The sequence below is a fragment of the Anopheles funestus genome, chromosome 2RL (genome assembly GCF_943734845.2).
Source record: "Anopheles funestus chromosome 2RL, idAnoFuneDA-416_04, whole genome shotgun sequence".
Lineage (NCBI taxonomy): Eukaryota > Metazoa > Arthropoda > Insecta > Diptera > Culicidae > Anopheles > Anopheles funestus.
The window spans coordinates 59,306,192-59,367,437 of NC_064598.1; the positions used below are offsets into that span (position 1 = coordinate 59,306,192).

Here is a 61,246-nt window from a genome sequence, read left to right on the forward strand (position 1 = left end):
ATGGACGATTTCAAGCGCAAATGTAAAGAATGCTTTTAGTTTTAATTATATATTATTTGAATCCTCCTCTACACTGCATTGCCCTCCCAGCGCGGACGCATATTACGCCATCTTTCTCATGCGCGGATCAATTTTCTATTAGCTTTTGGCTTTTGTTCCATACAATTTAGATCGACCTTTCTATCGCTAGGCATACACATACATAGCGGGGCTGTATTTGCCGTGCCGTGCGCCATACTAGTGCCTACAGAATACACTTCATCATTGAAACATGCTTCATCATTCCGTCAACCAAGTTACCCTCTCTATCCACTATCAGCGAGCGGGAAGCGGATCACTTCGTCGTAAGCCATGGGGCAACGGCGGGGATGTGAACATCATTGCTGGCAAGATGTGAAAAAAAGACTTGACTAGTATCAAATCAGAAAGGCTTCAATTTCTTGTGCGTTTTTCATAAACGCTTTTTCCTGCCTCCCGATCGAAAGAATACCAGAGCTAGAATGATTGAGACTGAAAACACCGAACGATTGGTCGGACCGTCTATAAATAGTTGAAAATTGGTATTAATTTTTGAAAATGGACCTTAAAAGCTTTTACTGCCGAAGAGAATTTTCTTCCACGACCCTTCGTTGTGCCGCCCTTGCACGTGACGTAGGCGATTCCTTCTTCGCCAGGCCATAGAAAGACCAAGACGACCATTATCTTTGTCGCTCGGTGCGCACTGCGTTCTGGGCAGTGCTGGTAGAATAATATTTTCTTATTTGATACCAAACATCAAAGCTATCATTTGCCCTTTTTCATAGGACCTTTGCCGCCAAACGTGCTTATTGCCGTTTGACTAGAAACATCACTCTCTAAGGAACATTTCTCTCTGGTTGTCTAATAAGGGTTTAATAAGCCAATGAATTGGCCAAAAGTTACAGAATCACCAGCCACTACAATGCTATACACTGGTTACATACAACACGTATAATTATTTCCCTCAAATATCTAAACATCTAAAAACAAAAATCCTCCTTCCTTCTTGCTTGCATAAGCGTAGAACTTCAAGAAAGGCAATTTTCTAGCGGCATTTCTTTCGTCGTTCTTTTCTCCTATTTCACTGCCTTTGGGACGATCAAAGTTACCGAAAAATGGTAGATATCTGCGCCTGTACAGTATTGAAGTACGCTGGTAGCATCAATGGAACTGTTTCTGCCTAATTGTCCGAGCATGTAAGCTGCGTGACCTTTCAACGCGCCGAGACGAATCATCGACCGACCTCCTAATGCATTAGAACTAATGAAATTAAATCGAAGCCAATCAAACGGTTCAGTTTGCTTGATTGGCATTTGGTTAATATTTTCAACTCGAGCGAAAGATATGGCAAGCAAGCGTAGGAGAAAGACGGGAATCCCAATGGAAAAGATCGAATGAAAAGCTTAACTGCTTCACTATTGTAATAGATCGTACATGGATCGTGAAAGATGTAGAGCCACATTTCCATTTCTTATGGAACGTTTCAAACAATTCAAACAAGACATCAGCTCATCGATTAGCTAAAAAGATATCAAGAATAGTCTTTCCTATTCTTTCACGTTTATCTACCACTCTCCTACCAACTAGGCTGTAGCGGCATATTTCTTTTATACATACACTAATTTACTATCCAGATCTTTGGAAAGAAGCCTTCGTACCACATCAAACATCGCTTAGCCCATAGTCTTGCATATCATCATATTTAAAACATTCTATGTACTGCAGACTACACAGTACCAGCCACATCACATCGTAATTCAATAAAGAAATATCACATCCACTCTCTGAGATGCTGTCTCTTTACGGTCGTCATCTTAATGATCAGAATATGTTGAATAATCGACAACGGGTAAGGAAGGCAAAATAGTTTTATCATCAAAACACATTAGGCAATGCTTTTAGAAATACTCCACAGCAAGTAAGTAATAAATATCTTCAAAACAGTGTGTAATTTACATACATTTTAAACAAAACTGTCCATTGGGTTTTTTTCTTGGGTATTCGATGTGTGTCCTATCCTTAATAATGTTCAAATGCTGCAGCTAGCAATTTTCAACAGACCCTGTAAATTCCTGTCGCAACCGTTGACACTAATATGAATGAATGTTTCTTCTGATTCAATTACTGTTTTGCTAACGTTTAGCCCGATGGTACCGATTACTCCGCACATTAGCGATCCCTAGCTTTAGCGAGAATCGGAACGATTTTTGTGCAATGTCTCTTACAATTTTTCTTCACGCCATAAAGTTTTCAATTACAGTTTTTACTTTAGGTCATAAGCTCGGTAAGATTACTTAAAACAATTTTCATTCAAAGGAAGTTGATATGTCTCAAAGAAAAATTATAATCACAACACACTTTATGCAATAGGCCACGCTCAAAATTTCGTAATATTTGAAAATATTTTAAATATTTCGTCATTGCTTGGTACATTACATTGTAATCGATTTTCCTTCCGGCTCACGGATAAAGAACATGTAGTAAACAGGATTATAATTTAATCATTCTCATTATCGAATTAGATGAACGGCAGCGAAAAATGCAACTAGAAGCTTGCTGAGGGAATGCAAACAAAAAATACAACAACAAAAATACGCCATATACACCCTCTCTACGGTAAACAAAGTAATCAAACGATAGTGACATGCTGCGACATACAGGAGGTGCCTGCAATACAAGTCTAAGCGACATTCGTGTCCCTTCTCTGTTCAAATAAGGACGCACTTACCCAGACCTGACTTCAGATGGGCGTCCACTGGCTAAGACATGAAGGGGAAAAGTAACACAAAGCAGATTAGATGAATTTCATTATCGAGATTTTCGGGAGTAGTTATGGAACACATAAGGGAGTGTCGCTGCTCGTGACGGTGCAAATCCACATCCACTTGCCAAAGTCTGATCTGCTAAACGAAGGCTAACGCGTAGAGGTTTGTCACCTCCCAACACCAAGCTTACCATATGCGCTGTATGCAGGGGGAATTTTGCTAGTAAATGTTAACAGAACTGCATATCGGGGGTGCCATTTCATTTTTTCTTTTTCTTACTTGCCTGCAGAAAGCATAAGAATTCACAGCTTATGCGGAAGCTGCTGCTAAGCAGCCGGAAAAGGAGATTTTTTCTACATTTCTGTAGATTTGGGTACTTTGGTTGTTCACTTTTTATATTCGACCACCCTCGGATAATGTTTTCTTACGGGACAATAATTCATGCTCACTACCACATTTCTCATCCACTGAATTTGCCATTGGAACTCTAAAAAGAATAGCAAAAAAATGAACACCAAAAATAGGAAATGCAACAATAAACGTCACGGACGGTCGCACACCACTCGGAAACAATTAACCGAATTATCACACCCATCCGATAGCAACACGTGCCGCTAGAGAGGGTCACGAAACGACTGAACGCCGAAACGACATTGAATTTTCACTGGAGTATGCTGATGGATTAAGGCTAATATGCGTACATAAGATGTAATTTTAATTTTTCACACTTTGCTGAACTGCTACAACTTCAAATGATGACCATTGGTCAACTGTGGCTAATTGGTTTGATCCATTTGACAATAAGATTGTTCTCGTTGATAACATTACTCATTCTGCAGGACCTGTGTCCAGCAATGAGCTAATCGCAATGCTATGAAAACTCTAGTCTAATTAAAAAATGTCATCTCACACACTGTGGAACTAATGAACGAATATTTCAAAGTGAATATTATATTTATATGTGACACCAACAAACATTAGCAACTGGGATTTTCTTTCAAATTACTTGCAGAACATAGTATCTCCCCATTATTGTAAGTACAAAAGCAATCAGTTTATTGTTCAGTTGTGTTCCATAATTTTTTCGCTTATTTTTCAAAAATTCACCATTCCCTCAACAGGTAAATAAAGCAAGAAAGATTCAATAAACAAGTTTTAGAAAAGCGACACAAAATAATAAAAAAGAATATCTAAAAATCAACTGAGACTCTCTCTATCCATCTTTCATCTGATGTCCTGGATAGCATTTTGACTGAATCTATTACTATCTATGCTACTTGGTTTCGTTAGTGGAGTGTACGTTCTGTTTAGTTTGTGTTCAATTACAAGCTAAAGATTAATCACAGAGTAGTAATGTAGTCTAAACGGTACTGCGGACTAACGATGTTACTATATTACTTATTGTGCGATACGTCTAGGGTTGCGGTGGTTGACCTGACGTTTGTTTGTTTTTACACCATTTCTGCAATCACATGAAGGTCTTCAGCTAGAACAAATGAGAATGTCTTCCAAACAATCCAGATGCTTATTGTGATTTGTCACTTGAGACGATTAGGTTACGTTCAAGGCGTTGTTTAATTGGGACTTTTTGCTGTCATTTCTGCTTGTTTGAACCTGCATACTACTAAAATACTTGATACTGATCGGTGATGCTGATTGATACGGCAACCATGCTGCCGAACTCAAAAATATGCCGCCGTCCCTGTTAGCTCTGATGACTGATGGTTCATATATTTGAACGCATGTTATAACGTAATTGATGTTTGTTACATAGCACTTCTTTTTGCCTTTAAAAACACTGGCTATCAACGTATTTCGCTTCAACACGACTGCAATATTAGTGTGCGGTCCGTTACATTCTTATACCTGTATGGACCTACTATCAAGGTATTCTCTGGAATCTTTGTTAATAAAAAAAATTCTCTCCTACACTTTTCACTCACTTGCATACTTCCGCGCATCGGTTTTTAACCACACTATACCAGAAGTGATATAATGCGATTCTTCTTCGCCATATCAGATCTTCTAAATTCTTCCAGCAGCTGCAACAGACATTGAGATGGGGGTCAACCAAAATCCAACAGAATGAACAATAAAACATGGAAAAGACATAAAAAGAATAAAAAATAAATTAATGTATGATTTTAATGCATCAAACAGCAACAACTGATTGATGATGCATCATTAGCAATCGCCGAGCATCGCTAAATAAAAGTTACAACCGCATTATAGGTTCGTTTAAGCAACGCAAAGCGTTTCAAGTGACTATAACACAAATTTTGACAATTAAAACGAATGAAAAATCTGATAAAACAAAGAGCTTGCAAACACTCATGATTTTATGATGGCGGCTTTGGACATTTTATTTGGAGTTCATTTTTATGTGCTACACGAATCGCACATCAAAACATTGACTACATTTGCATTGGAACTTACCTCAACATTGAAATCTTTGCCGACCACGACTCTGGCACTTGGGTTCTCATGAATTATAGTGACCAACGTCGGATATGTTATTACGTCAAATTGCTTGGGTAGCTTGGCGAAATTTTTAATGACGCACATATACTGATCAGATGTTAATAAATCCTGCAACATTGGAAATTAAAATTAAATAAAACGCATTTTAATTCGTGGATTTAAACAATTGTCCAGAACAATGAACAATATAGATATATTAGATTATAGTTTTATAATTATTTCCAGAAATAAGTATCTTATAAATACATTTACTTTTCTGTTTTTTTTTTAAATAAAAGGTGTTAAAAATAACTATTTATAATAACTATCATGTTTCAAAAAGTAATGTCCTTTGGTGATCTTTTTTAAAAACGTAAGCATCGGCAACAATTTTAAAATAATTGAAAGCTCATTCTCCGATAGAATCTACCAGTGGCCGTAAGCGGCGAACTGAGCAAATTACAGTGTCTGTAGTAATTTCAGTAAAAAAAAACCAAAATATTTTCATCGTCTCTTCAGGTTGGTATAACTTATCAGCCGTCAGGAATCAGTAAGATGACGCTGCGAAAAAAAACACTGACGGACAACATGCTTTACTGCCACATATTATAGCACCATGTAATAACAACCAAAGAAAGTGGAGATCTCAAGCCAAAGAGACTGTTCCTGATCACACGTGATGGATTTGTCCAGAAAACTAAAAGTAAACTCGAACATCGAGTTCTACGTTCATAATTACACTTGGCGTAGCCTCCGCAGTGTTGCGGTGTCAACAAAATACTGTAATGTAACAAAGAGCCCCAAACAATTTTTGGGTCCATTCAACAATATTTGGACAACATTTATTTATTTAAATATGTAAAATAAAACAATAAAATAATAAACAGTAACGTTTGCAAGTTATCTTGTCATACTAGTCTGAATCACTGTACGTTTAGAATTGCTGATCATACCAACATTCATTCAAAGTTAATTGTGACCAGATCAACTGATCGACAAAACCATCACAAACTCATGAGCTTCAAACAAGTTACAGCGGTCCGCTAACTACAATTTAACAGAACGTAGAAATGCAAAGCTAACCACCCGTTAACCCAACCCGTTCGGAAGAGCAAAAAAGTGAACGGCAGATAATAATACGTTTTGTTACGATGTTATACGAACAATCTTCACCGAATAACGTTCATCCGAGCTTTACTGATGAAGTTTGAGAACAGAGAAGCCGCTTAGCAGCCTGCAATGGCGTCCATTCGGTGCGAACGTCAGAATGTGGAATGCTATGAAACGAACCAAAGGAGATATTCGCGGTGGCTATCATGGAGCCCTTGGTGCGGTGGGATGCAAGCTAGTCTGAATGTGAAGATGTGCGGTCTTTCAGCGAAAGAGTACGATGAAACAAAGCGATAGGGGGAAAATATGACTTCTCAGCTATTCCCCGTTTTGAGGATGCCCATGACCACGCTTAAGAAGACAAGAGCAAAGGAATACGCGAAAGGGCCAATGGCAGAGCTCGATGGATAGCGGAAAACATAAACTATACATACATATAGATATGTAAGAGTTAGATTAGACAGAAGAGAATGCACAAGACTGCGCGAAGGAGGAATCCACAAGTCATAAAAGTAATTTAGATCAAGAAAATTATTGCGGCACCTAAAAGGCTAATGGAAAGGCAATGGCTGAAAGGTGAATGCCGCCGCCCAAGACAAGAGATGGCCCTGGCTGCTTGGTGGCAACGGTGGATTATTCTTCCCCTGCCATAGAATCTTCACTTCTCACAAGCATTGTCTTACATTTTCGGCTACGAAAAATAAAACATCAAAGCAGCTAAAACTACACTCAAAGCATCATATAAGTCTCTCCAATATCAGAGGCAGAACGGATGGGTTGATATCCAAAATGGCGCCATGAGCACAACCAGCCAGCTTGCACCTTTCGAAGCCCGCTGAGTAAAGTGGTCATAGCTTCGTACAAAAATCAATAATACTACATTCTTACCTGATTGATTTTATTGTTGGCACAGAAGAAACCTAGCGTTGCTATTAAGTCGATTATCACAGTCTGTGTTTCACTTTTTACGTCCGCCTTTGGGACACAGTACTGCAATAGTATACTGATGACGTCGAGGAACTTTAGTGAGAGATTTTGCTCTAATAATACTGCCTGCAATAGAGTTTAGCGATAAAAAATCGATGTTAGTCGCACAATATCACTTTTATGTTGTAAATTTTGGTAAATGCCATTATTCATTCAAAACTATATCGCCAAGATACCACACCTTCCATCCGGTTATCCTTTCGTCAAGGTTTAACAGGTAAAAAGTTACTTTGGTTGTATCCTACAAGTTTCTTAAAATTCTTTTACCTCAGGTTGCAAAGACATAACCAATCATCATATGCACAGCGCTGAGTTCAAGTGTTGAAACAGGCTAATAGCGGGGTGATGAAGTTGCTTGTTGTTGTTGGATAAACAAGCAAAAAAGGGATAATATGTATTTACGGATCATACCAAAATCGAAGAACAGCTTTAAACACTTGGTTCAAGTGCCATCAAACGAACTGCTGAGACACATTTCAATCAAATGTTTCTCAGCACTTTCAACAGCAAATATTTTAATTCTTAGAAAAGTAGACTAATTAAATAATTAAAAAAATATTTTTTTCAACATTTTGTGAAGGACACTCTCAATAAATCGCCTAAATCATGTTGAACTATGTCAGAACATCGTCTTTACGTCAATCGTTTTAATATATAATCCACCAATAAATTTATTGTCATTTGTGGTTTTGAAAATATCTGCGATTTATTATTGTTGATTGGAATACCACCAATTGTTTTTTTAATGTTACTCAAATGGATACCGCCACCTCAGAGTCACGTGCTTATAGATCAAATACCTGGAAAAAAATCATTCATTCAAAACAAACACATAACCCTGAATGGGACGCCTTATAAACACTACTGTACGTACCGAAGCAATGAAAGTAAGCGGAAACAGTAAAATCACACCATAAAACTAAACCCAACCGAAACGAAATGAACCGCTGGTCTACGTTTACGAGCTACGATTACTTACCTGAAACGCTTCAACGTTCAGGTTGGCAAAGGTCACCAGAAGATTAAAAGTAGCCGCCGCCAAGGAAGTCGTTCTGGGAGGAATGCTTTCACCTGCAAATTAAGAGAAGCCCAAAAGAGGGCAAGCGATTCAATACGATGTGAACATGCCTCTTCTATACGGTACGGAGTTTCAACAAGTCCGACGATCCTCATGGGAAGAAGCTGTATCTGATTGCTGGTTATAATTTCCTAGGTGCTCTTGCCCAAATAAGATAAAAGAAGGTCCACCTGCAACGCGCGCAATACCGTTTCCGAACACGGCTACATGGTCAGTTCGTGACGTTTAGTTTAATCTACTAATTAAGCGGATCCATTTCCGGTACCAACTAGAACCGCAACGACCAAGCCTCCAAGAAAATGATTAACAAACACTTGATAGATATTCAACAAATCTTATCCCAGGTTGTTCTCTAGTAGAATCGGAAAGTTGATTGCACAAATCTGCCTAGGCTAGGCGGTAAAACCTCAACGCAGAGTTCAAACAAAACCATCCAAATTGTCTGCAGGTATCCGATCTCACGTTCATGACTTCTGTTTTTACTACTGCTTATTTCGTTTTTTTTTTCATTTAGCTTACCAATGGGAACAACAGCAGCATAGAGCAGAGATATTGTGCCAAACAGTTCCGTTGTCTGTGCGGTCAGCATAAATCTGGTGATGTCAGCACCTGTGAATATGTACAATTTTTCATTATAAAGCCATCGTTGTAGTATTGTGTAGCAATAGCATTAGCTTCAAAACGCACCTGCTGGACATATTTCAACCAACTTTGTCAGTAATCCCAACGAGGCCAACAGCGAAAGTACAAGACTAGTTTCATTTTCGATTGATTCATGCACCTTATCGATTCGTCTTACCAAGCTCTCAACTAACCCAATGCTTACGATATAGCTGGAAAAAGGAAGGGAATTAACAGCAAATAAATTAGTTATTTTAATACCATAATTTTACATTCTACATGATCGATATGCCTAAAAAATCCACATGGTTAAAACTATTCGACAACTCCTTAAAGCAGAACCATTGAGTACTCTTCCTTCATGCACATTGTCGTGCAGTATTAAGGTACTACTGTTGATTAAAATGGAACTGGATTAATTTTATCCTGAGGCATTCACTCCCAGTGTCTTGCCCCCTAGGTATGTCAACATTCAGTGCCGTGACAAAACAGTAATCCATCATAACAGTCATGCACCCCTTGTTACCCTTTAAAGCATTTTTTATTTAAATTAAACAACACACCATACCCTTTCTCGATAAGCTTTAAAAATGAGATAGTTTTCCCTTTCCTTTTTACACATTTGGTAATATGTATTATCGAGTTTGTATCGGAAAATGAAACATCAAAACAAATCTATTCCATTTTCTTTCCGCATACACTATTAGGTGCTGATATTCCTGCTAACGATGTAGAGTAGCCGCCAACGAGGATTTAATCGGGATCTGCTTTAACGTTCCATATTGTTTTTAGTACCATCCGAGGAAAGCCGCACCAACATATCGCAAGTGCAAAAGTGCCTATCCGGACAAGGGGTTAGAGAAAAACCTTAGTCGCACACAAGTTGACAGTTGACACTTGACAACGCCGGGCTAATACGCAGAAAAGTGCAAACATAGATCCTGCGGAAAAATAGCACCATGTACCAACATTGCACCGAGGGGTTGCCGTTTGTAGCTGTCTCCTATATCCCTTACCATCTCAGACGGTACCGTTAACCACTCATGGACCCTTTTTATCCCGTGCTACTAGTGTGTTTCCCGAAGGCCAGGCGTGGGTAGCTGTCAGCTGCAATCAAGTGTAACAAGAGGATTGCAAACAGCATAATCAGAGTTGTGAAGAATTAACATATGACATAGGTAAACAAAAACAGCTTTATTTGCGCACTCGCTTAGTCCCACCATTCTGCGCGTTTGGTAGAAATTTTTTTATAAAAAAGGGCATTATTTACTGCCATCCTTTCAATTACAACACTAAAAATAGTACAATTTCTATTTTTTAATGTGTAAAGTTTTCACATTAAAGAAAAAAGTGGTTAGAAAGAGAAATACGATACACTAAAAATATAAACACATAGAAACAGTTAATAAAATCTAATAATTAGCACACGTTTTAGACACTTGTTATCTTTTCTGCCTAATGTACAATATTAGAAAGCACAACATCCATTCCGCTAGATGAATCGCTTCAACAAGAATGGCAATTAATTTGATTCTACTGTATAAACACTCATACAACGTTACGTAGAGATACCACCATCAGAACCTGTTGATTGTGGTGCAGAAAAGGGTTGCCAATGCAAACATTTCCACACAGTTTTCCAAAAACTCTTGCTTGACTAAATAAATCTCTACCCTTTTCCATTCATTTCCAGGGCTGACCAACGGTAAACATTAATCTTCTAATACACAGCAAAGACGACGCGATTTTTGTACACACGGTCAGTTTTCCGCTACGGTTGCCCACTGTTTGTTTTGGTTGGGATTTAAAACAACCCCATAATTTGTATGCAAAAGACGACCCACGGCATTAGTGAAAGGATCATGGTTTCTTTCTCAGTTGCCGGTGATGCTGCATTTTCCATTCAATCTGCGGAATATTAAAAAAGGGCATAATTTATGCTATTAATTATTCAGAATAGGAATGCAACTTCAAACAATAGTCATTGCTAAATTTCGCAAAGCAACTATGTTTGTTTACTTTTGATAACATGAAACGTTAAAGCTTCATTTTGTTATTAACAATATATTGTGAAAAAAGGCCAACGAAACAGAAACAATTTACAACGAACCAAAAAATAAATCTAACTTTTATTGTTCTAAACTGAACAATATTTTGACTTCACGTGTTGTGTTGTTGTTTCGCAAGGGCATTTTTTTCAACTGGATTGATTTTAATCCCATCCAGTCGAACCAATATCTTTTTCCACTGTGATGCATTAAGATTATTTCCATTATCAACATGCCAAATGTTACGCCAGCATACCAAATCTAAAATAGGCCAGTTTGTCTCAGCTTGAACGTTCCATTTCAATTAACATCCACTTCCATAATCCGCTTAGTAATTTGAATACAAACTTTAATCTACTCTGTTGGTTACTTCGGAAAACCTTTCGATCAACGATATAAACATGTGGCTAGTCTGTGTTTTCTGTTATCATAGCATAGTTTCACCGAATCAAAATGTTTTCTTTCCATTTTGAATCATTTTTTTTTTCATTTCAACCACATGCGGCGTTATGAAAATGGATTGAGCGATTGGATATAATTAATATGTATATTAATTCAATCAGCCCATGCCTTTCAATTATATGTCTAAATTTAGAATTTATTTTCAATTTTTTTATACAATCAATTTTGTTATACATTTTGTTTAGCCTTCATTTCAATTACCACCTAGCCGGGTATGTATGTACTATTATATCTTAATAACATTTAGTATAATAAAGCTATCGGGTTAAAAGTATATAAATGGATAAAAACATGTTTTCTATTATATAACCAAAAACCAGATTTTTTTTAAAATATACCTTTCAAAACCCGTAAAACGCATGACATACACTGGTAGGTTATAGAAGTAGGAATGTAAAAATGTTTTATAGAATAAAACTGTGATTCGAAATTAAAAAACAACAGGTAAATGTTTAGTATGAAACTGTTTTTCAATTAAATTGAAGTCAAAACATCTTGTAGAATTGAATAAAAACGCCTTTTAACGTGGAAATGGGCAAAATTCAATAAAAACTGCACTACCTACCCGGGTAAGTGGTTATAGAAGTAAGGGTGTATTTTGGTTATTGAAACAAAGGTTAATTATATTGTTTTCAATAGTTACACTTGTAATTTTTTTATTCATTTCAATTTTCTCGCTAAAATTATAGTGAATCTTGCAAAGTAATGTTTAATTAAGTTATATTGTTAAAAAACAAAAGAAAAAATTTTGTTTGTGTCTTAATATTATTAAAAATTTATCGAAGATCATAGTTATTGGAAAATGTAACTATACTATTATAATACAACTTGTTTAAAAATAACTTAAAATGCTTACATGGATAAGAACATAAAGTGCAGGGACCACATACACCAACACAAAGAGACAGACAATACAGTGGTACAGTTTAGACAATACAGTAAGGCTGACCGAAAATAGCAAATGTTTAAACAAAGGAATATTAGCTACATAAGGGAGAAAAGAAACAAAAATCGCTTCCATACAGCGAAGAATAGAAAAAGAAATACATCAATATTGATTCACAATTACACCATGTGCTATTTTACCGCCGAGTGATTTTCAAGTGGCAATCTATTGTCCCATTCGAATAGGGTGCAATAACTTTGCGTAGATACTAGACCATAAATAGAACGAATTTCCACAACATAAACCAACAAGACCAGTAAATGCTATGCTTTTATGTTATTTTTTTTTTCAATTTTTATATACAGTGTATTAAGATTTACATGTTTACTGTACAATACTTTTTCGAAATGTTTCATATTTTTAAAGGTATTCAAAGAACTCCTTACGTAATAAAAATGTGTTTTATTTTATATAAACATCTACTTCACTTTCAATTTTAGACAACAAAAAATGTATAAAAGAATTATAATCATGTATAATGTATTTATAAAAATTCCACAAAAAAAACATATAAATAAACAATTTTCTTAGTTTTCAATTTAATTGTTTAATTCAAATGTGAGAAGCAACACCATTTATTAGTGATTTTTAATGATAAATTTTTTTCCATGCTCGTTTCACAAAGACTGCGTTAACAGTGGTTTATGTGTTAATAAGTTTTTCCTTAAACGCCTTAACAACTCATTTCTTGCATAAACAAATCCTAACTCAATGAATGAGACTTCACAACAAAAAAATTGGCTGTTTGTCTTTACGCGATTGATCTAACTCTTAACGTGAACAAGATTATTCTACTACTACTCCTCTGCAAACAATCATGCTGAGGCCTAGGTATGCACGAAAGTTTGCTTCCAAATTGGCTACTAGAAAACATTCGCAAATAGAATTGTGTTCGTGGGATGAAAATTGTGAAATTTCAATTAGCGGGCCAGATAAAGCCAAATATTTGAACTGATGTTCAGTTTTTCGTTCCGGCAGTGCTACGGCCTTAGCCCACGTGCTCGTACTTGCACAGTGCCGTAACCGTAACCGTAACGAGCAACAATCTATCTATCGCTTCACAGGCACTGCACTACCACCGTTTGTCGTCCCTTTCCCAGGAGAACGAATCCAGCCAAAGCAGCGTCAGCGACAGCAGCCGAGAAGGATGCTCGGTAAACAGAGCGTAGACGTAAGAACTCATCACATCTCGCAAGGTTTACCCCGATAGATTTTGCTGGTGCCATGCTAGAATGCTAATGATGTTCACGTGGCCTAGTGGTGCCCTGTGACCGAAACGATATCGACTGATTCGTACACATTGGGTTGCGTTGCGTTAACTAAAAACAAACATACATAGCATCTATTCCACAAAATTGTACTACCGGTTCAAAGTGAGTGCATATTTAATGTAGATGTAACATCCTTTATCTACTCCATAGAGATATATTCCCTAGTATCTGACTCCTATCAGGCGCTGTGCCGATCGCCATTCTTCCACTACATATGTTTTACATTCTGACTGGAAGTAATCAATAAAACGTAACGTATCAAAAAAGCAATCAATAAATATAATAACAACGTAAACCCACAGCAAACTATCAATTATTTCATTACCACTATTGATAAATACACTGGAATTGGCGACGATCATCAGTTATTTTTTACCGACCTTAAAAGAGTCGTCAAGCCGTACTAATTCCAAGATTACACTGACACAGCACGACAACACTACAGTGAACAACTGGACTCGAAACCTTACCGACCGTTCATAAATTCAACTACCCAGTGTGTGGTCTATTGGCCGAAAGGTGTCAAATTTCAATAAAGCCATCAACATGATCATCATCAGCTCTGCTTGGCACATCTCTGCCCAAATCTTGATTGTATATCGTTAACCCGCACGAGCCTCTATCCCTAGGCACGCCACAGCGAACAAGGCATAACAACATCACCATCTACCGACGATAGCTCAACGCTGTGCCGTAGCGAACGGCAAAGGTGATTATCGTTTCCTAATGGGAGAATAAAAGATTGCCAGATTCCCCAGGGGGTCCTCGCCATCGGTAAAGCAGCATCTCTCCCTCGTTTGAAAGCCGAAGTATCGCGGAAGCATGATGGAAGCGAATGAAATATTCGTTCCGATGGAGCTCTGGCTATTCCGTTCAACTTGGCAGCATTGAAAAAAAGGATCCCGAAACGACTGAAGGCAAGCTGCATGTGGCTAAAGTAGTGGCAAGTGGTAGCACTAGCCACAACCACTGCCAGCCGCAGCAAAAGGCTAACATAATGCGGTTCTGCTGTGAACACAAACCCAGCGGGTGGCTCTTCCATTGATTGGCCATGCGGCACACAGAGATGCAGGAAAGCATCGTAGAGATAAACAAAAGAAGTGCAAAAAAATGCACACGTATAAAAGAACTGCACCCACTAATATCGATAATAACAACAATATAAACACAACCATGCAATGTTGCGCTCTTTATTTATACGTTATAAATTGATTCCGCCCGATTGGCTGAAAATAAAGACTTAATCTCGTAAATAGAACCACTGGAGACGACCGGACAAAACCTTCCATGTAGTGTAGGGAATAATGGCGCTGCGTTTTCCATCCGGCAGGACATTTCTTTTGCGCTTTTGAAATGGGCGTTAATAAAATCAAATCCCCGAGCACGGCGGGGTGCATCTCCGCTCCGGTTGTGCCCCATGCTGTCCGTCATGGTAGTTCACCAAAACATGAACATTGCGGCGATACGATGATCTTATCCCAACGAGGTCCCTATGCTACATTCAATACAATTCAAAAGGGCGTGAGTTTCAGGAACCATTGCCGTGAAACACCATCGATGCACTTCAATTTGCGACCCCAGGGAATCACTTTTAGCGATCTACTAATGTTTCCTGATGTTAGGCTTTGTGTGGAATCAATCGCCATATGAATTGGACAGGGTTTTTGTTGTTTTACCATAAATTGTTAAACAATCGAAATATGAAAAGATGATTAAGCTTTATGTGAGATTGATATAAAATAGAATTTAATAAAGCAACGATAGCAAACTATAAAACAAACCATCCAATATTTACTGAAAATGTATTCTCCTTAATTTCAACTTTATTTTATTTTAATGGTAATAAAAGATAACATTTAAATAAAAAAGACTCCACAAACCTGAGCTGGCTGCTACAATACCTTCTACACATATTCTTGAAAGTAGTGTTTGAATGTAAAGTGCATCGAAATAACTTTAAACTAAAAAATAAACATTTTTCGACTAGTTCCAATAGTCTGTATGTGGTCCAATAGTCTGTACCATAATCAGTACTGCAAGGCTTCTACTGGACTAAACCATTAGAATGATACCAAAGACACTGTATACCTATTGAAGCAAACCCAGATTAATAAATACTATTGAACTATGAAAAAGAAGAAAATGAAGAAGCTTTTTAGCAGATCTGACCGCTTAATAAGACATCATATTTAAATTGAACTGATTTTAAAAGGGGTCATGTTGTGAAATTAGAAAAAGGCAAATAATTACGGGTTTCGCTTTCACGCCCATCAAACGCCTCATGAAATGAGATGCATCAGTCGTAATAATGCATTAAACTGCTCAAAATGTAACTATGAACCCTATCTATTCTCTAGCACATCATGGCTAGCACCAAATTTCTACCCTTTTCAACCATACACTAACGATTCATGCTTGTGAAATTGTCCTCAAAATAACGACATGACCCACACTAACCAATGCTAACATCTGATCTCGCTTCAGGAGAATAGTTTGAAACATATGCAAAATTGTACAGTCGATATCCGTTGGTAACGCGACATATGCAAACAATAGATAGGATGAGCAACAACACATCAAACGCATTCGCGTTTGGCATGAAAAAAAAAGCTTCAACTCCGGAAGCTGTTCATAGCTCACGAAAAAAAACATGAAAATGAACAGAATAGCCAACCCCTTTCTATCCCTTTTAACAACTTCATCTGGCTCATTGCTAAACTGCATTCATTATTCAGAGGGGGTTTGATAAACCTCTGCTTTGCTTAGGGTCTTATTGCAACGTGCGGTATAAAAATGACTACAGAACCAGACAGCACCAGCACTTTGAAAGAGAAGAGGAATATGATGGCGGTCGACATTTTTTAAAAGACAATTTAACTACGAAATAATTAACATGTTGCAATGGCAAGTGGAGTAAGTTGGAAGAAAATGAAATAGGGAGATTATTTATAACTCTTCATAACAAACTACATGCAGTACTTTTTAAATATTGACATAAGTTTTTTTAAACCTTGCTTTTCCTAAGAACATATCTAATATTCGAGAGGAAAATTGGTTGTTTGCTCCCAAATATTTGGAACTTAAAACTGTATAGCAAGATATTCAATATGTCTTATTAAAATTATCTCCTAATTTGTCAGATTGATTTTAATTGCTTAATTTGTCTGGCTTTAATTTAAATTTCTTTGCTGAAATTTTGAAATTCCTAATACTTGTATAACCCTTTGAATTACTTAACATTTCAAGGAATTTTATTGTTTGTTATTTTATAAACAATTTACAAGAAATGCTTTTTTCAGAATTCATACTATGTAAAAAAAAGTAAAATGCATGCAACAAATAAGATAGAATTCTTCATCCTATAAAAATTAATATGATTTAAATTAAACGTACCGGACAAAATAACGGTTTGAGCAATTCTAGTGTTTAAGATCCTTAAGCTATTTGTCTCTTAATAAGTTTGTTAGAAACTTTAAAACAATATAAATCAAATTTAAGTTTAAGTACAACTCAGAAGCTCAAAAACGGTCATTATCACGACTTTTCAATCAGAACAACTATTTTATATGTATATTGTGTTGGCAGGATTTTAAAAAAAGCAACAAAAAATGTAAGTTGACATTTTTGACACAAGATTCACGAGTCTTCAGAATGCTGCAAAAAATTCGAATTCACGTTATCCACTGGCTTTTCTTTACAAACATCGTAAACCGTAAACTCGGAAACTTAAAAATATGTTTAAAGACATTGTTGAGGTTGAATTTAAGACCTGTAACATTCATAGATTTGTAATTTAGTATATTTCAATAGATGATGAATGAGCCTCTGATAGCGATTATAAATCAATCGGTTCGAAGAGGTCTGCCAATAAATGTTGGATCCCATTTTGCAAAAAAATGCTTGGAAAAAAAGCGTTTTAACATTGAACATCCACGTATGACAAGGAGTTCACGCTTTAGGCCGAATCTGCGTTATTTGTTAAATTATTTGATAATTTGAAATGCCTATATGTATATCTACCGCAATCATCTATCTTAAGTCAATATGTCTACGTCAGTGATGAATATAAGTATTCATAATAGAAAAACAGTAAAAGTTTCAACTTTTTCAACAACAATATTTGCAGAAAATTCTACTAAACACAAACATAAACTTCATATTATGAGCTAAAATATCGTATTGATTACATTTTAATTAGATGAGCAAAATCTTTTATTTTAGCAGCTATCTAGCGATCGATACCAACGGGGAGAATTTCAAATTAGGTAAAATAAATACGTTATAAACAATTCACATCAAATATTCAATTAGTGTATATTGACATATGCATAGTTGATAAGCCTTCCATCCCGAACAATACTCGCGTTTGTCAATAAAAATGTTACCATTGATCGGGCTAAAGCTGGAAGGATAAAGTCTTATAATGTCTTATCGTTCGTACGAGATATTTTTATCACATCCATTGGAAGTATGTTATTTTAACGAACCCTTCGATATAACTTTACATCCTACGAAAAGTAATTTAAAACATTAAAAAAATTGGAATAACACAAGAATGCGCATCATCATTTATGAGTTGCTCAAAACATACAATCAATATTTTACAAATCATCCCAATTTTGTCTCATTGTTGAGCTGCATTAAACATGTAGTTTTAACCAAGCTGTCGATGAGATGTCCATTAGCTTACGTATGCACAACCACCATTTCGTTCGCCAGTTCTAGCGGCGAAAAGTGTTTTATGCATTTTATCATAAAGAAAAGAAGAGAAACGAAAGCAGAATTCACCATATTCTCATCCATTATCAATACACGGCGCCCGATTCGAGGGTTTGTGTATGTTAACACATGTTTTCAACGCTTCACGCTTTAATGGCCGTGGTATGGAGAGCACATACACCTTCATTTTTATCTCCCTACGCTCGTTCCGACAAACATCATTTCACAAGCAGCATAAATTGAACGTGATGAAAGGGCAGTTTCCTTTGCCCACCGACCTTCGCGATCGACGATCGCATAAAACTGTCAGCTGGTTCCGTAAAGTAACCGTAACTGATTGAGCAAATTGATTTGAAAAGCGCTGATGCACTTCCATCAGTCATTAAATTGAAGCTGGCTCTTTTTTATTGATCACTAGTAAAACTGGAACCAGCCAAACAACATAAAATATTCAAAATTATTAAATTACTATATAGAATTGCGTACCAAATCGACATGTAACCATTAAAACATATTAATTTTTCACAATCCGATGTTTTCAGTATTGCAGAACGAAAACCTCCCAATCAAAATATTGTATAGGCAGCCCCCTTTAATTCATCTGATAACTGATAGTGGTGGATTTTGAAATTTGTCATGTAAGTTAATTTATATCCCAAAATTAACCATTCATGGAGAAAGCTAATGGGAAGAACAGTGAATAATTTTATATAATATAATAAATGTATATAATAATAGTATATAATATAATAAAAATGTTTAATATATTTTTAAAAATCACTTGAATGTAATGGTAAACATGCCAAATGAACGAAACCGACTCTATAATCATCAAATGCAAACGATATTGCACCAGGATTCAAAAAGGTGAAAATTTGAGACACGCATCTACTTCTTCGGGTAACGACCTATTCGGGTATGCCTGCCATAACTGGCTTTCTAGACTTATTTTTACATGCATAGTGGGATAGGGGTGCCTCGGTGAGTTCGCCACTCAAAAGAAGAGACAAATCCTTACTACAGACTGCCAACTCACATTATATAAGATCCACAGTGTTTTACACCGAATACAGAAGTAGGAGTACGTTAAACCACACCTCTCAATTGGACTATATCTATTTCGTTATTAAATTTTATATTTTTTTTAATATTATGTAAATTATTGCTCTATAATGTAAACCAATATGTCTGTAGAAACATTTAGTTCCAATCCATGTAGCATGTTTCATCGTACAACAAGAATACTAATCAATTCCTATCGTAAATACCTTCATAACATGCAGTATGTACAGCGATATCGATTAAACGAACGGTTTTAAGTATAAGCTATGCTCAATAGTAAAACGGTTTTTAGTATGTAACAACTATACTCGTCTTACCTCAAAAGATCTGGCAGCCGTTCCGCAACCTTTCGATGTGTCGCCTGCTTCGAAGAAGGACTTGTTGGCAAAAGAGCAACTGTACAAGCCAGTATAAGCTCTGTTGAAAGTTCCACCGGAAACAAACTGTTTTTTTCTTCTGGCGTCTATTGTACAAAAGTAAAAATTAATGGAATATCATCCTATGTTATTTGTTTTGATTTTGATGCATTTCACAGGTATAAAATTAGTTGTATTTGAATACTTTGACTTTAGTTTAGTTAAACAAAATTTGATGACAATCCCAAATTGGAAAAGTATTGTAAAATAGCTTAACACTTGATTTAATAACGGTTAAACATGTTTCACTTCATTGTGAAAACATTTGTAACATTTGTTTTGTCGTGAATTTTTTTTATTAATAAAATCTCCAGTTTTACATTTTGTCTATTCCGTAAAACTTTTGGAATGCGCTTTACGGCATATAAATTAGCTAAAATGTTTGCTTTAAGCTAACATAACATTTTTTAATTTATTTTTAATTAATTCAATAGACTATCTAAAGATGGTTAGACCTTATACAAATTAGCTAAAAATATCAATATTGCTCAACAGATATACTAACACTTAGCGTACATTTAACGTACATGGAAAATGTATTGGATACCTAGGTTTGTTAACAAAACAGAATAATTTCCTTTAAATATAGATAAAACAATTCACAATACAAAACTAATTAAAACATTATATTTCATAAAAGAAAATATTGGTGTAAGCTACTTACCTTAAGAGAAATTAACAAAGCATTCAATAGCACCAAAACGGAACTTCCTAAGACAGCATGCCGCGCGATTTGTGGACATAATGTGCAAGCGTTCCGGTAAAGCTGCACCGATAGAACTACAGCCCTGTTAAGAAACGATAAACGAGCTCATTATGTATTAAATATGGTGTTGCATGAATGGAAGAATGACAAGAATGGACTGGTAAGGATGGAAAAATCAGACAAATGAAAGATACTTACTTCTTTGACACATCCGTACCCGGATTTAGACCGTTTTCAATTACGGTTGCAATCGTGCTTAAACCATCCAACAGCCACAGTGATTGAAAATCAGCCACCTCCGCTTTAGCTATCAACCTTAACAGTTGGCCGATCGGTCGTTCAACACCCAACATACCGCTTCCTCCTTTCGCGATAGTACTTAACAACCGAGGCACCTGGCTCTGTTTGCGTATCGACGGAGCCAAAGGATTAAGCTCGGTGAGATATTCTTCTGCCGCAGTTGCCAACTTTTGGCGCAACTTTTTCACTCGCTTCTTGTTCACTTTAGGCACCAAATTTGATCCACTACCCTGCGAACTTTCCTTTTCACTTACGCTAGAGTTTTCCTCATCATGCTCTTCATTTCTCAGCTCATCCGCACTGCGACTAGGAATGGTCGCCAATTCGACGGCCCGTTGGCGAATTTGCTCGATGTTTTCCTCATGTCGGCGAGCAGACTCCTGTTGCTTCTGAATAATCTTACGTTGCAATTCTTCCGCTGTGGCCAGCTTCTGTTGCTGCAGGGCTAATAATCGCTCTTCCCGGTCACGTGCCTTCTCACGAGCCAATGCTTGTCGCTGGCGTTCCTTCTGTTCCTGCATTTTGCCAACCCGTTTCTCCCGCTCACGACGGTTTTCACTCATTTGCTGCAGTTTCTTTTGGCGTTCCTGCTCGATTTCCTGCCGACGTCGCTCGACCGCCGCTTCTTTCGCCGCCTTCTCTTCTGCACGTTTCTGGCGCTCCGTTTCGAGATCCTGTAGGCGCACTTCCTGCTCTTTGCAGGATTCCAAGAAATCGAGTCGCTTATTTTGTGCCTCTAGATTTTTGATGAACGCAATCTCCCTTAGCTTTTCTTCCTCATCGTGTGCTTTTTTAATTTTGTCCTTTATATACTGGGAACGATTCTCAGCCGCTCGCTGCAATCTTTCTTCCATCCGAAGCCGTTTCTTCTCTATCAAACACTGTTTGGCAGCTTTCACATCCTCTACGCGCGCTAGTAGATGCTGAATTTTCAGCGCCTTTTCCTTCTGCAATGCTTGCCGTTTCTCTAAGGCTCGTGCCTGTTTGGCTTGATATTTTTTTAACGTTTCATGCAATGATCGCCTTCGGGAGGGACTGGACAGTTTGGCGTGAAGCTGCTGTGCACGACCGGGATGACGGGCTACGATCGCTTTCAGTGTGTCGAGAGTACGAGCTCTATCAACCCAATTCATATCGGCCAGCACGTGTTCATAACGTGCTTCCAAAGTGATCTCTTCCTCATTCTCGCCATCCATTCCCGTGCAATCGTTCTGCCGCTCTGTTCCACTTTCAACGGTGGCATCGGTGTCCTCGAAGTCTATGATCGCTTCACAATCCGTCTCATCGGTTTCGGTGTCGAAGTCAATTTCTAAAATGGCATCAACACAATATTATCGATTATCCTACATAGTATTGATTCATTCACATTAAGCAACCAAAAAACTCACCCGTATTTTCCAGTTCTCGTATTTGAGCTTCCAAACTTTCCTGTTCCTCCAACAGCTTACGCTGATCTTCATCGCTTTCGATATCATCGCGTTCTTGCTCTTCCTGGTCGTCACTGGTACATTGACTGGTAATGTCGGCGTAATGCGGGATTGTCTTTTTTCCGCTGTACATCAACTCTGCCGATTCGCCAAAACAGCTAGCGTATAAACTATCGATCGCTGTAGTACTGATGTTCGTCTGAATATTCATATCAACCATGTTTAGATGACCAAGGTTATCTCCTTCCTGCATAGTGTGGATGGTGCAGTGTGTATTATCACTCACAGACCTAACATCATTCGACGATACAGCAGGTGGTTGTTGTAGATCCGGATGTTTGGACTTCATTTTTTCACTACGTAAAAATTCCTTGTGTAATGTTTTTAGCTTTAAACCCGTTAAATCGGACTTTTGTCTTGAAACGAATGCGCGACTGGTCGCAACCATCAGCTGTTGAGTTTTTGATCCCGCGTCCGTAATTAAAGGTTTAACCAGCTGCGTTGTGGATGAGTGTGATTTAACAATTTTCGAACACGCGGGCGAAAGTGTCTGTGGCCCATTACATTTCGATACTGCGCCTCTAGTTTGTAGGGTTGCTGTTTTCGGTGACTTTTCTATCGCACGCTTTGATGCGCGTTGCGTATGATTGATTTCACTTTTGTGCTCGTTCACTTTTACGTTTTGTTTCGGGGTCTGTGCACCATTTTTCTCTACTTCTGTGATGTCATTATTGGTGTTTTCATCCAACAATGCCAATGTGGGCAAGCTTGCATAACCGGTGGGTTGGTTGAATCGTGTCGCCCAAAGCAAGCTAGACCGACGTTTCGTTTTCACCGTATACCAACCATCGTTATTCGTCGTATCGACCGTCGAGGGTAGTGATTTTGGTTCGGAACGACGTTCAGCAGCCTTCGTAGGGACGGATAACTTAGGCTTCAATGTACTACCACTTTCAACAGAGTTCCGCGAACCTAACCGATCTGTGGATGCTTTCAACGTTGAGCTAGAACTGTAGATGGCTTCCTTGGATCGGTTTGCATCGAACGAAAGTTTCGTAGTCGATCGTCGCTGTAAATCGTCGCGAGCCTTGTTTATAGAAGGAAAAGACCGATTTGTTCGACTGTTGCAAGTAACTTCTATCATTGTTTTTGAGCGAACCGATAATCTTGAAGCAACGGCTGCCATACTGTTACCCAATTGGGTTCTCGGTGCAGAACCAGACTTCAAAGCGTATGTTTGCTTGATACCATTTCTATTCCTAGCTAGTGAAGCGTGCGACGACATACTGGACACTGTTGCGCTTTTGACGGGTAAATTTGCACCAATTTTTACACTAGATTGGGACAAACTGCTCGCCGTGGCCGATTTGCGGACCAAACTCGTTTGCACCGGTGGACGAACCACGTTGCCGCGAATTCCACCTATCTTCGGTACCGTAGAAGGTTTTGACTGCAATCCTGCACGCTGTGAACCAGGTTTGGAAGCTGTCATGTTTACAACGGAAACATTCTTTGTTAAGCTTCTAGGCGCAATCGGTTCTCCCTTCGGTTCGCTTGGAAGGCTTAGCTTCTTTTCGTCAACAATAACATCGCTGCTTATACCTTCTTCTAACGGTTGAATAGTGGCTCCTTCAATTTCACCCGTAACAGTAGTTCCGTTACAATGCTGCTTATCATATTTCTCCAAATATTCTGCCAGCGTAAGATTTTCATCTTCCAAATTAGTTTGGGTGTACTGGTCGAGTTTTAGCACATAGGATGATTCAGCAACTCCATTGTCATCCGCTGCGGTGACAGCAGGTTCTTCGGAAGGTGTTGCCGAAGCATCTTTCGTATCGTAGCGGGACAATTTGGTTGAGCTTCCTTTTTTACTGAGGCTCTCTGTAGACGAATGTGGTTTCTTGGGCGAACTTATCCGACCGGATTCTTCCGCCACAGGACAGGGACTATTTTTGCCAGAAAAGCTTGGACTAGATTTACCTGACATCCCCGGGCTCGAGAGCTGCTTGCGAACTCCTGTTTTGGGAGAAAACGGGATGGTAGTAATTATTTTTAAAATCTTGCACCCTATAAATGGTACAGCATGGATACTTACGCGGCACTGGATTGCTTTTCCGCACTTCCCATGCTAATGAGTGGGGTCGCTGTGGTAAAGGAGTAGCCTCATAATCCCAGGACACCTTAAACCATTCGGCAAGGGCTTTGAAGTCACGAATATAGTTTTCCAAAACCAATATTGCTTCCTTGCATGATGATAGATTTTCGTAGCATTCGACGGTTAGATAGATTTCATTCACCTAAATTGAGGATCCAACATTTGATTGTTAACGTACAATTTTTACAAACAATAATAACTACTTACCGAGCGCTCTAAGTTGCCAAACAGAAAAGCCCAGTACCGTGCTTGTAGTTCGGATTTTTTATCGCGTCCCGTCGAGGCACTTCGTACGCGGGGTCCTGTTTTGGTTAGCGATTTTTGACGTTGCGACACATGTGATTGTATACAGCGTGGTCTTACACCAATGGGGGGTCTTTTCGGAAGACTTCCTGTAGGAACGATAGCAGCAACAACAACAAAAGTAACACATACTACTTAGCTAACTATCATGATTTATTCTTTACTTACGCTGAGATTCGCCACCACTATCCGACAGGTGGTAGAAGTTTTTCGCCTCCTTGCCTTCCTGATTGAAGTACTTTCGATTATCCATTTCGCTTTAAGGAGAGTTTCCTTCATTCCTTAAAATCATTAATCTGCGCTCGTAAAAACAGATTAAAATCCGTGTGTAAATTAAGGCACATTACCATCAAACAAAGAATCCTTCAGAACACATAAACAACTCCTAATTTGGTAATATTTGATTCTTGCGCAGGTGAATGTGATGAAAATGTTTTCAGTTCGTTTGTTAACTGTGGCAAATTGCTAGCGCAACACGTAACTGCCTCACTAATCAGAAACGTTACCTGAGAAAAGCAACGCATAAATACCATGGAAAAATTGGGAAAACTAGATTTTACACAACACAACAAAGATCGCACTTCGATGAGTTTTTTTTTTAAGTGGGAAGCCAAGGCAACAAACAACAACAACCACAATGACAACGGCTTACTATCGGACATGTTATTTGACTGGACTTGTGCGTATGAAAATCCATTTAATTCATTATTTATGTTTTACTTTATTGCAGTAACAAAATAATTCGAAATTCTTGTAACGTACAGTAATTCACTTCAAAAATATTGGTTGTTACGATATTTATGCAACAACATAAAATTAAAATATAAACCAACCCAGCGAAAATTTGATACTTGGGTCAAACTGAATATTTCGGAACTGTCATTTTTCAAGTTCAACGAGTTTTGCACGAATGTTTTTAGTTTGCTGTTTCTAGTGCTGCAGAAATTTTATTTCAATATGGCTGAAAGTAAGCATTCTATCCAAATTGCCAAAATGAAGGAACTAAAAAAGAAGATGAGCACATTGTATAAAGGTAAGACTACCGTTTAGCACTCTACAGCACTTGATTATCATACCACAATCTATCTCGTGTAGAGCAACCCGCTGAAGAGCAGCAGCAACAGGGATCGTCGCATTGGGAAACAATTTACTGCAACATTAATTGTGTGATGGAACAGCTAAAAATACATAATCTGAAAGCGCAACAACTTCAACAAACCGAACCATGGTCCGAAAAGGATATGGTAAACTTAACGAAGATTCTTGAGCTGGCATACACTTGTTTTAAGGATTGCGCTTACATCAACCAACACGCAGAGAATGTCGATGGCAATCCATGTAACTCCACAACCCAACAGCCCGTGTTTGGTGAACAAATGGCCAAACTAAAGCAGCAGCTTGATCTCCTTGCATTCGAAATAACCAAACTAACAACAGTGAAAGAGGCGCTTGATAATATCTACTCTAGCTATAATATGGAGCTGGCTGTTACATCAAGCGATCAAGATAATGAAGAAGAAGACGTCTTCGACTGATTTCAAGTTTACGTGCCGATAAAAACATTGCCATTAGTGGTACTAAATTGTAATTATTTAATAAATATTATTACTATAGCGTTCATAAATCTGTAATCTATTGCACAGACAACGGAAAGCAGTTGGGAACGTAATTTGTTGGGATGCGATAATAATGTAGATAATGCAAATCAGAAGAAATAAATAATAAATACAGACATACAGCAAGAACAACACATTTTTTAATTTGTTTATTCTATTCCGAGCTCGGAGCGAATTTGATTCGTAAGCCCTGGCCACATGAAAAGAAAACGGATAGTTTGACAACTGACGCGACCAAGATTCATATTTTCCAAGTTTCTTTAGAGAATTTTCGTACTGGTGCATGTCATAAAAGCGAATCGTTTTTAAATATTTGTAATACCTAGCAAATATTATAAGCTATAGCTATAGATATTGTAATGAACCATGCAAAAAATACGTTTTAAATCATGCAAGACTAATATGGTTAATTGTTGTATGGCATATACAGCACAAACAGGTAAAAAGAAAAAAAGACTTCATATGATTCCTTGAAATAAACATTTGAACTGTTTAAGGCCATCATACACGACACTTTTTAATATTCCTTGCAAAACAAGACAACGCCGATTATGCAGGTGCTATTTAACCGGTTGCACGTGTACACAACAGGTTCGGGTATCAAATCCCATCTGACTATCTTCCCGTAGCACGGACTTACTATCCGACTACGAGGTAAAATAAGTCTAGTTTCGAATATCATATGACAATTATTATGACTTATTCAACAATAATGTTAAATGTACCTTATTCAACAATAATGTTAAATGTACCTATTTCTTTTATATATGACATTCGTTTAATAAATTTTCTTTTATATATGACATTCTTCGACGTTTAATTTTTTCTTTAAAAATGCTAGGTGGTTCACTTGTTCCAATTGGATCAATTAATTGACCTATGCTAATTTCCACCACTTATTTCGATGACACCGTTAGTTCGCTAGGACTATTTTCATTCATTTTTTGATTTCGTACCTTTGCTAAGAACATTTGCACGTTCAACGATCCAAACTCAACGTATTTTTAATTTTTAACTTTCATTAATCTTCTAGATCGGCTATTTTGCCAAAGATGGCGCTAATTCCATCATATAAATGTCTCAAATTGACGCATAAATGACATCAGTAGAAAAAGCAATATGAAGAAAAATAAGACAACTTATGCCAGCTTATTTCAGACTGTACCAATTTGTTGTCTGGGAAAAGTTGCGTTCCGTCTCGCACTCTGCCGCGGTGGCCAGGAATTTCTAAAAGGCAAGTGTAGTCGAGAGAAAAATCAGAAGGTTTTCCTGTTTTGATATTTTTTTGGAAGCACAATACAACACTCGTGCTTTGTTTCATGTGCCCCATCATTATTGCTTCCGCGCGGCACAGTGATACAGTTTGCGATTTACGCTGGAGATCAACGCTTTCGATGTTCGGAGTGAAAATAGAAAAGAGAAACGGCCAATGTCACCTAATCGTTTGAGGTGGCACAAGTGTAACACACCTCCCAGCCGATGATAGGGGAGAAGAAAAAACAGTGCTTCTAACCCACAAATAGTGTAATGACTAGTACGGGTTTGTTTTATCGTGAGGACGCATAAAGCCAGCATTCCGCCACACCGAGAGGGCAACATTCCTTTGCGTAACTTCTTGGACGCAGTGCCTCTGGGACTGGTGCACGAAGGCCCATTTTCTGATAGAATTACCACCGAACCGAACCCCGACCGCCGTGCCTCTCCGCTGATTGCTCTACGCTCCGATCCTTTTGCGGAGAAGAGTGTTCTATCAGGAAGCCAAAAAAAGGAACACACATATAACCGAAAATGACATCATCATCAGAACTAGAAACCCTGCGGTCCGAAATCGAACGCCTGACGCGGGAGCTGGACCAGGTGAGCAGCGAGAATATTCAATCTGCCAAGTATGGTTTGGGGCTGCTGGAGGAAAAACAAAACCTGCAAGTGAAATGTGAGGAGCTGGAATCGCTGTACGAGAACACAAAACTCGAACTCGACATTACACAAGAGGTAAGTTTAGCATTTGTACATACGGCATTTGTGCTCCACGATAGCTCAATAAATAATAGGTAAGTCCATCAAAGCAAAGGGAAAACGCATCTATCGGAAGAGTGGTGTTGTTCGGTCAAAGTAACACCAGGTGCACCAGGTTGCGATACTATGGTGAAAGAAAAAAAAGCCTACTGCCACGCCATCCTCGCCATACAATTATAACAATCTAATGATTCACCGCACATTTTGGTCTCATTTCGTTTTATTTCGTTTCACATCCCCATGGCACAAGCGAAATGGGTGAAATTTTCATTCGTGTTTTCTCGCCTATGGAGCTCGATCAGAGAGGGTGGTAGCGTTGGCGGCTGAAAATAGCGGCAGGGGAATTGCTTTCTGTTATTGTAACTTCCGATGATCACTACAATTTCATTTGAAATGCAATCGAAATCGCAAACCTACGATTTGACGCTGCTCTGTACATGGTACGCACCTTTTAGCAAGGTTCAAACGGAAACGGTTGAACAATATTTTGAACATCCACACATGCAGTATGTCCGCGTGCACCCCACATGCAGCAGAATGCACACGACTGTGGCATATGTGTCGGTATTTTGGTCTCGTTCCCAGACTAACGAGACCATTCGAGGAAATTCGCGTGCTTGGATTCTTGAATTGCTTTCCAATTAGGAGATAAGTAGTGCCCATGGTACAATTCTGCTCTTTAGCTATTGATCAATTTCATAACTGTGGGCGAATGGAGTTGTGCAAATAATTGTTTTCATTCCCTCAGTTCCGTTTTCCAATCGTCCGTGGGTCATCTTCGTGCTTCAACAAGCATTGACTGTCGTCGGCAAGCGTGGTTCAGGCATTTGATGGCTCTCAACACCCATCCACAATTTTTACCCTACAAGAAAGTGTGTATTCACCTGCCTAGCTAGCACCCAATGTTCCCAATGGTCGGTGGAAATTCACAGTAAATCAAAGCGAAACGAAATAACGCGTGTAACATGTGCAACGCGTTATGGTTGAATAGTTTTTTTTCTTTAATCTTCTTTCCTTTCGCTGTTGTATTCTCGTGCAATTTTCCTTCAATTTTCTCTTACGTCGTTGCATGCCGATAGCTTCACTGATAAAACTTCACATTTGCACCGTTGGGATAATTTATCAATACCGGCTCGTTTTGAATGGTTCATTACATACAAAACGGCAGGTCTGCCACGCGGCCGGCGAATCTATTTTGAAGGTCAATAATAAGCTCGGCACAGCGAAATAATTTAAAACGGATACGATGACTGTGCGCACCTCAATAAAGAAAATTTGTTTACATCATTTAACGTAATAGTAATGGTTCCGGATATTGATCCAAGTAGGTGGGGTTGCTTAGCGAATAAAAAATAACAAATGTTAACCTTTTTCGAGTGTATTTTGCTATCGTTAGACGTGTCAATAGTTACTTTTATGCCAATGAACACGATTTCGTCAGATTATTATTTTCTGTTTAAAACTTTACTAAAATAAATGGTAAATAAATAATCTAGGCATTCTAAGGTATAATTATCCTAAACACATTTAAATGATTACAAAAAGAAACAAAAACATCAACATAATGTAATCCGAATTTCAATGGTTTATTTGTAGGCTTTACAAAAATTTCAAAAAACCCAACAAGTCACCACGAAGACAGGCATCGAACAAGAAGATGCATTGCTCAACGAATCGGCGGCGATGGAAACATCCCTCAACATGCAGATCGTGGAGCTGGAAAATGAAACCAAACAGCTACGCCACGAGCTAGACCGTGTAACGAGCGAACGGGACCGCATGCTACAGGAGAACGCTGAAATAGGCCGCGATAAATCCGGTACCGAGGCGGAACGAGCGCGGCTTAAGGCTGAGCTGAAGGATATGAAATATCGCGAAGCCCGTATGCTGGCCGACTATTCGGAACTCGAAGAAGAAAACATTTCCCTCCAAAAGCAGGTGTCCAGTTTGCGCAGCTCTCAGGTTCGTGAAGAATGCGGGAATGGGTTCTGTTTAATGAGTACAAGGATATATGATTTTTTTTGTACGGTTCTACTTCCGACAGGTGGAATTTGAAGGCGCAAAGCACGAAATTCGACGGCTCACGGAGGAAATTCAGCTGTTAAATTCGCAGGTGGAAGAATTGGCTAGTCTTAAAAAAATAGCTGAAAAACAGATGGAAGATGCCTTGACTGCACTGCAAGTAAGTAATGTGGAGTGTGTCGCGTGAAAGTTTTAAAATTCCCAACAGTAAATTCATACGGTGTGCCTTTGTTTTGTGTGTGTGTGTTGCAAGGTTGAAAGGGAGAATAAATACGCTTTGAAGAAAGAGCTTGATGCACATATCAACCGTGAATCGATGTACAACATAAGTAATCTGGCATATAGTATACGTAGTATGGAAGAAAATGCCCTGAATAGCAGTGACTGCGAAGAGGAAATACCGGCATTGAGGTAGGTCACTTTGTAAAATTGTAAAGCAATCGGAGAGTCCTAATGAATGAATTTTCTTTTCTTAAATTTCGTACAACGCAGAGATTCCACCCTAAAGCGTTTGGAAGCTACTCTCGAAGCAGAAACAGCAGATCTGAAATCGCCCGACGCCACAAAAGGTGACCTGTTCTCCGAGATCCATCTGAACGAGCTTAAAAAACTCGAGAAACAGCTGGAAACGATGGAAACTGAGAAGCTCTGCCTGACCGCAAATCTGCGTGATGCTCAACAAAATCTAGACAAAAGCCAGAACGATTTGCAAAACTTTATGGCAAAGTTGATGTTGCTCGCTGCACACGTGGATGCACTGCACACGCTTAAAAAGCAGATTCAAATCGAAGAAAATATAACGGGTGAGTGTTCATATTCTTTTCCTCCAAATCCGAGAATTACTACTGATAAGTAGCAATAATTGCACGGAGTATGTTTTGTTTGTTCCCATACAGATACATTTTATATGCGTATTAATTTCATAATGCTTCATTTTATCATTTCTCGTGTAGTGTCTGCCGCAAAGGACAAAGATGCGAATGACAAATTGAACGAAGCCATCATGCAGTACTCGAGTTGGTTTACATTGAGCTCGAAGGAAATTGATACATTAAAGGCTGATTTGGCAGAGCTACAGAAAGGATTGAACTGTTCCGACGCAATGACTGTACTGCGCAATGAAATAACGAATCTAAAGAACAAGGTAACATTAATGAATTGCATTTGCTTCTTCCTTCTGGTCATCAATCCGTCTTACTTTTGTTCCGGATTTTCTTTAGCTTTTGTCTGTTGAACAAAAATCATTGGACTTGCACAGTGACATCCAGGTGCTCACGACGCTATCGCAAACAGCCGGCCAAAGTTTGAACACGACGCGAACCAACTTGGTTGCGTTGAGCGACGATTTAGCGCAACTATATCACCTAGTATGCACGGTTAACGGGGAAACTCCCAATCGTGTACTGCTGGACCACAAAAATGACGACTTAAGGTAACAGTATATAGGGATAATGTTTTAGATAGCCCAAATCTTAATCCAACCATTTCTTTGCTTATATTTTTATTTGTATTTAGCTTTGAGAATGATTCATTGACGGCGATTCAGTCGCAGCTGAAATCGGACATACTTACCTCGAAGCCGCATGTTTTCGAAGACCTGCAAGCATTGAGCGATGCAGTTGAAATTCGTAAATACGTTGACACCGTGAGTGACCAGATTCGATACCTTAAAACTGCCGTCGAACACACGATCGAGTTGAACAAAGATAAGGTGGTAACGGATTCCTCAGTTACGTCGTCGGGCGATGTAAAGGAGGCGAAGGAAGAGATTGCCGATCTGCACGAACAAATCATCAAGCTGCGCAGCTTGCTTTCGACGAAACGGGAACAGATCGCAACGCTGCGGACTGTTCTCAAGTCAAACAAGAACACGGCCGAAGTGGCGCTGACGAATCTGAAATCCAAGTACGAAAACGAGAAGCTAGTCGTCAGCGATACTATGTCAAAGCTGCGAAACGAACTACGCATTCTGAAGGAAGATGCAGCAACGTTTTCCAGTAAGTTACGATCAATTCCCCACGTGGTGGGACCACGGGTGTTCACCATCGAAAAGTGCGTCTTATGCAATTGCAACTTATTCTGTTTACTCGCTTTAAAAACAGGTCTTCGCGCTATGTTTGCGGCTCGCTGCGAGGAGTATGTCACTCAGGTTGACGAATTAACACATCAGCTCGCAGCAGCTGAAGAGGAGAAGAAAACACTGAACCAGCTTCTTCGGTTAGCTGTGCAGCAGAAGCTAGGATTGACGCAAAAGCTAGAGGAACTTGAGATGGATCGGTAATTGCTTTATGATTTTTTCAAATACGAATAACACAATGCTAAATGTATTATTTGATGGTATGTTTCTAGTGAAATGCGCCACGTGCGTCGTCCAGCAGCTTCCCAGCGTGGTGGAGGTGGTGGTGGTGGAGGAGGAGGCGGAAAGTCGGCATTCTCGCGCGGCCAACCGGCCCGCAACAGCCTTCAGAATCCGAACAGCAACAGCAATAGTAACAATCCGAACCAAGCTTTCTTCTAACATAAGGTGAGCGTACAACGTAAAATTCTGGCGTTCCTTTACACACTGCTTAAGCTGTAAAGTGAAACATACCGGGTAAGAGTGTTGTAGTTTTAGGTAACGGTAAAGTGGAGTGATGAATTGCAACCAAAAATTATCATCGGCATATGTGAATCTTTCATCGATCTCCAGGGTTTTGATTTGGTTGTGTCTTGTTTTACGCTCTTTTTCGTAAACATAAACGTTCAGAAAACACACAGAGCTATGACCAGGTGGTCCGTCCCACCAATGAATGAATGAATGAAATCGCATAGTTGCGTTCCTGAAGCGAACGCAAATGACCACGAGTAGCTGTTTAACAAAGAAAAGCATATTTCCATCCATTAAAGAAACGAACGAGAATTGAAAAATAGTTGCAATATACAAACTCGTTGTAAAACGTACTGATCAGCGTAAGGATCGTGTGTTTCGGAGAAAGGCAGCACAGTGCGTCCAGTAAACCTGTGTAATTGTCCGAAGGACACAAACGAGCGCGCTTTAAGATATATTTATTCGCACCGAGTGTGGCAGCTGCAATAGCGTTTGAAAAGATTATTGTAACTAACGACAAGGGAAACATATGGTAGCGTTGTTTTGTGAGAAAAAAGGAGATGACTGATTGAGAGGCGCAAATTGATGAAGGTACACGTTTCTTTTCGATTATATTAACTATTGATTATTAGACAATGCTAATCACACGGTTCGGCAACCTTGTGTTGAACGGTGTCAGTGGTTGTGGTATGGATAATATTGGATGACTATAGCAGCACATGTGTGGCCGTAAATTTATTTCAAGAATTATAGATAGACGTTATTTATTGATTCACCAGCAAATACCATACCGATGCTGTAACAAAATTGTAATCGAATACTTTACTGCGACGAGACGACGGCGCGATTATCCAATTAACGGGAAGTTCTTATCTTTAACGATGCACTCATGTGACACAATTTAACGAAAGGGACCTTTTGTTCATCGGTTGTAATGGTGGCATATAAAGCACACGACGAAATCTGGACCAACATTTTTATGACTTCCACTGGTTCCTGATGTTGAATCGACACGCATCGTAGTATTTTATCTCGTATTTACTCACCGATGCTGCTATAAAGGTTCGCAACAAAAGTGAGAAGCATGAGTGGTAAAGTAAATTTGTCACACGTGCAAGTTGCACTGCATGGTGTGTATATTGATTTCAATCCTTCAAGATTACTCGACACCACTGCTTGTTGCATTTTATACGATAGCAATGGTTCGGCTCGTTTAGAGGACGGCCGCTTTTCGTGAACACTGAATTGCAAAGTTTAGTGATAGGGTTGTTAGTAGAAAATCCTAGAAGTAGGAACATGGTCCCAATCGGTGGCTAGCATCGCACTTCCTTTTATATTCAATTAGGTCTTCCTTGGATTGTTAGAAAAACAGTCGTTTAAAGTCGGGTGTCTAAAGCATTGTAACCGGTAGTTTGTTAAATATTAGGCATCCCTCACACTAGAAACACGGAAATTATTTGCATTGTATCCGTTCTTCATTGATACAGCATCTAGTAACTATCTGTCCAACATAGTACAGGTTAGGTTTTCGAAATTGTGATTTTTGTCAGTTACGATATGCAACATATTCTCAGACATGAATAGAGCAAGGTAAATTAGAAACAAAATTAGGAGAACCGTATCGAACAGTGTCAAAAGTAATGAAAACAAAAAAACAAAAACGAATTAGTAACCACTAGACGCACTCGTCGATGTAATTCAACGGGTGTGCGTGTCCTCATAGAAAAAAAACTTCTAATCGTCCAAAATTAATTATTAGAACGTTATATCCTCTAATCAATCCATTTGCCAATATTTTTGAGAAGAAACAGGTTATGTGAATAATAAAGATATTATAACAGCAAAACTGCATGGAAATTTAGTGTAGCTGTTTGTTATGTTGTTGAATCTGTTCTTGGATTAAACAATGACAAACAACAAAAAACACACAACGGCATGAATTGTGCGGGCAGAAAGAACATCGCATTACAATATGGTGAAATCTCCAATTGGATGTAAGACAAAGATATGATTAAACATACACTGTAAAAGTCTACCGAGCCATATATTTATTGTAAAATAGTGGAAAGTAAAGGAAAGCAACAAATATTTCCAAGAAGAAATGAAACAGGAAACAGCAGCTTATCGTTCTCAAAATAATGTTTAACAAAAATATTTGGAAATTCTAAATATTGAAACAGAATAATGGGTCAACTCGACTAAAGTTACTGGAAAAAAAACAAAATCGAAAAAAGGTTCATGTTAAGATTATTGTGCAATAGCAACTAAGCAGGAAAAAATCGAACCGATATTTCTTAGCCACTTAAATGGACAGCGTTGAAATTAGCACAAGAAGATTAGTACGGAATGCGATACGAAGTAACAACGTATGAACTACGAAATTAATAATAATTAATCACCGTCCCTTTTTTGAAATGAAGATGTTAAGCAGGCGAAACGAAAGAGTGTAATAATTAACTATACGAAAGTGGTATGACGCGAAAGACAGTTTTTGTACTTACGTAGTACATTTGCTATCAAATCGAAATCACACCATGTAGGGAGACAATTGTTAGAAATATTCCAGACATTGAAAGCAAATGAAAACAAAACACATTTGGATATCTCGTATATTGTATATATATATGTGTGTGTTTTCCCTTTTTATATTATAGTTATACAATGAATTTGGAAATTATATGTATCACGTTTATGAGTTGTCTTTTGCACAAAACAAACTACTCAGCAAATATCAAGCATCGTTTATTGTTTTGATTTCGTGAAATGCTGAATTGATCGTTGATTTCTTTGCTAATTAAAAGCTGGTTGCTATTATGTTTGGTTATTACGGTTAAATCGATTATACAATTTAAGGAATATACACAGCTAGTACTTTTATGTGATAGTGATGTTTCTTCTAAGTATCTTCTAATTTTGTTACAAAATCAGTGTAGAATGAAAGAGTCGTCAAAATGGAAGATACAAAAGTAACTCCCAATTCGAAAATGGTAGTCCACAACAGTAAGACTTGTACTGTAGCAAAGATTAGCATTTGATTAAATTTCAACTTTCAATGTAGATGCATTAATGGAACGAAAAAAAACACACAAACAACGCAGCATATTGTAACACCGGAAATATCAGCGATTGAAATATTGGAAAAGTTACAGTACATGAATTAATAGCACGGTATAAGTAAACCTACGGAAATTGTTTGTGCATCCTAATTTGATTTGATCCAAGAGTTGTGTTTCACGAGTACTGAACCATCGAAAAATTTGATATGTAGTGTGCAAAAATCCCTCCTTTCGTATCCATAGGCGTAAGGTTACTACCAGTACTATAACAGCATAGTGATAGCGTTCATTTAATTAGCAGTTTAGTAGGTGTAGTGATTGTAAGTAATTACCAGAAACAACAATCGTATTCCCTCCTAGCGTAGTGAAATTTATACATACTAACCATAGTTCGTTCTTAATTTACTACGACACAAGAAAACAATCAGGCGTAGGTTCCCAAATACTAAAACAAAAAGATGATAAAAACGAGTAGAAGAGAGTAGAACGAAAGAAGAAAAGTAAACGAGCAACTGTGGAAACTAGCAAGAATGATAGTACTCCACAAATGTCCATTTTGTGTCTATTCTTCGCACAGGTTTGAGTAATGTTTTGTTTCTGTTGGACAAATAGCAACCATTAAACTGGTAAACGTGGTAAAACGTTTAACATGTGTTTTATTGCCCTTGCGTTCGTTATTTTTGCTTTTTTGTTTAAATCTGTAGCCCTACCAGGCATATCTATAATGTTATCATTAGTATAATGGGTTTAAAAGTTTACGAGATCTTTCGTCTAATTTCCACATCATGCAAATCAAACAAGAAGTCATTTTCGACATGCATTACATTCTTTCTATTGATGCTACATTTTTACTTGTAGTAATATTTATTGGTACCATTTTCGCTTTTGAACGCTAATTATGATCGTTCTGTTACAGCTATGATAATATCTTTGCGAACACTCCGCTAGGAAATGTAAACGATGAACATCAATAGGTAGGCAGTGAGCATGGCACAAAAAAGGATACGATCAAGTGGCTGCACTACTTCCTGCCACTTAATCTCACATTCCTCATTCCCGCTAGAAGTCATATCATCATCCTGCTGTCGCTCACAAGCGTCCGACGTTTGTGTGTTCTGGTCCGCTTGTGTGTCATCCCAATCGTTTGACAATTTTTCCACCTGGCTGCCTCCGTTTAGATACCCGATAGAGAGAAACGATGCAAGTGGTCGATTTTTTCGCAAAAACCCAATCGTCTGCGCTACTGTTTGTGGACAATGATTAAATCGCTTCCTGGTGCCAATCTGACCCCTAACGAAATATGTCCAACCGCATGCAATGGCTCCGAAGGTAAACGACCCGAGCAATAGATGTGCCAGAGAGATGACTGGCTTCATTTTTACCGTTCCGTACCAGTAGAGAATGATAAGGAAGAGGCTTTGCATAACCGTACCCAGAACGACTGCGATCGTGCGTGCGCTAGAGTTTATGTTGAACCATAGACTGAACAAATTCAACAAGCAGAGTACTGTGAAGGAAAAAAAAATCATACTTCTAATTGGTAACACTTATTGATACGGGCAATGATCTACACGATACACTTACTGACGATCAGCACGAGAAACACTACGAGATGTGAACCGATCAATCGCTCGATGACAATATCCATGCGAAACTCCGGGCTCATCGTGCTATTGACAGTGGCCATCTGGAAGGAGGTAATTTTGTACGGCAGAAGCGGATAACTCGGGTAAGACAGACGGCGTTGGAAGTGGAACAGCGATAATTGATTGGTATCGTACTCCACGGAATAAATACGCAACGTGCAAATCTTCGTATCGAACGCCCAGTATCTTGGCTCAGTGTAACAGTCAATGGTGAAGGTGCACAGTACGGTATAGATAACTTCGCCATCGTAGCTGAGATGGGACTTGACACGAGAGCACTGTTTAGTGCTTTGGATACGAGGCGACCTGAAACGATACCAATCAACGTTAACAGATAGAAACAATTTTACTTAGTATTGGACATGAGTACGCGTCCAAGCGTGTCATACTTATGAAACGATTTAGCCGCAAACGTTGGAGTCCAAAGATCCTGTTCGGAGACGTTAATAGTTTCTATATTGCCACTGCTTCGTTTGTTCCAGTGCAGGAACGCGTCGTACCATTGCTGGAAAATACTTTCTACAACATCATGCCCTCAAGTGGTTAATTAAGAATTTGAACATACCATCAACAGCTCTAGGGTTATCTCCAGCTTCGAGTCATCGTTGCGAACCTAATTTCGAATACGAATACGATAACAAAAAAAAAATTACGATAACATAAGACAAAAACGTGCACTACGCAATTTTACATACTTTTTCAACATTGATCACTTCGGCACCGATGTACATGGCGAGACGATCTTGCTGATACTTTACTGGTCGGTAGCGTGGATTGTAACTGGTACCACAAAAAAGCGCATTTTTTAAAGCTCCTTCAGTACTATTAATTTCCATTTGATCCACACATACGAACGGTTTTGGATGCTCTGCCAAAGAAAGGTTTACATAAGAGTGACGATTTGAACGTATGAACGAATCACTCAACAACAGCAGCAAGCAAATAAATCTTCAGATGCAGCTTACCAGTCGCTACAACAACGGCTAATCCAATTAACAGCACTATTGTTCTAAACTTAACGATCATCTCGATTCTTTGCAGTAAAAAGCGTCTCTACGTATGACAAACCTAATCCACCATTCACTATCAACTGGACACTAGCAGTAGAATGCAGTTTGCCCGCTGCAGTTCATGTCCATACACTGCAGGGCACTGTACATCTCGTAGTGGAGAGAAACAGCACCATCAATCAGCACATTATTAGAATTAGTCAGCTGGATGCTGTTGGATAATGTTGGAGCGCAGAGGCTGATAAATGCATCATAAATGCACGTAAGCTTCGCATACGGCGCGGTACTGAAGGCATAGTGCGAAGCAAAACACAGGTGGTGGTAGTACTATGATCTAGGGATGGATGATGGGCAGGCCTGTTACGTCATGATGCCATGCGTATAATCATCATAAATTGGAACGGAGACAGCTGCTTAGGCAGACGGGCAATAAAATTACATGTAAGCTCGAAGATGCAAGAGACTTAGTTTTAAAGATGTGTGTTTAAGCAGAAAACTGTTGCTTCCTTGGATATTTGGCGTGTGCATTAGTAAGGGTTTTGTATTTTGTATTAACCATTCGCAACTCTCGCCCATGGTTAAAGGATACACATAGGTAGCATATATCGATTTAAACATTTCCACAATAATCAAATCGATTTAAACACTTTTCAAAACTGAAAATCAACCACTGTCCAGATGTTCACCATGGAACCGATTTTGGAGAAATTAGCGAAGAGAAATCAAGATCGGATATGAAATACGTACAACGGATTGAAACTGCCCAACCATACTTGATTTGTATTCTTCAACCTCGTACTATAGTGGGATATCAGGAACTGCTAAGGACAATATTGTATCATTCAATCCAACTCCTGCGGCCATGGACATAATCATCCGACGGTCAAAGAGGTAGAGGATAGTGTGACTATAGATTAACGAGGCTAACATTGAAATTATGGTAGCGCCAACAGCGGACACTGTCTATAAATTGAACGCAGGATCGCACTTGAAGACGTGTAAAATTCAGCAATCTTGAGCAATCTTGAGATAACCACCATATCACTGCCTAAGGTAAGTTATCCGCTCAAAACACCTTAAGCGACAGTTAAAGCTAGGACTACTATAGGACGTTTATATAGGACTTTCTGCTCTGAGAAGGTTGTCTCTTTTGGACGTTAGTTGACCTACACCTTACGGAACGGAAACAGGCGTTGTTGCTACCGCTGATGTTATCGTAACTTCTGTCCTTGATGTTGCTGTTACTGATGCCGTTATTGTTGAGACCTCTTTCTTTCCCTCTTTCTGCATTGCGTCTAATTGTGTTGAAGCCACTTCTGCTGCTAGTTTGTAGGTGCAGACGTTACCCACTTCGTAGATGACACTGTAGCGAACTGGACTACTTAAGAGATGTCTGAGGATTATTCGCTACAATGTCCTCACGTCGGAGAATCGCGAGCTATCGAACGGCTCATGCCATGTGCGGACGAAGTGAATCCACGCGAATCAAATGCATATATTCTTAAAAGGATCCGTTTCCCGAGAGCACCTGCGAAAGGTAGAAAGGCTGAGTTTTACCCTTAGAACTATATCCGCGTCAGATACGTTTCTCAGACATGTACTCTGTTCAAAGTTGAAGTATATCTCTTATCAATTTTCAAGCGGTACGTTGTCGACGCCGTATGTGTCTTAAGGACTCCTGCAGCGGACATAAACTATTGCTAAAGCGGATTGCAAGTGTTTGTAAAGTAAGTAATTGACACATTTTATTAATCTCTTACAACATTGTACAGTATATTTATAACAAAAAAGCCACTATTTACAAAAATGTTAGTACATCATACACGAAAAACACCAGTCACAAATTAATACTTTAGCTACTGATACATCATGGTACTCTAGCAGTACATATCAAACATATTTCGCTACAATTTCCATACATCTTGCTAACATTTTCTACACATTCCATAGCAATCAGAATATTGCTTATAAAAATTGCAATATATTGTTGATTTCAATCTATAGTATCTCTGTTCTTTTTGTTTTTTGGTAATGTGACGGTGGTTGTTGCAATAATTATATTCTTGTCTTGTCAGTATTGCGATTTAAGTATGGATTTATAGTAGTTACATGATGGTTGAACGCGTCAATCAAACTATGTCCCTGTGCTCTAAATTGATTGTTTTTCAATGACAATGACTAGAGTGCGATGGGGTGAAAATTGCGACCTCAACTATTGTTAAGCAGTTTCGGTCGGTCACACACGATTTGGCGCATTTAAATTCGACCAAACGACATGTAGCACAAAACGTGGTTCCAGCTGAATACAGCTTCAGACTAGAGAAGGCAGCGTGCAGTCGAGGCGAAATTTAACGTAGCTGGAAACACCAACAAACAATAATACCATCGGGTTTGGAATTATTGTTGATACCGTAGCGGATAAAGTCCGTGTACCGACAGTTTAATGAGCTAAGGAAGAATGTTTCGGCTCAGAAGACGACCAAACAGCTGTTGCGGACCGTAGACATTTTTCCGGAATGTAGCGTGATTGGTACCACAGAATCAAATTCAACACTATTGACCATGCCCGAAGTGGTGTAATGATGAATGCCAGCAAACCGTACGAATTCCAAAATATGGCCGCCAACAGTACCTCCACGGTCATGATAAGAATAAATGCAGAATTTTTCCAGCACGCCATCATCCAGCCGTAGTTCTTTTCTCCCGATCGACGATAAAAGCTGTAAAACGAATGAATGAAAAATTTGTAAGATGCTATTGGCAAGGCTTTGATAATAGCTCGTTCTCACCGTCGTACAACGTTGTTGGCAAATATGATAGTCAACGGTAGCTGGCAGAGCATCAATTGAAAGAACCCGTACAGATAGGTAAGTGTACCGGGAAGAAAGGCATTATTCACAAAAATACCCCATACAAAAACCACTCCCACGTGACCATCGATAACTTCTCCGATGGACCATGGTCCGCAGGTTAGGTACAGACAGTACCCCACAATGGGAAACATTAGGCGGTCCACGGTCGATAGAATCCACATCTTTCGAATCCATCCGCCGCAGCACATTGCACGGAGACGTGGCCTTGATAAAGTACCTTCTACAGAAAGGGAGTAAAAAATGGCTATCAATAGCTGTAGAATAGTTGTTACGATATTTCAAACATACTTCTTACGAGCGTGTGCCATATTCGAAAAACACACAACGGTACCAAATAGATGATCAACGCCACACTGAAGAACGTCTGGAAAACCTTGTTCGTGTCGTACATCAGCACCAGTTTGGCGAGGAAATCGAATTGTAACCGTGACCCGTCTAGGGTAAACTGTTGCTCCACTACACGACTTCTCCCATCCGCGTCCAGCACGTAAATCAACAGCTTGTGAAGTCCTCGCTTGTAGTGGCTCGGTTCCCAGGGCACTACGAACAGTTGGTGGCTAGCGCGTTTACAATCTTGCCAGCTACCACCATCTATTTTTGCCTGGCATTCTACAACCTTGGCTGGCGAAAAGATAAGCATGCGTATGTGGGTAGACTCCATTATCGTGCGAAGATCTTCCTTGCCTGGAATGTTAAACAAAGCATCCTTTGGATTTGTCACCAGCACCACCGGCCACTGGTTATGATGGATGTCGACAAACGAGAAGAGACCGTGATCGAACGCTGCCAAACGGTACCGTCGGTTGCGCATCCAATCGCCTAGCTCCAGCTCGAGAAAGCCTTCCTCCTGCAGTGTGTACATACGCGGTACAGCTCCTCCGAGCGTATGGAAATGTCCGGAAAGATACGCGTAAGCCTCCCGGTACCGACCGATTAGGTTGCGTATTCCACCCGTACCTAATCCCGGTGTAAGAATGCACGAAGTAGGATAGTGTCCGAACCAGACGGTGTAATTTGTTTCGAGTTCACGCGAACGCTCGGCAAGATTTATTAGATGCTGCGTTTCATTGCGTGAGAGCATTCCGACGAAGTTGAATGGGCGCTTAGGGCCGGGATCCAAACAAGCATCAACCGCTATAAATGTGTACCGTTCACCTCCTGCCATCAGGTGATGCATGTACGATCGGGTATGATGTTTGCCCTGGGCCGAATAGTTCGTAAACAGATCCTGGTGCGCCTGCAGAGCGGGCACATTAAAATTATCATGATTGCCCCGGATGTCCAGCCAAACCGTTTTATTCAACACGTTTGTATCGCGCAACACTTCGTGATACCAGCGCCATTCCTGTTCGTGCTGCTGGGAACCGAGAAAGTTGGACGTTTTTGCATCGGTAAGATCACCGGATGCCAACACTACCGATGGTGCAATAATGTCCACGGTACGGTTGCAGAACTCAATCAGCTGAGGCACACGCGACGGATCCAGATACATACTGATATGTATATCGGACACCTAAAAGAACGCACAAAAGCGATAAGTTTGATATTATTTCGGATTAAAGAGCTAACGCCTACGTGTACGTATACGTACCTGCAAAAACCACATCAAATGGTTGTGCTGATCGTCCAGCTTCAGCTGTTTAGGTTGCCGCTGCTGCCCATCGTTCGATGCGGCATCAAGCCGGTTACTTAGCTGCTTGTCGATGCCGATCAAATTGGCAAGGTTCGCAACAAATATCGAAAATACTACGATAAACACGATCAAAGCAAAAGCAACCGTAGTGAACCGCATCGTGTACACACTGCTATCAATCCACCGTTTCGCTTCAGTAATTTGGCCGCGTAATCACTGAATCCTGTATGCGTGTGTTCTACGCAACGATTTCAAAGAAATACATCACATTTCACACCGTTCTACAGTCACTTTCGCAATAAGTCAGCTTATTTTGCAAAGTTGTTAACAAACATATGTGATTGAGAGGGAAGTGGGGGATTTTTTTTATCGAATTCGTAGCAATACTCTTATCACTCTCGACGGGATGACGGTTTAATTTTTTCATTTGATTGTTGTGTTATGAAAACAACAAGGCTGACCTTGAGGAAATGGATTTTTGACAGTTGTTCGCGCCGGCGCACAACTTTCTGTTTACAAAATATTCTCTCTCTCGAGCGGAAGTGATGGGAAAAAGTAGGCTTGTGGCTCTGGACCAGTAGCAACAGCATTTGCAGACCGCGTAATTAGTGGCAGGGCACAGCTACATAAATCACTGCGTCGTCGTCAGAAGTCAAAGTAGAAAAAACGCAGTAATATTCGCTGCAAAGCGTGGATCAGAGAACGACACAATTCCTGAAATACCACAGCAGCCTAGGACGTCCGCGCTTCGTAATAAAAAAAAGATGAGCAGTGATGAAGAAATCGGTGAATTGAAAGTTGTGTACGATTTCATTGCACAGGGCAAGTTCAAGAAGGCTTTTGCCAGTGCCACGAAAGTTCTCGACCAGCGGTCGCCCCCATCACCGGCGGCCGAAGAGGAGGATCCGCTGCGGGAATTGTTTCTGTTCGTCGTGACCAAGTACGCGGAGCAGCTGGAGCAGGAGGGCAAAATCGAACAAGTGTTTGAAATCATCGAGCAAGGATTGGAATACTTCCCCGAGCATCCGGAACTGCTGAACGAGACGGGTGTGCGGTTGCAAAGGTAGGCGCAAAAACATCCCCTAGCCATTGTGCGCCTCCTGCAGGTGGCAGTAAACGCGCGCTATACGCATCGAGTGAGGTCAAGAGCGTGCTGCCGTCCGTGCTACTCACGGCTAACTGTCTAATGAAGGACATTTATCGCTACCTGTCTCGTTGCCTGAGGGCTAAAATAAGGGTAAAACGCAAGATCAAAGAAATTGCCGTCCAACTGTACACGATCGATAAAGGATATAAGCGAGGCTTCTTGTGGGACGTTGGCTGCTTGTCGATGGATGAAGTGAGGCATTTGCTTGATTCGTTAAAGAAGGTCAATCTGTTACAAAACTCGCTAGCAATTGTTCAGATTGGGCATGAATCGGGGGCCGATTTTGGTGTATGCGATGTGACTCGATGGTACGTATTGGGTCAACAATCGCGGCCCATCTTTGTCGATGTGTCTGCAGGACACTCCACACCGCGTACAGCGGACGTGCGTGTGATTACTTTACACAACGATTTGGTCGATTTGTTGCAAACTCGGCTAGCAGCTATCACTCACAGCAGTTGTCAGCATAGTCCCCAACCATTAACGCAAATCGTGCAGTGGCCACTTGGTGACGATGTTTGTCTCACAAGTGCATACGGTTTGTTTATTGGCTATCCTATAATTTATTGGTATGAGACGGCAACCACACAGGAGAACTGTTTATCACAGATACCTTTGACCATATTTCAAGCAGGGCTTAAATCCCACGTAGTTGAACCATTTGAACCATTTATCTCATTCAGCATACCAGCCGTATTATTAGACGAACCGGCAGTAAAAGCTGCCATTACTTCATGGAAAGAATCTGTTGAAGGGAACAATTTGGAATACGTTACATTTTCTAAGGTTTTTAATATTGTGATTATGTAAGAAATAAGCTGATTATAATGTGAACCATTGTTTTATGCTATCCTGCGAACTGTATGCCTGTGCGTGCAGTTACTCTGGAAGAGAAAGTATGCACCGTTAGCAATATTATTGGATGTTTTTTAAGAAACTTTTTTAATAAAGCTTAAACGCTCGTTGGCATTGTAAAAATGTGTATAAGTTACTAGCATTAATCAATAATAAAATAAGCAAACTATTTACGGTAATACACAGGGATCTTAACGTTAGCGTACGAAGCCAGAGATTGAAAAGGAAATAAAACAATTGCACATTGATGAACAACACATGAGATGAACTGTGATGAAAACGAAACGCAAAACAAATGCAACTGAGAAAAGAAGAAAAGTGAAAGAAATCAGGATAAGATGAGCTACATTATCGTACATTTGTAGTTTTGCTTTATTTTATCACTGTATCTTACCTTTCAGATATGGACGCTCGTTGGAGGCTTCCATCTGCTTCGAACGTGTGCTGTTGCAGGACTCCCGTTACCTGAAAGCTTACCAAAATCTGCAAAACACCAAGTGCGAACTTGTAGAACGATGGCACTTTCGTATGCTGAACGACGTTGTACGCAATGCAGCGTTTCGAGCCGCGATCGAAAGCCAGATTGCCGAAGGTTACAACGAGGTGCTGGATATCGGTACCGGCACTGGATTACTGTCGATGTATGCGCTGCGATGTGAGGGGATCCGTAAGGCAGCCGCTTGCGATGGGTCGGAAATTATGGTGCAGATTGCACGAGATGTGTTCGGTGCTAATGGGCTTAGCGATCGGATCTGTCTGTTTCAGAGCTATTCGCAAGATCTAAAGATCGGTGAACGGTTCTCCCTGATAGTGACCGAAACGCTCGATTCCGGTGCGTTTGGCGAAGGAATTCTCGAAACGTTAATTCACGCTAAACGGCATCTGCTGCTACCGGAAGGGAAAATTATTCCGGCCAAGGTAACGCTGTACGCATCCGGTTATCAATCGCGCGCCTTAACAGCAAGCAATATTTTGATCAACGAAACATTTATAGAGGATTTCTCATTGCCCAGCAATTGTTTGCTTTCGAAGGAAGGAACAAAGTGTTACGATGCGGAGGATATTGGGCGGATTCAGGCGAACGATGACTTTGAGTTTGTGACCGATACCGTAATCTCGATGGTGGTGGATTTTAACGATCTTGACAGTTTGGTGCGCTATCAGAATGGTACCGAGGAGGGCGAGGTAGAGCTAACCTGTTTAGACGATGGTCTCCTGTTGGATGGTTTTGTCGTATGGTTCGATCTGCAGCTCGATGAGCACCAAGCCATCAGTACGGATCCGACTACCAGCACGTGCTGGAATCAGGCCATCTTTCGATTAAACCAGCGCCTTCCGGTTGCAAAGGATCAACGATTGAAGCTAACGATGTCCTGCAAAGATGGTGCGCTCTCAATAGCGCACAATCTGAACTCGGTGGAAAATCAAATCAGTGTACACGAACACGTGCTGGAGTTTCTCAACGACAATGAGTACTACAACAGTCTAACGGAGGCTACCGAAGCGCTCGACGATATGGAAAAGGTACTCGATCTATCGCTCTTTCCCTACGCAGGATTAAAGCTGTTGAAAGAGGGCAAAGCACGAATGCTGTTCTGTCTCGATCAGGCGGAAGATTTGATTGAGTTTGTTGCGAATCAAAACGACATTCCAATGGGTAGCATTATGCTAGTCAACTCACTCCAGGAGATATTTCTACTGAATGACTATACGCTTGATTTGATCATTCTGCAACCGGTAGATGTTTTTGGACAAATCAACAGTGAACATTTTTGCCTTTATCAATCATTACTGGCCAAGCTAAAACCCATCGGTACGGTTGTACCATCGTCGCTAGAGTTGCACGGTAGCATTATCGAGTCGGATTGGATCGTGAAATGCAGCCGTGTAGAAAATCAAGAACTGGAGCAATTCCAGATCGATAAGTATCTCGCTTCGCTGGAAACAGAAAATCATCTGGACCTGGGTCCATTTTCCTACCGAAATCTTTCCCCTACGGTTAAGCTTGCGGATGTACAGTTTGATGGTAAGCTGCACGAAACTGCCCTGGAATTGGCGCTTACCGAACCGACCGACCCAACGCGGGTGCATGCCATACTGTACCACTATCAAATCGGATTTACACCTGAGCGACCACTGCTCGGTACAGATCGTGCTCAGTCCTTCGCTAAACGATCTGCCTTCATCATTCCTAAGTCTACATTCCACGGATCGTCAGGAGACGACGAACCGACCGATGCTCAAGCACAGATTGAGCAGCTATACATTACCGTACTTCAAAATCATGGAGTCATTAAATGTGATATTGCTTCCGTTGGACAGTAAAGCAAACAATGGTCTGCAAGGCAAATGCCACAACCTGCAATATACCATACACAATTCTTATACTAACAATTCCTAGCCACGTGAGAAGCAACCAATAACCTCTGATATAACACCCACCCACTTAAATGAAAAGAAATCATCTACATATGTAGCCAGTGGAAGTGTTGAGAAGGATTTTAACGTAGCAACTTAGCTTTAGCAGTGCAGTATTAGCCATCACAAGTAGATCGTACACAGTACACAGCATTCCTGTTGAAGCAAAAGCAATGTAACCCATCATTCACTCTGTGAGTATGACACATACAAAAATGTACGGAATACCCAAATACTAATCATAGTGAAAGCAATCTTAGTAGTGAGTTTTAGTGAATCAGTCAATGGATCAAGAGAAATGAAAAATTCGTCACATTACACCCGCCCTATGGGAAGGATCAGGAGTAGGCGTATTAGCATGGATAGCAAAAGCAATAAAAGCAAGTAGAATAATATTCTCACCATACCACGCACCATGATTCAGAGGAAACTATCATTACCAACAAATTGTGATTGGATGTTTGCAAATACACATATCAGCATTTACCGTTGATGCGATAGTGTGTTCCGATGCGCAATTGCTGTAATTCCAATTAAATGTACTAGTTTTATCATCACAATAAAATAGGATCATTTCAGTCAATGTGAGATTTCGATCGCGATATTTGTTTTTTTTACCTGTCCGATTCAACATTATTTACATAATGGTATAGTTATATTAGATTGACATTGTGCCCAATTTCATGTTTTTTTTTCATTTATTTTGTGTTATCTTAGTTATTTGTTACCTAGTGTAGTTATTTAGTTGGTGTAGCGATAGAGCCAACAGCGTTTTGCACATAACAACCGATACTGAATCCACTGAAAATCATTTCCCCATATATAAAACGAGGTTTACTAATAGCTAATAACAGGATGAACGACCTCCGACGCTGTAGTACCTGAAAGATGGATAAAGTATTTGTTTGTTCTTAGGATCCCCAAGAACCCTATTAGTAAAGCTTTTAGTAAAGCACAATAGGAAATTGCTACCAATCATCCGTGCTCTACACCAATTCTCGTCTGAATAATGTTGATATTTGCGATTATGTCTTGTTTGGCACTTATGGTTCCCATAGTACATCATGTAAATCATGTGTATTGTGATGTAAATATAGTAAGCTGTAACCGTCATGCTTCTACTAGATCGCATCATGTGTGTACCTACTTTTAAATTAACCGCTTCTCGCGATCCCGATGACAGTTCACTGCCTGCTTTGTGGCAGGGTTGCCATATTTTCTTGTTCTGCCAGTGCCATCGTTAACGATCAAGGTTTATAGTTGGAGCTCTCAATTTTTTGGTAAGGTAGCGGTCTCATTCTCAATAATGACACAAATAGTACTGATGAGCGTTAAAAAGCGGTAAACAATATGAAACATGAGCAAATGTGCTGAAGCACACATCGTGCGAATATTAAACAAATATACAAGGTTTCAATTGCTCAAATTATCGCATTTCGCAACCGAATTTATCTGTCGCTTGTCACTTTTGACATTGCGGTCATGGTGAGCAGTGCTGTCAGCGTATCTCATCCGCACGCAACGCGTATGTAACCACCTTCTCTATACACACTTAACTTCGCGCTTTCGAGTGAAAGATATTTTTTACCAGCGCGTTTTTGTATTTTTCTCCCTCTCGATACAAGCTGCAAGGTGCACGCACGAAAACAATAGCGCCAAACGTTGCGTAGGAAAAGATTAATCCATTCGGAGACAACTCGCACAGACGTAGCATTTACAGCGCTGCCGGATGAACAGATAGCCAAAACGGCTTGGGAAGCGAGAAATTCATACGGTGCTGCTGCTTCTCCGCCGAGACGAGAAAAACGCAAGCTCGATATGTCGTGCTAGTGTTCAAATATGAATGGTAAGTATGTTTTTCGGGCGGATAGAGTTGCGTAGAAGAAGTATGCTAGTGTTCCGGTACCTAAAACGATGAGATTATTGAACAGGAATAAACGGAAAAGCCTTCCGTTTCATTTAGCCAAACAGGAAGAAAGGAAGAAAGGAAGAAGGAACCGTATGACAGGCACGGTGTCGAAGTTTGTGTTGTGTTTGTGTGTCGTATGCGAGTGTGTGTGTGTACTGTGCACCGTTTCCTTTGCAAGCTTGCTAATGAGCATCCTTAAAATGTGTGTTTTTTTCTCTCTTTTTCCCAATAGTGAAGTGCGTTTAAATGGCTGGCCGTAAATCCGTAGCGGTAAGATAATGCATTGCTCTGATGCGTTTTGTATGCTTCGGGTTTCATTTACCTAGCGCCAGGATGGTGATCCAAACATTAGATTTTAGTTTAATTGTAAACGATAGGTTGAAATCATTGCTACATATTTACCATGCGCTTCACTTATTTGGATCAGTGTAATAATTTTCTTTGCAATACATTGTGAAAAGGAACTAATACATGTTTTTAAACATCTGATGCTCGTAGAAAGGAATCGTGCAATTATCGTCATACTTTAGAATGCAGCCGTGATGTGAGTGTGTGTATGTGTGTGGGTTTAACGCACGCATTTTGTTTGTGTATCTGCGGTTTAGCTAAGCAGTAATAATTTTTCTATTACAAGCTCAATAGCTGAACGATTTAGTTCTAGAAAATTTAGATCACAAGTGCTATTACATCCCACCTCGTTCCTGTTTTATTTTGATTACTTGCTCACTCCAGCCATGCACAATACATTTAAATGTACTACTGTCAACCAACACATGCATATACAAACGTACGCACACACACGCACACATACTCGTACGAACGAATGCTCATGCGGCATTCCCTGTGCAATGAAATATCGTATGTTTATTCGGTAACTAAACGTAATTTATCTTGTTTCTTTCTTTTTAGTTTTCAATCGAGCGTTGCCTAGTATGAATCCACAGGAGTTTGGTACTATGGTTTGGATGGGACAGCTTGCATCACCGCTTGATGAGAATTTAACAAATTACTACGGACCACCGCCGGTTTCAAGCGTCATGGAAGATATCACACAACAGACCCAAACTATGGTAGGCAATAGCAATGATTTTAATATACATGTCCTTCCCCTTCAACGAGATATGTTTATATGTGTTTCAAGTATGCTTAATATTCCTGCTTTCTAATGCAGAACACACAGTGATAACAGTTCCATTTATGCTACCAAGAAGAAGAATTGTTTTCTGTTTAAGCAAACATAAACAAAACAAAACACTCGTTTGCATTACAACATTATTTTTTTCACACAGCCATCACAAACAGCTATCTAGTGCTTCAGTTGCTGTATTATGTTTTAGTTTGTTCATCTTGTCTAATTTCCATTTCTTTTTTCTTCTATTTTCCCCTTTTTATGCTTGTTTGGTTTTGTCTTACGATTATGTTACACACACACAATGGATCTGATGCACACCACCCGCGCCATCCTTCATCATTGTAATTGTTGTCACCGTTGAATCGAAAATGTCTCCTGAACAAATGAAATTGGTATAAACTGTACCTGCATTCGTATTGCGAATATAAAAACACTCGTGACCTCCCGTGCTTTCAATCGATGCTGGACGTAATGTTGAACTACGATCGAAACTGTGGCCTTAAAATCTCTTTTCCACCTTAACGTCACTAAAAACACAATAATATTACCGTGCAATGTTTATGTTTTACATCCATCAACTTATGCGTGTGCATTCTGGTGTTAATAATTGTTGACGTTAATCATTGTTAATTAATCTATGTATGCATGTGTGTATACACACGAATGCGTGTCGCATTGCTGGATGTTGTTGGGCGTAACGAAACGTCTTAATTTGGACGGCCGAAACTTTAACCATCATTGGATCTGGCTCTTTGTTGGTAACGAGCAGGACATGAATCCAGCTGCCATTAGTTCGCTCATAAGCGAATACAGCGGACACTTGACGGCTATTCCCACACCGTCCGGAATGGCCGCAGTGCCGAATGCTGCCGAGGCCCTGGCACTGACTAATCCGGAATTGTTCAATATTCAGCAGCAGCAGCAGCAGCAGGCGCAACATCATCAGCAGCTACTGCAACAACAGCTTGCACTGAGTGGATATGGATTTTTGGATCAAACCGGTGCACTGGCCGCTGCAAACAACGTTCCAACGCATGGCAACACACCGGCAACAGCGGCAGGCATTGGACCACCAAACCTGGCCGCTGTTGGCATGCGTCTTATGGACGGGAGTGGGAAACTTGCAGTCAACAGCAGGGTACTGGCAGCGGCAGGTGCAGTAGCTGCAGCAGCATCATCGTCGGTCTCAGATGATGATGGAAATAACGAAGGATTGGAGGCTCCTGGAGAAGATGAAGATCATCCCACATTGCAAAATTACGAGCAGTATCAACAGATGATAAACAATGGGACAGGAAGCGATTACCTTTCCGTGTCCGGCCAGGACAATTTGCTTCCGTACAAGTTTATGAACGATCCACACTTGATGCAGCATCACTTCCTTGACTATGACGTCATGGCAGATGCTTCGAACAGCAACAGCAGTAACAGCAATAGCCAATGCAGTCCTGGCGCAACGGAAACAATGGACGTAGACCATCAGAGTGGTGTATCGAACCAAGCGGTTTCACGATTTCAACAGCAGCAGGCACGGCAACAAGAAGCCCTTAGCGGTGGAGTATCTTATCCTGCGACGCTCTATGGTGGCCCAATGCCTGTTGAACGATATCCGAGTAAAAAAATTAGACCAGTGAAGAGACCTGGCCTGGTACTAAAAACCCCCATAGCTTACAAAGGTGACATAGATCCGTCGGTGATTCCCATACAACGCGATGGCATGGGTAGGTTTTCTTAAGTTGTTATGTTTTTATTTGAAATAATTTGATATTTATTTGCCGCCATATCGGTTCGTTTCGCTATGAGTTCACTGTGTGCTGGTAGTACTAATTCGTTTTTTCTTACGTATAAAATAATTTTCTACCTACATTTACACATCATCCTACATTACACATCTGTGCACTTCATTACAAAATGCATATGGAAAGACAGCTGATTTAGTATAGTAACTATTACGAGTTGTATGAAGCTATCAAGATATGGAATGGAACGGAGTTGTGTGTGAAATGATGAAAGATCCTTTTAAAACTTGATTTATTAAAGAATATTTTATGGTTTCATTTGAAGACCTCCTTTTTACACACTAAATATACAGAGCACAGAAGTGTTTCTTTGTCGTGTAATGATCCCTAAGTTACTTAATTCACTCTCCCCTTGTTTGCACAGCGATCAGTGATAAGACGTTTTAATGCTTGACTTATCCTCTCTTGTTTTGTTTTTGTAGCTATCTGCGAAAAATGCGGTGCCATCGGAGTAAAACATTCGTTCTACACAAAGCAACGGAGGTTTTGTAGTTTGGCATGCGCCCGCTCATTCGAATCACTTCGTGTGTACAGTGCACCGTTCCGAACAGGATCTGGAAACAACAAAGTAAGTACGGCAAACGACGACAACAGCAGCAGACCACTAGCCACGTCCTCGACGAACGACAACACATCCTCCAGCATCGGGTTGTTGTCGACACCGCCCGATCAGTTAATAGATGATTCGAATTTGTCCACGGGGGACGAGGATAGCAAACGTGTGCCGTTACAGCAACTGCATCAGCATCAGGAACAAGTACAAACAATCGGCTATCGCTTCAAGATGTCCGGAACATCGCAAACTCAGCCGAACTCTGGGAGTGGCGGAGGTATCCATAGCAATAGCAATAGTCACGATGGTAGCAATAACGCCACCAATGGTATGTTTGGTGGTAAGATGATTGGAGGAACGGGCATGATACAGGAGCTATTGCCCCAGGAGGAAATTCCTCAGCTACCGAAGGGAAACCGTTTACCGTCCCCGTGTCCACAGGACGACCGTATCAACAGCATTCGTCGGAAACCTAACGAGTTTCACAACTCTTACGATTGGACGCAAGCGCTAGCGGAGCCAAAGTTTTACGCCGCACCGGTCACCTGTTTCAAGCACGCGCCCGGTTACGATATGTGGCCTAACGTAGTGATTGGGATGAAGGTGGAGGTGGAAAACACGGACTGTGATGTTCCGCAGGCCCTAATTGGAGGTATACCGCATAGCTTCTGGGTGGCGACAGTGTTGCGCATCTGTGGTTACAAGGCATTACTTCGCTACGAAGGCTTCGACGGGGATGCTTCGAAGGATTTCTGGGTTAATCTGTGCTCGGCCGAAGTTCACCCGGTGGGTTGGTGTGCTACACGCGGCAAACCACTGATTCCACCAAAGAGCATCGAGAAACCGTCCCCGGATTGGAAGGAATTTCTCGTGGCAAGGCTTTCGAATGCGCGCACCCTTCCCTCGACGTTCTACAATAAAATTAGTGATAGTTTTAAGTCTCGGTTTCGCGTTGGTTTGAATCTGGAAGTGGTGGATAAAAATCGTATCTCGCAAGTGAAACTAGCGACCATCAGTAAGATCATCGGCAAACGATTATACGTACGGTACTACGACAGCTTACCAGATGACTATGGTTTCTGGTGTCACGAGGACTCCCCACTGATACATCCCGTCGGTTGGGCAACGACGGTGGGACACAACTTAGCCGCGCCGGAGGAATACATGGACAGGATGAATGGTATTGTACTACGTTCGCTGTTACATTCAACACAGTCATGTGTGGTGTTAATGTTAATTGTCTTTCGTTGCAGCGGCAAGTGATCAAATTTTAGAACCACACGAAGACGACGCTACGATGGACCTGTTTAAGACCAACTTTCAGTTCGAAGAGTACTGCTACGATGGTAAGCAAACAGGGTTCGAGGAAAACATGAAGCTGGAAGCTGTCGATCCACTAAACCTTTCCTCGATCTGTGTTGCCACGGTCATGACGGTGCTGAAGTTTGGCTACATCATGGTACGCATCGATTCGTACGATCCGGACATTAATGGGGCAGATTGGTTTTGCTATCACGAAAAATCGCCTTGCATTTTTCCGGTCGGGTTCTGTGCAAAGAACAACATAACCCTGACGCCACCGAAAGGATACGATCATAGCACCTTTACCTGGGAACAATATCTGCTCGATACCAAGTGTAAACCGGCAACAGAGGATATCTTTCATCGAGACCAAATTCGGCAACGGTTTAAGGTAAGCATTGCTTCTCAATGACGAAGATGCCGCCCTTGTACGATGTACGAACCACGCTAATGTAATTGAAATGCTGTGATAGGTTGGAATGAAATTGGAATCTGCCGATCTAATGGACCCAAGACTGATCTGTGTTGCAACGATTGCACGGGTGGTTGGACGTTTGCTAAAGGTACACTTTGATGGTTGGGAAGATGAGTATGACCAGTGGCTGGATAGTGAAAGTCCCGATATCTACCCTATTGGATGGTGTGTGCTAGTGGGTCACAAATTGGAGGGTCCACGTATTCTGCCAAAGGTAGTGCCGACACAAAAAATTTCACCCAAAACGACCAAAAAAGGTAAAAGAAAGAAAAAGCTGAAACTGGAACCTCCACAAGATGATGGTGAGTTAAAAACGACAATGAAATCAAAATAGATGTTAAGAAAACACGTTTTGATTTTAGTGAGAATATTATGTTGATGTGGTGTAGAGTAGAGATGAGAGTAAATGGAGTTTTTAGTTAATCTTTTTGCTGGAAATTACAGACCACTCGAATAATCGCTTTGATCGCTGTAACGGTACGAACATGTAGTTAGTGTAAATAGTCGTACATAAATAGGTTAACATTATTTCCATTGTACATTCTTCAACAATATAACCATCATACACACGATTAACACATTTGAACTTTTCCTTTAATCGATCTCAACCATTTATCTCGTTCAGAAATAATGGGTTGTACACATTATATCGATAATTTTGCAGCCCAACCAGCGCCCACGACACGAACGGCGAGAATAAAAAAGGAACAAGAACACTTTGAGCAGCAGAAACTGTTGTCCGCAAATCCAGGACAATTCGACTACAGTTCTCTCAGTCACATGGTTACGACCGAACTGGGAGGTCAACTATCGCAACAGTATTCGAGTGACAGTGGCACCTCAATGCTAATGGGGAATCAACTGCAAATGCAACATAATCACCAACCTCCAGAGCTGGGTATTGCGTTGAGTGGTAGCGACATCACCAGTGCATCGACAGCTTTACACACATTCATCAAACACGAAACAAACCACGACACAACAGCATCGCTGCTCAGCGGAACGAGCTCACTCGGACCAATCTTCGATCACTCGTCTAGTGGTACCACTGGGCCAGCATCCGCCACAGCGGGCAATGCGATCGATACGGACGATGTAGATATGCGTACGGAGGACGAAGATGGTGAGTCTAGTTCCGCTACCGGTCTTCCGTCTACAGCACCGTCGTCGGAGATTGCAGACAACGAGATAGATAAGACGATACCTCGATTGATTCACCACGATTCAGCACACAGTGGCGGATCACCGGACTCGGCCGGTGGTGGTACAGCTGGTGGTCTTAGCAACTCGAACGGAAGTAACTCCGGTTTGGTCGGTGTCGGTGGCATACTGAACTCGTCTTCCACTTTCGGTATGACGGTTTCGAACAGTGGGCAAATCATGCCAGATAGCTGGGAAGTGAAGGACGTGGCTACCTTTCTTACAATCAACGATTGTGCCGTACATGCAGAACAGTTTGTGCAGAACGATATCGATGGCAAACGTTTGCTGGATCTCAGCAAGGACGATATTATTACGTTGCTTAATCTGAAGGTAGGCCCGGCACTCAAAATTTTCGATCTCATTCAGCAACTAAAGTGTAAAATCGATCCGACCAAATTGCGCCACCTTTCTAAAGGGACCGGTAAAAAGTTTCTTTAGTAGCTATCATTTTGCAGGGTGCAGCTTTCTAAAGAAACAACTCAGAACGGACAGTTTTGTGATGTGGAGTTTACCATATTCAGGTTTTTTTTCCATTGTATTTTTTCTTAGCCTAATTTTTTCGCCTTTGGCCTAGCACGTGTCACTGGAAATAGTACTACATGCGCGCAGCTAACTAGTACGAGCTGTTTTCAATAGTCACTTTTTTAATGTGCAATCCAAAGTATCTCCTTTTTCTTACCGATCCATACGCTGGTCTTCTTTAAATATGAACTTTGCTATATTAACAGAATTACACATGTAGAAATTTGATTTCAGTTTTGAGTCAGTAATCATATCAATGTAATAGTTAAAATTACATGATTATGCTAAATTTTTAATGGGAAGTATGAAACTTTAACATTGGGGTTTCATCGCAATACGAAACCATTTCTCCGTAATTTGAGGGAGACATTTCGGTTAGAGTAATATATATTTTGTTTTGGAAAATTTGTTGAAACAGTTACAAAGATTCAACACAAAACAAGGCAATAATTTTTCAAAATGTTGCAGCAAACATTACACTGTTGGTACCCTAACATTTCTATCTACCTTTTTTGTCTAACAACACACAGTTTTTGTACCAGGATGTGTTAATCCTATTCCTTTGAAATACACAGATTTTTTTTTCAACCTGGATTATGAAGTTCATTTTATAACCTACCAACAATAAATATTAGCAATTTTTTAACGTCAAAGCATCATATTATTCCTATTTAGGGTCACTTTTTTACGGACTTGATGAAATTGATTTACAAGGCAGGCCCCAGTTTCATGAATACATGTTGTGTTAACTTATCCGTTTAGGGATATGATATTCGTTTAAAGGAAGCATATAGAATGAAAATAAAATGTAAAGCTAAGGAATGCACGACCAGTTTCACAACTTTGAATGGCAAAATCAGAAGAAGAAAAATTACAAATCATATTATCAGTAGGGTACAAGAAACACGTACAATAGAGCATACCATAATGAAAACACATATGTTAACACGACTGGAACACACGAATCAGGGATTAATATCCAGTAAAGCAGCAGCATAAAAACACAGTGATCAAGACTTTTTAAAAAATAAATCTGTCATCCACCAGAAGGGTATTGCACAACCCGTCTAGTAAAATTTATGAATATTTCAGCATAAGCCTAACAACACTTTGATACAACAACAAAACTGATCTTGATAGATACAGCGCAGAAAATAACAAATTTGATTATTTAATGTTCACAACTCTTTTGTACAATAATTGCTTTGTTGTTTTAAGGAATTTATTTCTAGTAAAATACTGGAACATAGCACGAAAATATTAAACTAAAAATTAAATAGTGAAATACACCATCGTTTCCGATTACTTTGAACGTTCGATATATATACTAATAAGTAAAAAATCTATCCCGGCCATAGAAGGATCGGTCTATGCGAGACAGTTTGGTTTTGGTATCAAAAAAAACAAGTCCGATTTTTGATCGAATTCTACGCTTACTTTTGTTTACTCATTTTATACCTTGTTCGTCAGGGTATTGACAAAGTATTGAGGGTCAAATAGCATGATGGATAGTGCAACACTCCAAAACGCCTTGTTTGAACTACAATCATGACAGAGCAGATTCATACACTGAGCTTTTCATTATTAGACGATTATGGGTACTACTTAAAAAAACAAAAAAATGATTATTTGTACTACCGTTAAGAAACAGAGTAATCCTTTCCACAATTGGGTATTTGATCATTGCGACAAATGCAAATGACAAACACCCAGCAATATTATTGGTCATTTGTTTGATTGGCCCATGGCGAAAGGCACTTTCTAAATTTCGTTGGATACTCCTTTTATCGAATTGCAGTCAAAAACATGAGTTCAACATGAGTTACGCAGAATACTAAATTATTAGTTAATGCAACGAAAGTTTCACAATGGCATTATTATAAGATTGCGCTACATGTTTCTGTATTACGTCACATCAGACTTTTCCTTCCAAACTAAAGCAAAACAGCTAAAGCAGAAGAAAAACGTAACAAATCAAAACGCTTCAAACTCTACCAAATGTCAGGTTTAGTCTTCATAATAATTTTCACATCATAAGCTGGATAGAAAACTGCACAGAGAAATACGGTTGTTTATCGGCTTATCGGAATGACTGCTACTGCGCTTCTTCATTATGTGGATAGTTGACAAAAGAGTGTTGCCGCAAACAAATGGAGCATGTTAGTAGATTAAAGCGTAATTTGCGTTCATTCTAGAGCATAAAGCTACCTTTTGTTCGAATACATACTGTAAAAAGCGATATCATTTTAAGAACGGTTGCCCTGGTTAAGTTGTCGCCAGACCAAAATGTCTGAAGTAGATATTATAATTCGTGAACGTACTGCAGTTGTGGATGCTGGTAAATGCGATAATGCAGTGAATCTGAGTGAATGGAATTTAAAGTTAAGCGTTGATACAAAAGAAAAGCAAAATTGTACAGTTTATATTAGAGAGCGTAAGTCAATAGGATGAACAGTACACAGCACGTATGAGTTTAGAGTATGTATAACACGTTAAGATGAGATAATTCCAATCAACCGGATACGCGGGAATTTGGAGTTTGTGCGTGGAAAACGCATAACCGAGTAATTATTTTATTAAAAAATATATCTACACACAAAGATAGTAATGTGTTGTTTGCATTTCAAATTTGTAACCGAAACTGTAGTATAAGCTGTTTATGATTTTTATTGTTATTTTAAATCCACTGATCTTTCGTGTGTTCCATTTGGAACGGTATTGGAGTCACGAATAAGCAGAGATTTTTATACAGATTTCTGGAAAGTGTTTAGTAATGTCATACCAATTACTTAAAGGGAAAACTATTTGATTGACCCCCTACTACTACTAATACTAATTAATTAATTAACTAATACTACTTATTGATCGGAGCTATCGTACCAAAGTGCAACATAAACGGACTACACGATGGTAATTATTTAGTTCTACAAAAATAGACAACTTTTCTTTGTTGTGTTCAACGGGTAATAGAATCTTCTGTCTTCTTTTCACCATAGCTTTTAGTGATCATATTTTGAATTTTTATATAGCATTTCATCATATATCTCAATGCGTGATAGCAGTATTTCATACGAAAGAAACGAAGGAAAAGGTATAAGGGAAAACACGTAATCAACTCAAGAATTTGCGTATGCTATGTAATGTAAAATATTTGCATGGCAATACAATGTTTAATGAACATATAATATGTATGAAGAGCGACGGTATCCACGTGTTTCATATTTTTTAGTACTTCACAGTGATTAATCAACGGTCGATTTGAGTTTGGTCGAAATTAAGTTGCTTGGGTAGTTTTTCGTTAAAGGCAGGGGTGGTAAATCAAAACAAGTTTTACACAGGTGCTTCATTTGAAATTTATATTTTTTTGGCTACAGAGTTTGAATTGATTTTCATCCTAGCTTAATCGTATTTTTGTAATAATCGAACTAAATCCGTGAAAACGTTTGCCATATTTCAAGTTTTTCCAATTTGTATGGTAGTAGTAGTTGATTTGGACTTACCAGAGAAAAGGTAATTCATTGCAATGAAATTCCTTGCAATAAAGGTCTGTTGAATTTAAACGGGTTATTTGGTAAGGAGCTTTTCCAAAATGATCCATGTTATATTGTCTGCAAAACTTCAACAGATTTCGTGAAACCATGACCGTAATACGACTTCGTGAGATTATCTTTCAGGTTTATTTAATTGTACCTCTAGTAATTGTAAATCTCAATTTTTTTAATTTACTTCTGAAGGTGCAGGTTTGCTAGTAAACTTTTGCTAGCAAAGGTTTGCTAGTAAAGTGAATTGCCTTCAGTCAAATCACGGTCGGTCTTGTCTAATTCTAAATCTAATTACTAACTATGGGTTGAAATAGTCTTTGCTGAATTACACAGTCAAGATGAATATCCGAGAGTTGAGGTTTAATTTCACTTTAACGTGCTTCTGAACCACCCAAGGTACTATTTTACTAGTCCAAATACTATTAGGCTAAATCAATTTTAACACTTTGTTGACGGGAGACGGACATGTCCGTCCTCGCTCAGCCGAACGTTGTTGACGGGTGGACGGACATGTCCGTCCTAGCTTAGCCGAACTTTTCTGATTCGGGACGGACTATTTTGACCTGAATGTTTTTAATGTAATGTAATGTTTCTATGTGTGTGACAGATTTCAAGTAACTAATAACATCGTGCGGCGGGACACGCTATACTCTCCAGCGCTGAAGACAACAAATGTATGCGGTGATACCAGCACGTTCCTTCTAAAAATCGCCCGTCAACAAAGTGTTAAACTTAACGCTTATTACCTTAATCACAAATCACATACATTGTTATACAGCGATTTTCTATGCCATCATTTAACGCCTTAAGCGACGCGTAACTGACAATAGAATTTGTTAATTGGGATTGTTACTTTTTGATACACGCACACATCTAGAGCTGCATCGATATTTTATTTTCATACGCCCTAGCGTTTTTTCCCAGCAACTACACACTTCTACCCATATCCCACACAGGCGCAAAACGTCTGGGGTCGTGACTGCCGTTTGTGTTTCAATATTATTTATTTCATCTAATTATGTACAATGCATCATGCACAATTGCTCAAAACTTCGCAAGAAACCAAAAACCACTAT

The 61,246-nt window shown here is 39.6% G+C and overlaps 7 protein-coding genes across 9 annotated transcripts; 4 read left to right on the plus strand and 3 right to left on the minus strand.

Moving 5' to 3' along the window:
- Positions 1–3,812: 3,812 nt before the first annotated feature.
- LOC125761577 (S phase cyclin A-associated protein in the endoplasmic reticulum) lies at positions 3,813–25,498 on the minus strand. 2 transcript variants are annotated; one of them, XM_049422810.1, is made up of 14 exons: positions 25,361–25,498; positions 25,023–25,150; positions 24,759–24,943; positions 24,492–24,693; positions 22,358–24,412; positions 20,868–22,278; positions 20,628–20,751; positions 19,865–20,010; positions 9,106–9,251; positions 8,938–9,027; positions 8,320–8,411; positions 7,242–7,406; positions 5,220–5,372; positions 3,813–4,825 (listed from the first exon to the last, which is right to left on the minus strand). In XM_049422810.1, the coding sequence occupies exons 2-14, from the start codon at positions 25,105–25,107 to the stop codon at positions 4,760–4,762; spliced, it is 4,920 nt and encodes a 1,639-aa protein (XP_049278767.1). In that variant the 5' UTR covers positions 25,108–25,150; positions 25,361–25,498; the 3' UTR covers positions 3,813–4,759. The 2 variants fall into 2 exon arrangements, with proteins under 2 accessions (XP_049278767.1, XP_049278768.1); XM_049422811.1 differs by lacking the exons at positions 3,813–4,825; positions 5,220–5,372; positions 7,242–7,406 and adding an exon at positions 7,413–8,140 and having other exon boundaries at positions 25,023–25,498.
- Positions 25,499–25,713: 215 nt separating this feature from the next.
- On the plus strand, positions 25,714–26,629 carry LOC125761593 (uncharacterized). Its single transcript, XM_049422845.1, has 2 exons — positions 25,714–25,887; positions 25,950–26,629. Exons 1-2 carry the CDS (start codon positions 25,812–25,814, stop codon positions 26,387–26,389), a joined length of 516 nt encoding a protein of 171 aa, XP_049278802.1. The 5' UTR covers positions 25,714–25,811; the 3' UTR covers positions 26,390–26,629.
- Positions 26,630–27,614: 985 nt separating this feature from the next.
- Positions 27,615–36,799, plus strand: LOC125761580 (protein bicaudal D). The gene is made up of 10 exons (XM_049422815.1): positions 27,615–28,462; positions 30,083–30,448; positions 30,531–30,668; positions 30,762–30,919; positions 31,001–31,311; positions 31,462–31,652; positions 31,729–31,940; positions 32,024–32,505; positions 32,611–32,785; positions 32,858–36,799. The coding sequence occupies exons 1-10, from the start codon at positions 28,259–28,261 to the stop codon at positions 33,024–33,026; spliced, it is 2,406 nt and encodes an 801-aa protein (XP_049278772.1). The 5' UTR covers positions 27,615–28,258; the 3' UTR covers positions 33,027–36,799.
- A 177-nt stretch (positions 36,800–36,976) lies between these two features.
- Positions 36,977–39,035, minus strand: LOC125761584 (proton-gated ion channel subunit pbo-6-like). The gene is made up of 6 exons (XM_049422824.1): positions 38,763–39,035; positions 38,493–38,665; positions 38,363–38,410; positions 38,187–38,302; positions 37,736–38,103; positions 36,977–37,658 (listed from the first exon to the last, which is right to left on the minus strand). Exons 1-6 carry the CDS (start codon positions 38,821–38,823, stop codon positions 37,096–37,098), a joined length of 1,329 nt encoding a protein of 442 aa, XP_049278781.1. The 5' UTR covers positions 38,824–39,035; the 3' UTR covers positions 36,977–37,095.
- Positions 39,036–40,550: 1,515 nt separating this feature from the next.
- On the minus strand, positions 40,551–43,473 carry LOC125761583 (transmembrane protein 62-like). The gene is made up of 4 exons (XM_049422823.1): positions 43,272–43,473; positions 41,969–43,193; positions 41,597–41,900; positions 40,551–41,527 (listed from the first exon to the last, which is right to left on the minus strand). Exons 1-4 carry the CDS (start codon positions 43,470–43,472, stop codon positions 41,248–41,250), a joined length of 2,010 nt encoding a protein of 669 aa, XP_049278780.1. The 5' UTR covers position 43,473; the 3' UTR covers positions 40,551–41,247.
- A 279-nt stretch (positions 43,474–43,752) lies between these two features.
- On the plus strand, positions 43,753–48,794 carry LOC125761581 (protein arginine N-methyltransferase 9-like). The gene is made up of 2 exons (XM_049422817.1): positions 43,753–44,376; positions 45,717–48,794. Exons 1-2 carry the CDS (start codon positions 44,078–44,080, stop codon positions 47,638–47,640), a joined length of 2,223 nt encoding a protein of 740 aa, XP_049278774.1. The 5' UTR covers positions 43,753–44,077; the 3' UTR covers positions 47,641–48,794.
- A 431-nt stretch (positions 48,795–49,225) lies between these two features.
- Positions 49,226–59,236, plus strand: LOC125761578 (polycomb protein Sfmbt). 2 transcript variants are annotated; one of them, XM_049422812.1, is made up of 7 exons: positions 49,226–49,579; positions 50,552–50,712; positions 51,544–52,495; positions 52,996–54,306; positions 54,380–54,819; positions 54,902–55,205; positions 55,529–59,236. In XM_049422812.1, the coding sequence occupies exons 1-7, from the start codon at positions 49,573–49,575 to the stop codon at positions 56,542–56,544; spliced, it is 4,191 nt and encodes a 1,396-aa protein (XP_049278769.1). In that variant the 5' UTR covers positions 49,226–49,572; the 3' UTR covers positions 56,545–59,236. The 2 variants fall into 2 exon arrangements, with proteins under 2 accessions (XP_049278769.1, XP_049278770.1); XM_049422813.1 differs by having other exon boundaries at positions 49,229–49,579; positions 55,568–59,236.
- The last annotated feature ends 2,010 nt before the right edge of the window (positions 59,237–61,246 follow it).

What these genes read in the sequence shown, in the direction of transcription:
- LOC125761578 (XM_049422812.1), top strand. An exon ending in CACAACAGACCCAAACTATG is followed by an intron (nt 50,713 to 51,543) that starts GTAGGCAATAGC and finishes GGTAACGAGCAG; the next exon opens with GACATGAATCCAGCTGCCAT. An exon ending in CATACAACGCGATGGCATGG is followed by an intron (nt 52,496 to 52,995) that starts GTAGGTTTTCTT and finishes TTGTTTTTGTAG; the next exon opens with CTATCTGCGAAAAATGCGGT.
- LOC125761581 (XM_049422817.1), top strand. Translation starts at nt 44,078, where the DNA reads ATGAGCAGTGATGAAGAAATCGGTGAATTGAAAGTTGTGTACGATTTC. An exon ending in ACGGGTGTGCGGTTGCAAAG is followed by an intron (nt 44,377 to 45,716) that starts GTAGGCGCAAAA and finishes CTTACCTTTCAG; the next exon opens with ATATGGACGCTCGTTGGAGG.
- LOC125761583 (XM_049422823.1), bottom strand. Translation starts at nt 43,472, where the DNA reads ATGCGGTTCACTACGGTTGCTTTTGCTTTGATCGTGTTTATCGTAGTA. An exon ending in ATTTGATGTGGTTTTTGCAG is followed by an intron (nt 43,194 to 43,271) that starts GTACGTATACGT and finishes GCGTTCTTTTAG; the next exon opens with GTGTCCGATATACATATCAG. An exon ending in GCCAACAACGTTGTACGACG is followed by an intron (nt 41,528 to 41,596) that starts GTGAGAACGAGC and finishes TTCGTTTTACAG; the next exon opens with CTTTTATCGTCGATCGGGAG.
- LOC125761593 (XM_049422845.1), top strand. Translation starts at nt 25,812, where the DNA reads ATGGCTGAAAGTAAGCATTCTATCCAAATTGCCAAAATGAAGGAACTA. An exon ending in GATGAGCACATTGTATAAAG is followed by an intron (nt 25,888 to 25,949) that starts GTAAGACTACCG and finishes TATCTCGTGTAG; the next exon opens with AGCAACCCGCTGAAGAGCAG.
- LOC125761584 (XM_049422824.1), bottom strand. Translation starts at nt 38,823, where the DNA reads ATGATCGTTAAGTTTAGAACAATAGTGCTGTTAATTGGATTAGCCGTT. An exon ending in AGCCGTTGTTGTAGCGACTG is followed by an intron (nt 38,666 to 38,762) that starts GTAAGCTGCATC and finishes TTTCTTTGGCAG; the next exon opens with AGCATCCAAAACCGTTCGTA. An exon ending in AAGTGATCAATGTTGAAAAA is followed by an intron (nt 38,411 to 38,492) that starts GTATGTAAAATT and finishes ATTCGAAATTAG; the next exon opens with GTTCGCAACGATGACTCGAA.
- LOC125761580 (XM_049422815.1), top strand. Translation starts at nt 28,259, where the DNA reads ATGACATCATCATCAGAACTAGAAACCCTGCGGTCCGAAATCGAACGC. An exon ending in GAGGAAATACCGGCATTGAG is followed by an intron (nt 30,920 to 31,000) that starts GTAGGTCACTTT and finishes CGTACAACGCAG; the next exon opens with AGATTCCACCCTAAAGCGTT. An exon ending in AATCGAAGAAAATATAACGG is followed by an intron (nt 31,312 to 31,461) that starts GTGAGTGTTCAT and finishes TTTCTCGTGTAG; the next exon opens with TGTCTGCCGCAAAGGACAAA.
- LOC125761577 (XM_049422810.1), bottom strand. Translation starts at nt 25,107, where the DNA reads ATGGATAATCGAAAGTACTTCAATCAGGAAGGCAAGGAGGCGAAAAAC. An exon ending in TAGTGGTGGCGAATCTCAGC is followed by an intron (nt 24,944 to 25,022) that starts GTAAGTAAAGAA and finishes TCGTTCCTACAG; the next exon opens with GAAGTCTTCCGAAAAGACCC. An exon ending in GAAAAGCAATCCAGTGCCGC is followed by an intron (nt 24,413 to 24,491) that starts GTAAGTATCCAT and finishes CTCCCAAAACAG; the next exon opens with GAGTTCGCAAGCAGCTCTCG.